This window comes from Pinus tabuliformis, chromosome 5_2 (assembly GCF_031772625.1).
Source record: "Pinus tabuliformis cultivar Carrire ecotype Pingquan chromosome 5_2, CPIR1, whole genome shotgun sequence".
NCBI lineage: Eukaryota > Viridiplantae > Streptophyta > Pinopsida > Pinales > Pinaceae > Pinus > Pinus tabuliformis.
The window spans coordinates 1054073228-1054145316 of record NC_142306.1 but is presented as its reverse complement, the minus strand read 5'-3'; positions in this window follow the sequence as shown (position 1 = coordinate 1054145316).

Genomic DNA, 72089 nt, shown 5'->3' with positions numbered 1-72089 from the left:
ACACTCCATTGCCAGTTCCTTCTCACCCTTGGGAAAACATTTCCATGGATTTTGTTGGAGGACTGCCCAAATCTAGGAAAGGTCATGATTATCTGTATGTTGTTGTGGATAGGTTCAGCAAAATGTGTATTTTGATACCCTGTAGTAAATAGATTAGAGCTGAACAAACTGCAAAATTATTCTTTGAACATGTATGGGTTCATTTCAGATTACCCACTTCTATTGTATCTGATCGAGACACCCGATTTGTGGGGAAGTTTTGGTCAAGTCTGTGGGAACTAATGGACACCAAGTTAAAGAAAAGCACAGATTTTCATCCACAAACAGATGGCCAGACAGAAGTAGTTAACAAGACAGTGATCTAGTTACTGAGAGGATATTGCAGCAAACACCCTAAGATTTGGGATGAACACTTGTGTTATGTCCAGCATGCTTACAATAGAGCCAAACACTCTTCTACCCAGAGATCTCCTTTTGAGACCTGCTTTGGTTTCATACCAAGGTCTCCTTTGGATTTTGTATTTGGTAAAGATACCATGGTTGATAGACACAGTGATGTGGACAAGGCAACTAGATTCATTGAACAGATCCAGGAGATCCACCAGGTAGTACAGGAACAGCTGGAAAAGAGCCAAGCCAAGTACAAGGCTAGGCATGATAAGCATCGGATGGAGCATAGTTTTCAAGTTGGAGACCAAGTTTGGTTGTATATCAACAAGGACAGGATGCAAGGTGAGGTAAAAAGCTAAAACCTATTAGGTATGGACCATTGAGGATACTTAAGAAGATTGGTGAAAATGCTTTTTGCCTTGATCTGCCAGCTTACATGCACATCTACTTAGTCGTGAACGCAGATTACTTGAGGTTGTTTGAACCTTCAATGATTGAGGACCGTGAAGAGCAGAGTCAATTACCTTCTGTTGATGACCTGCTACCTGAATATCTTAATGAGTTACGGGAAGACACAGTGCTAGACAGGAAGGTAAGGACGATGCACAGTGGACAAGTGGAATACCTCAAGATTAGGCTTAAAGGTTTGAAGCCGAGCAGTGCGAAGTGGATTGAGATTGGACAAGTGAGACAACAGTTTCCTCACTTAGTCGATGCTTGAAGAAAATCGACTTTTGGTGGTCCAAAAGCTTTTTCAGTAGGGAGGCCGTGATCCGAATCAGATCCACAAAATACTGTCAAGAACCTTGACTGTATCAAGTTGAACAAATCCTTGAAAATTCCAAAACAGCGATTGAAAACACCCTGAACCAATGGCCATGGTAGCCAGCGTGGAACGATGAGGACCTCAGTCAAAGCGCACTAACCGAGGCCCATGCAGACTACGCGGGATGCCAAAATAGCCCCTGGGAGCCCCGAATCGGGAAAAGGAGCTGATTTTCGATGCACGATTAGCACATCGCTGGGAGAATAGAGCCAAAATGGAAGAGCCTTAAGCACTCGGTCACGTTGGGAGTCGGAGAACCGTGGGTGGAGAAACAAAAAGCGCTAAAGGACAAAAGCGGGACCCGCGCTTTGGAAAACCAGCAGTATTGATCAGGGCACCATTGAACGGTAAGAGGTTTTGGAGGAGAGCGGAGCGATCCCACTCAGCGATCGACGCGTGGAAGCGGAGGTGAGAGAAAAACCACCGTAATCGTGCGCTATCGGTCGAGCAAGTCAACCGCGCTCGACGTGTGTATGATGTTGGATCTGGAGGAGCCCAGATCAGACGGTTGAGATTGCACCTGATAGAAAGAAGTGGAATCAACAGGGAATTAAGCTACGATTTAAGGGGATTTGGAATCCGTTTGACCGCCAAGATGGAAAAAGAACGTATCCACGACATAACTAAAGAAATGAATCGACGAGTAGACTGGTGCTGTTTCGATGGGGACGCGTGGCTACTTCTTGAGCGTTCAAGCTGACGCCGAATAGGGAACTCCAAGCACGCAGGCAGTAGGTGAATCGATGTAGGCGGGAGAGGAACTGAATAGGCATAGGGATCGAATGACTAAAACCATGAACAGAGACAGTCTAATAGAGATTCAGAGGGGAGGAATAGAGAGGAGTCCAAGCGACCAAGAGAGACAGTGAACAGTGAACCCTGAGAGGAGGACTGGACACAGAGAATAGTAAAGCCAAGCAGAGGAGGCAGAGGGCTGAGCTGACCACAGGCAGCATTGAGCACCGGAGAGCTTGAAGATTTAAGCCTTTCCCTAGAGGAATCTGTCCGGACTGAGCATCACATTTGGCTCTTTCCACTGTAGACCAAGGGTCACAGAGCTGGTAGGAAGAAAAAGAGTCTATGAACTCCGAGTGGCTTGGGGAATCCAAGAACCACCCTACCAAGAAAAATCTGCTTCAGGAGAACTCACATTGAGTCCCTGTATTGTAATTTCTCTGCTGTAAGACACAATAAAACAAGGCCACCACTAAAGCTGGACCAGAGACGTAGCCCTGGAGAATAGGGTGAACTCCTTATTTAAAAACTGTTTGTGTCTTTGTGTTGCTTACTGTATTTCTCTGCTGTCTTTCCACTTATTTTCTGTGTATTGGCAATCTGATCGATCCATTGCTTAAATAACACAGAACACACACCATCACATGAGTCTGTAATACCTTTTGTTTTAATAAATATTTAACTGATGGCACTCATAGAGTGATTATCAGATCAGGCGAGAACCAAATCTTCAACTATTGAAACCACTATCCTAGTGGGGGTGGTGGGGTTATTCTTTGGAAAATATGGAAGATTATGTACTCCTGGTATCAATTCAATAGCTCTTACAAACTTACGGTTGATAGGGTGAATGGTCCAGATTTGGTCGTAAGTGATCTCATAAGCCTGTATGGTATCGGGTTAAGCAGGATTACCAACTTCAGGAATATGTGTAGGGGAGGTGCTGGGAATATCACTGCCTTGACTGGAGGAAGTAGTATTTGGGTGGGTGAGATTATCACCCATAAAAATCTGACTTCCCTCCTTCTAGAGCTAGAAATGTTGATGGTGTTGGACCTACTAACATTCAAGGTGTCTCCCTAATATGTGGTCCCAATTCGACCTCACATTGTTTGGGATAGGAGCCCCATCTAGAAGATGGCCTTGTTGTCGGCTTCTTAAATATTTTCCTTTGCTCTAACTATCAGTAAGAGAGAGGAATGAAAATATGCCTTCGAAAAGAAAGTGTGTGTGCCTGGTGAGTGTTTGGTTGTAAGTGTGTGAAGGTTATTCTACTACGGACGGAGAAAATAAAGTGAGCCTATAAGAGAGAACTGATAGTACCACCCTAGTAGTACCACCCTAGTAGAGACACACGTAGCCAAGAAGGATCCATCTAACACCAAGCGAAATAGTCTACAAAGATGTGACAGTCAATACAACGAATCAACAAGAGAGATATGTCTATTATCCAGTGGAACAGTCCATAAGGATGTGACAACAATAGTAACCATTACAACAGATTCTCAATATGACAAGCTCTAAAATAACCGAAATAGTTCAACTAATTTAGCACAGATGAAAGCAAATATGAATTACAAACATCCACAAAATAATCTTACAAATATTCATAATCCATATATGAAGAACATGTTGGCCATCGGGCTTCTTATATTTAGTAAAATTTCCAAGACACATGCATACAATGAACACCACTAGCTCCAATGGTGGAGTGTTGGAGCCAATCCTTGCTCCCCAAAATAACTATCTTATCTCTCTAATGCCTTGCAGGAGGAGCCAAGGTGAAAAGTCCTTTGCTCATACAATGAGGGTGTATATATAACCAATGAGGTGATGCTTCACCTTCCTTGTGACTCTTTGACTACCCCCATGACTCTTTTAATTCCTATGACTTTTTGAATTTACATGACTCTTCATATTCTGAATGTATCCTTTGGACTTCCACTTTACAATACATTTTGAATAGATAATTACATAATCCACAATGATGATGTGGCATATGACAACTCATGACATGATAGGACATGACACTACTGAGATTGATTGCTTGATGAAATGACAATGCAATCCACTTATGTTGCTACTTGCTACATGTATTCTTGAGGATGATCTTCTATCCACCTCCTTATGGCTTAGAGGTGAGGAGTCTTCAATGATATCAAGTCTTGAACTGTGGTTGGAAACTGGTGTCTCTTTTGTCTTCTCTTTATTGACCAGCTTGCATAGTTAGTTGCACAGGTGTCTTTTAGCATGTTTCCCTTCTCTATATCCTTCTTCATCATCTTGTCATGGTATGATAGAGTACCTACATCTCCAATTCACTCATGACGAGACAACATAAGTCCGATAAAACCCTTAGTCTAAGATGACACATGCTGATCCACTGACTAAGCCGGAACCATATTGCAAGATGGGAGAGAGGCTCAGTGATTGTGCGATTTCATATTTCAGGAGCTCAAGGGGGAAGATTGAGCCTTGAGACTACGCAATGCATAGTCCAGGCTAGAATGAGGAACAAAACTGTACAGTCTAGGAGGTCAGTGTGACAGGATGAGGTGATGGGCACTGGTTTAGTCCATTCCACATTTATAGGAGGTAAATGAGACTAGGTGACAACAAAATTGTGTAGTTCAAGAGCTCAAGGTCTGATCTTGATCTCAGATATTGTGCAACGTGAATTTGAGGCTAGGTTGGAGGGCTGGATTGCGCAATTCTGGGGGTCAAGGTCTAGGCTTGAGCATTGGAACTGCGCAGTGAGCAATCTTGGGACACAGGAACCTCCCATTGCACAGTGGCAAGTGTCAAAGCTATAGATTGAGGTTTGTAACTGTGTAATGCACATTTGGGGAAGGCTGGATGAGGCTAGGTTGCTGGGAAATTTCTGAAAATTGGCTAAGTGTGGGGTAATTGAAATGGTGTGATCAATGACATGACTTGACTATGACCACACTTAAACACTTGACGGAATAACAATATAGATAACCCATGACACATAAAACACACATTTCCCTTAGTGTGACAACTTTGTGATGACCTATGACAAGTGTGACAAAAAAGATACACTTTGCGATGACCGTGACGACACTTGTGCGATAATGCTTAAAACTTTGGGAATGAGTGTGACATATGTTTACATGGTTACGTTAACTCATTTTTGCAAAGCTAACCCCTTGAAATCACCAAAATGAGCTTCTACACATTGTGCGACAACTAACATGCAAAGATATGACATTTTCCCTTTCTTGCAAAAGGGACCAAAACACTTAAAGAAAACACATGGAATGGACTACAATGTTTGCGATGACAAAATGCAAGACCAAAGTAGGCTCCAAAATTTGGTGCATGCCAAAATTTTGGAGGGTGTTATAGCAACAACAACACAAACTAAGCTTATTCTTCGTCAGATTCATAGCTAGAGTAATCATGGGATTTTCCTTTGTTTGTCTTCTTTGTTGGTTTGAACATTTCTTCCTTTAATTATAATTTCTCTCTTTTGGTTGTCATTTCATATGCAGTGATTATTTCATGAAGTTAATCCATATTTATAGTTTCTATACCTTTCATTTCTTCAATGGCTAAAACCTTTGCATAAATCTCAAGGGAAGAGATCTCAACACTTTTTGAACAATTACTTATTCCTTATTCTTTTCATAAAGCCCTCTAATAGTATTAACAATCTTATCTACACAAAGAAAGAAGCCTTGCATTTTTTTCATATTCATCCATCTCCAAACTCTCAAATTTTCTTCTGTTAGTTTGAAACTTTTCTCTTTTTACATTTTCATTTCCTTTGTAGCTGTTCTGAAGCTTGTCACAAATTTATTTTGCAGAATTTCATTGCATTACCTTGATAAATTATGATTCTTCTAGACCATACAAAATGACATTAATTTAGTTGGCATCACTTACATAGGCCTTTTTACCATTTTTATTACTTTGGGGAGTTGGAACATGATAACCATCCTCAACAGAAAGCCAAATGTCAGTACCAAGAGACATTATATAGTTCCTCATCCTTATCTTCTAGAAAACATAATTTATTCCATCAAATAATGGGATCCTTCTTGAGAAAGAAGCATCTCAAATAGCCATTGGTCCCTCTAACATCTTCCTTCTAAATGTTAGGCTTCTTTGGAAGGAACCTACTTTGATACCAATTGTTGGATTCACAAATATACTAAGATGGGGGGGGGGATGAATCAATAAATGAAAATTTCTTAAACATTCAAACATCATAAATCATAAATCTCATAAACCAAACATTTAACACAAGATGTATGTGGAAACCATTATGGGATAAAACCACAAAAATTCTTTGAAATATCTTGTAAGCACCAAACTACTATCACAACAATTTGTAGGCACCAACCTACAAGAGACACCAATCGCCTCAATTCTTAAATTTATAGGTACAACCTTATAGGAGGCACCACTCCCCTCTGATTTACAAGCACCAACCTATAGGAGACACCACTCCCCTCTGATTTACAAGCACCAACCTATAGGAGACACCAATCCCCGTCTCTTCTTTGTAGGAACCAACCTAAAGGAGCCACCATTGCCATTCTCTACTACTTTGTAAGCACCAAGCTATGGGAGGCGCCAATCCCCTATGAGATCTATTTTGTAAGCTACTTATACACTTCAATGGTAAACTTTATAATTTGCACTAATCTCTAGGCTATTCTGCAATATGTTCTTCACAACTCTATAATAATTTATGTATTGTTACAATTTTATTTTCCAACTTCTTCTCTATTCTCTATCTCTAATCTCTTACCTTTATAGTAATATCTTGAACCAAGTTCTTCCTTCACCCAAACAATCACAACTAGATTGTTCAAGCACAATACCTTCATATTATTAGATTAAGCACTTCCTTTAGTCTCAATTTTCAAACATTTTTGTATACAACGAAGAACTTATAGTCATGTTCCATAGGCTTCACATATGACCACGTGTGTACCAATATTATACCCCAAATCTCCAACCTTGGTGCTCAAAACACTATAACATATGCTCGCATTATAAAACTGAGTTCTTACCAGCTTACCAAAGGTTTTCAACACTAAATTTCATGTTTATCGGGTGTTGGGGTTCAAAGTGAAAATTTTGACTTCATGGAATCATGCCTAAAATATTTAACACTAGAAAATACTTGTGAAGCAAGAGCCTTCTGACCTCTTAGACAGGAAACCTTTCTGAAAAGAAATGTTAATCTATTTGTTATTTAATGGTGTAACCCACTGGGATATCAAATATCAAAGGATATGCAAAGCCTTTTCTTTTTGAACTCCTAATATGGTGAATTTTGATTGATAGAGACACTTGATGGAAATCTTGTTGTCATTTTATGAGACAGAGAGTACTGGAGGCCAAAACCTCAAATTTTCACTTTACATTTTTATGATTGGAAAATTCCTTAAATAATTTACACTTATAATCATCACAAAACAAGGCCTTTCAGGTACAGATGATAAAAATACTTTTTGTTAATTGTTGGAATTTTTCCTATGAGATGACATTTTAGGGCATTGGGATTTCTTGATATCAAGGAATTTAATAAATACTTCACCACTAATACTCCTAGTAGTTGATATATTGAGGGCTTTGAGCCCTAGGTGCTATAGCCAAGCACCTTTGTGACCAAGTGCTGAGATTGAACCTCACATGGGCTCAAGATATTGGCAAATCCAAATCTCTCCACTTTAATAAATTTCTAATATGTTGATATGCTAAGGGTCCTCAAGCCTTGGGTTATACACCTTATCACCTTTATGACTAGAGGTTTTGACTAGGGGATGAAGATATTAGATATTGGAAAATCCCTAGATCTGCACCGAAATAAATATAAAAGGAAATACTCACCAAACAAACAGGGGTCGAGTGGAACCTAAAAGAAGAACCATGATACCAAGATATAAATATATCAACCAAATAAAAAGAACAATTTTTTGTTGCAAAAACGTTGAGGTTTGATACAAAAACGTTGCGGTGGAACAACCCTATTGGTGGTCTAGACATTGGTATCATAGAATATTTTGACAAAAATCATATTGTCTGCTAACAAATGGATGACAAAAAAAATTAACAGTTTTGTGAACCAAAACACATTACAACAAATTTTTAGGTTTTTCCATAAAATTAACAAATTACTTGTTCTCGCCTATCTGCATGTATGTCTTAGTCTTGATGACAAATTCTCTTGATATAATACACTTATTGGTCCACAAATCTTCATAAATACTTTGGCTACTAACTCACTCTTCATCTTTGCAACTCTGCTCCTCATTTTGAGTCTTCTTGCTTGCCTCAAATTTCTTTTGTATTCTTTCCACAAATCACATAACTGCGCCATCACAATTTCCTTATGTGCTTCACCAATCTGGTATTTACAACTATTTGGAAGTTAAGGTTTGGCCAACTTGCAACAATTGCGTAGGCCTAGGCCAACATCTCCAACATAGAATTCCTTTGGTTTGAGTCTAATATTCCATGGGCCAATTCTAACTTATATTTGACAGTACTAGCTCAAGTCCATTTTATGTACATCCTTGGGGTCCTTTGGTCCATAAATCCTTAAAATCCCTTTAATTTCAAAATCCTCTTGACTTTAACATATATCAAAGGGTTTCGTGTACACACTTTGGTTCTCCCCCCAACTTTGACATAAATGACAACATAATATGCAATACATTTATTAATGTTGGAATGCCAATGATATAATAAAAAGCATGAGGTCATACTACTATAGTACTATTCTTATAATATTCAAAGATGTGAAAAGATTGGCATGTCATTATGTCATTCAATTCAGGGGAGAATTTGTTTTATACTTTAGCAAGATGCAATAGTTTATAATTTCATTCTTACATCCTAAACTACTTTATCATAAATTCATATTAAAATTAACATCCAAAATAAATATCAAAAACATTACTACCTCATCATTTCTATTGCCTAAATCTCTTGTTGTTTCTTGTTTATCCTACTTCATTTCTATTGTTTGTAAACTCTGAAATATTAAAGAAGGATTGCCAATGCATATATATTATTCTTCCTATTGTGCACCATTTTTTTATTTATATTTACTTTTCACTCCACAAAAGAAGCTCTAGGGGATGCTTACAAGTTACCCTCTCTTGAATCTTTTTGTGATTCTTTGATAAAAGAGCAAGAGAAACTCTTTCATCTTGGAGCGATCAATGCTACAAGTATATTTAAAAAAATCCTTAATCTCCCAAAAGAATGATAAATCCAAACATATAAAGAAGCAACATCATCATGAAATCAAGAAAAATAAGGCTTCTGAACCCCCTTAGTGAGCTTCTACTCCTAATGGTGAGAAAATACCAAAGTCAAAAAGTAAAAGGACTAAATGATATCACAATTTTTTTGGGGTGAGATGGTCATATATAGTCTAAATGTTTGCAATCATGGAGGCCCTATAAGAAACAAAAAAGAAGCACAACATCAATCTTAATTCTCCATATTCTACCCACAAACATGCACTTTTTGTGTCTAGTTTTCCCTTCAATATAATTTCTACTTCTTCTAATGATTGGCTTATTGATTATAGAACATATTATCATATGGATAAAGATAAAGCCATTTTTTATACTCTTATTGAATGTTACATTAAAAAAGAAAAAAATTGGGTGATGATGGGTCACTTATCATTGTAGGGTCTAGAAAAATGTAGCTAGATGATGATTATGTTACTGATGTATTATGTACTCGAAGTCTCTCTTGCAATATTCTACCAATATAAGAAATCACTATTTAGGCAAAAGTGTTAGGTCCCTATAATACTAGAGTAGCCCCCTTCTTGTTATTGTTATTGCATCCCCATTTTTATTATTGTCATGCCCATGTAGCCCCCATATTGTTATTTTTGTACCCCATAGAAGCCCACTATTGTTATTGTTGTGCCCTTACATTATTATTGTTATGTAGGATTTGATTATATTGTGACCCCTTAGACTCCTATATGTACAGAGGTATTTCCATTTGTATCATCCAATGATTTTTCATTTATGTAATGTAAAGGAGGTTTCCCCCTTGAAGAGGATAATTTTTAAGTCGTTGATCTATCTATTTGTGAGCTGGTTGCATGACATTTGGTATCAGAGCTTTGGATTCTAGGGTTTTGCTACTTCAAATAGGTCATCCTGGAATTTTCGCTATAATTTTTTTTTACGATGCCTCAGAAGTTGAAATTGTAATCATGTGGAGATGAAATCTTGATGAACTTCTTATACGAATTTTAGATCTTGGTTCACTATATGTTTTAAGATATGGTCCGAAGAAGTTAGGGTTTTTTCATGATCCAGAATTCCGTCTCAAACAAGTAACCTAAGGAAAATCATCATAAATTTCGTTTCATGCATCAAAATTGAATTCTGTAAAACGTGGCTAAAATATCATAGACTGTAGTTTCATTTGTAGTAAATTCAGGGCCGATGGTCTACACAGTGGCACGCGGAACTCTGTACAAGTTAGCTCTATTGAACCAATCTATAGTCAGGTCATTGTGGGAGATTGGGCATAACCCTTTATTGAAGAATCCAATATTGGTATGACTGGTTGGGTTGGAAATAAGACTCAGAGGGATACTATTGGATGGAATTTCAGATCTTGTAGATTTGTAATTACAATGATACAACAAATTTAATATCGAGCTCGTAAAAATCAAGAAAAATGTGTTTATTTTTTAATTTTTCATAACTTTTGTTTGAAAAAACAGTTAGAAATGATTCAAAGGGAACATTGAAGCATAGATATTAGTATTTGGTTAAAAAATTCCTCACAAACAAAAGAATTCTACACCCATTAAGCCCTCAGAAAAATCTAATATGACACATGAAGAAGAAGAATTGCAACATGATATATCAAAATTACGGGACCAAGTGCAACAAATTTTGCTCTCACAAAGAGAAACCAAAGATGACATGGATGTATTAAAAAGGGAAATGAATGGTATTAAAGACAATATGGATGGTACAAAAGGAAACATTTATGTTTTTAAAGTAGACATGGATGCAATGAATGTCATGTTGGAAGGGTTGAAAAAGTTGTTGCAAGAAAGGCTTCCTGGTGGTGACAAGGTAATCCATGAAAATCATGATGGGGACAAAAGGAATATTAATTATGATTTTAGAGACTCCAATGTGGGGTTTAAGAACCACCACATTCCAAAGATAGATATGAGGAAGTTTGATGGCAATAATCCAGTAACACGGATATTATAGATGGAGCAATATTTTGATCTATAGGATGTGCAACCCTCACAAAAGTTATTGTTAATAGTGTTGGACCCACCAACATTTAGGGGATCTCCCCATTATGAAGTCCCAACTAGACCTCACACCATTTGGTGTAGGAGTCCAATCCAGTATGATGGCCTGGTTTCCATTATCTTAAAGATATGCCTTAGCTCTTGCTTCTTAGCACATGAGAGTGTTATACTTAGTCTTCAAACAACGAGGTTCGTGTGCCTGGTGAGTGCTTAGTGTAACGTGTGTCTAAGTTCTTTCACTACAGAGGGAGAGGGTGGGTGTGAGTCTCAAGTCGAAAGGGAATAGTCCCAACTCTATTAGAGATACACAACACAACAGGATCTGCATAGCTTCCGGTGAGTAGTCCACACGGATGCGTTAGTCACAAACACAAAGTGAACAGATAGCATGTACAACACCCAACAGAGTAGTCCATACGAGTGCGACAATCACTATAACAAGTTTACACAAATGAATCTATCTAATGTCTAGAGGAATAATCCACATGGTAGAGACAACAATAACAACTGATACAACACATTTCCAACAACATATGCACTAAAACAACCGAAATAGTTTAACTATCTTAGTACAAGTACAAGCAGCATGCATTACAAGCATCCAAATAATAGTCTTAGAAACAAATAAATACCAGTGTAAAAATGTGTTGGCCTATTGACAGGCTTCTGAATTAAGCAAAAGTTCCAAGACACATTCGTACACCATACATCACTAACCCTGATAGCGGGGTGTTGGAGCCACTTCTCGCTCCTCAAAGAAAAGACTATAGACTCTTAAGGTTATGTGGGAGGAGCCAAGGTGAAAAGTATTTTTGCATGTACAAATGACGGGTATATATAGCCAAAGGTGAAACTGACCCTTGTGACTGTTTGACTTCCCTCATGACTATTTGACTTACATGACTATTCGACTTACATGACTCTTTGACTTCATCCGTGGGTATCTTGGACTTCCACATTGCAATACATTGATTACACACTTATGACCCAAAGTAGTGATGTGACTGAGGTGACTCATGACACAACTCAACATGACACTACTGGTATGCACATTGTAGGTTTTAACCCCGTATAGAAATTACCTGCATACTTATTCTAAAAAAAAAAAAAAAACAATGGCAAGAGGATAAATCATAAAACATATATATGCAGATATTTTCCACTAGATCCCAAAAATGGGACTACCAGATTGATTTTTCATTATGTTCCTTTAAATGTTACAATACATATATATATACATGCCAAAGCATCTGTAAACCCCAATCCAATAGCCCTGGATTATAACATAACCATAGTTCCCTTGATTGGATATACAAAATACCATGGAACGAAAACCATTGTGCCCAAAACCATGTGTGAAATCCATGCACAAAACCATAGGTAGGTCCACCCACCTAATATAGGGTCCAATTTTTTTTTTGACAAAGGTGCTACCCTGGACCCCATGCAGAGGGGCTACTGCCCCCCTGCTTACCTCCCAACAGGGGGGGTATCCACCCCACTTGTGACCCCCCGACAATGTCCTACACAATGACTAAGGGAGGCTACCTAACACACGTAATGCAGGTAGGTAGTTGTGGAAATAATATAACACAACCCAACACACATTCTAGTTGTGTTATTCCTGTCAAGTTTTTGTGTTGATGAGTGATGAGTGTGCTCGTGGTGTACCATAGCTTCACTTCTGCATGGCAAAGTGCACAAAGTCTTCAATGGTCTTGGTGTTCGCTTGATGGTTCATGCATGCACATGTGTCTCATTCACTTTCTACTTGGTATGCTTCATGCATTCATCCAACCATGAGTAAGTCATCTAACATGTGCTCCTTGTTCATCTCATTCGTTGTCACGCCATGTCTCATCCATGTACCTGTTTCTGCAATCACACATGATGAGACAACATCAAATCTAGAAAACCCTTATTCTACCATGATGCATTGTCTTTTTTTTCGGGTTCAGGTGATTGGGAGAGAGGACAAGGCTCTGAAACAACATAGAGCACATGTCAGGCCGAGATGCGAGGCTACAAGACACTACCAAGAAAAATTGTGCATAGGTCACTTAGAGGATGGGTTGAGCAGTCTGGCATAGTAGTAACATCTACAGGATCTAGCTTAGCTGGGAGGTAGAACTGCACAACTTTTTTGGGAAAGGAAATGTGGGCAGCAGGAGGCACTGGCAGTGAAAACTGCATAGATTTCTAGAAGAGGCCGGGAGTGAGCTGCAGGAGCTTGCTGGCAAAAACTGTACAGATATGGAAGGCATTCATGTAGGACATGTCTACGTAGTTTCCGGGCTATTCAAGGTGCTAGGAAATAGGTGGAGGGTCCAAGAAAACTATGAAATTTTCAAGAGGAGTGGCAAGGACACCGGCAGGGGGACTGACTGACAAAACTGTGCAATTTCTAGAGATAGTGTTGTGACAGGAAATGAGTGCCTGTGCCTCTTGTCTGCACAATTTCTTTAAGCAATGCAAGCAGGTAGGTTGGAAGCTTCTACGTAATTTTGGGGATGAGTGCAGCCCTGGGTCACTGCCCAAGTCAGATTCTCCAATTGACCAACGAGAGGCTTGATGGATAGGCTTGCGGGAAGCACAAATCGAGATAGTTTCTTGGGAAACTTCTGCACTGTTCTGGGTGAAATTCAGCCAGGTTTATTCTAGGCTTTCACAATGCAGACTACCTAGAGGGTAGCCTCAAGCTCTGTGCAGTTCTGGGTAACAGTGCTTGGTCACTTAAGGTTGAGACTGCGCAGTGAATCTTAGTTGAGGTCCAGTTGATGGAGGGTGGTCCGATCAACATATTTTCAGGGAAAAATGGGTAAGTGTGTGAGAAATTGAACTCGTGTATGCATGACCTTGTGAACACACACTCAACATGACTCGATGATAAGACACCTCAAACCGACAAGACAAGATGTCTGAGTGTGACTATCTAAAGAGCGACAAGTGCGACACTTGAGATAGATCATTGAATGATCGTGACAACACTTGCACAACATTTCTTACCACTTCGTGTGTGAGTGCGATAAATGTTTACATAGAGAACACAAATCATAAACATAAAGAAAAACCTTCAACATCACTAGAGCAAGGTTGCAAGCATGACATAGCAATCAACATGCTGAAGATGATAGTTGGTCAAACAAGTGAAAAGGAAGTAAGACATATAGAGGAAACACATGAAATGACTTTTTGGTGTTTTCACACAAGCATGTTACTGAAGACATGATGATATGACAATGACAATAAGTCTTGCAAACTCAACTAAGAGATGTACTTCGAAAGGTTTTCTTTACTTATCATACTTACCCTCGAGATGATCATGCATCCGACGGAGTTTGCATGTAGTCTTGACCTTTACCATCATTTATCTTCTTGGTCCTTCTCCTCCAATCCTTGGGAGTGATCTCAGCATGTCACCTTTCCCTATTGTCACTGAGAGATATATCAGCATTGTTTCAGTGGGTAGTGATTGATGCCAGAATGAGGCCCTGGGAGGCCCATCCACGTAGTTTCTGCATGCAAGAAAGACAAGGCAACTTGGACAAAACTGCACATTTTTTAGGCATAGGACACTGTTGTGGGATGGGGGTCCTGTGAGGACACATTTGCACAATTTCTGAGTGCAGTGCAGCCCGAGCAACTGGGAGGAAATACTCCGCAATTTTTGGATACAAGGCAATGGTGCGGTATGGGCTCCAGGACGACACATCTATGCAGTTTCAGGCTGCAAGGTAGACTGAGCAGTGAAGGGACAATACTGTGTAGTTTCTGATGACAACAAGTTCTGGATGGGAGAACAAAATTGGAGGAAACCATTGCACAGTTTTGGATGCCAAGGGATTTTATTATCTTTGTGCACAGTGAGGTTTCTGCAGGCAAGGTAGGAAGCTTGATGGTTGCAGAAGCAAAGTGGAAAACTTTAGGAAGTTGGATGAGGCTAGGTTTCTTGGGAAAATGGTTAAGTGTGAGATTAGTGAAACATATGTAAACATCAATAAGAATTTACTTTGATTGCACTTGAACACTTAATGATGCAACATAGACCATCCAGAATGTATAAAACATACTCTGCTTGATGAAACAACATTCATGACAAGAGTGTGTGAAGTGAAACATGTATATGTGATGATAGAAAATCATTCACACATGCTTTTCCTTGAAGAAAAAGAACATTCCCTTTAAATGAAAAACAACAATCCCTATGCCCATAGATGACACATGTTGCATAAAGATGAGAACATGAATAACTCTTAAAATCATGGAGGGGAAGCTTGAGATCATCAGCTTACCAACAAGTGACCAAGGACGATGAATCACAGGATCCAAGGTAGGCTCTGAAATTTACATGGGAGCCAAAATTTTGGAGGCATGTTGTAGCCACTACAATATTGGTGACACACTAGTAGAACTACAACTCTCTATATGGACCTTATTTCATGAACAGTGGGTCTAACCCTTCCAGAGGTATTGTTTGATTCTTTGATCGTGATGGCTTCCACACTAGCTTGTATGAAAGATATAGTCCCGCCATTCTCTTGATCGTTCAACACACTTTCCAAGCCAAGTCAACTTAGTTGTTTCGATTGGGAATGGGGGGTATATTGATGCACAAGTAATATAACTGTCAGAGTTTAAGTTTCATCTCTGGTGTTGCTCCGCTGCCACCTAGCCTAGACAGTACCCTGACGGAATCACGCAGGAACACATGCATCACTCCAATGCCAATGAGCTTGGTTAGTACCCTGGCAAAGTTACTTGTATCACCTCTTTGCATAGGAAGCCTTTCTCTTCTTTCGCCTTATTCATTTTTCATTTTTTTCATTTTCAAAGAACTGTGCATAGGAATTTATTTATTTCAGAGGTGGAAGACGGATCCCGGCTATTGAGAGTAGAAGAGGTTTTTCCTTCAGATAAGTATGTTATATATACCTCTAACATACTTGTTAAGGTTTCCCCCTCACCTTAATCCACTTGATTGATCTGACAAGGGTTAACCCAAAAGAACCAATTAGAGTAGGTGATACTAGTTAACAATGCAAGCATTGTGTTTTCACCAAGACTTGCTCTAAACAGAACATATTTTTCATCAAGGCATCATAGACATAAGACAACAAGCTCTTCATAAAGAGAGAGGACAATAGATAACCATATGTTGATAGCTATGCAAGTCCTCTTAGATTTGCTTGGATTTTTCAAGAGCCAAACATGGTTTCATGTAAGGCTAACCTACAAAGACAAGCAAGCAAAGAGAGAAAAAATAAAAAAGTAGAAGTAAAGAGAAAGAAACAAGTAATCAAAGAAAGCAAGCAAGCAAACCAAACCAAGTAAGCAAGAAAAGTAAACATGCATACGAGGAAGCAAATCAAAGCAAGAAAGAAAACACTACTCCTACTCCTATGTTAAATAGTGCATGGGCCTACTAACATGAAGTGATATTTCAAATGTAGCCATCGGTGCATTGGTTGGCCCATGCTGGCGAAGGCACGGTAAACAAGAAAGATATGTGTGTAAACCAGTGAAGAAAGATAGATCAACGAAGACCAACATGCTCCAAGTACTAAAGCATCCACAGAAAAGAAAAGAGTGAATGCATAAAACAAACATTTTGCAGACGTCCCATGGTGTTGCAACATACTGCGTGTAGACAGTAAACATACACATTCTTTGGACTGTGACATGCGAGCAAACATGAGAAGGACAAATAGCTTATGCTTTGCAAGTGTGTTCGTTGTGTAAGATTACTCTAAGGCATGAGCGATGGGATCATGTAATTTGGGTGGAGGAAGTGAACTCTGTGTATTAGATTAATCTTCAATGTGAAGCAGAGAGTGATGAGGAGCCTTGGGTGTTTCAAAAATTTTCTGATTGGAAGTGGAACTAACCTTAGGATAGTAAGGGCCTGCCATAACCATCAACTTAGGCTGAGGTGCCTCGACAGCCTACGAGGTTTCCACTTCATCAATAGATAGATCATCGGAGACTAGTGGTTTAGAAATATTAACAACGAGCGGATCAACATTGTGATCAAATGAATAAGTACATAGATCGCGACAACCACGATCATAAAATTCAGGATGTTTGTTGGGATCCTCATGATTTGATGAATCATGCAGAGGGGTAGATGAGAAACAAGGATGTTCACCCTTTGTGTTTTTAGAAATGACAGGTGACAGATGGGATGGATTTTGAGAAGAGGATGCGTCCTCTCTGCAATGTAATGATAGGCTGACATCTGGTGTGTACTATGAATGATTAGAAGTAGAAAAATCCAGAGATTAGTTTTGATAGGGGAAATCAAAAGTTTCAGAATCACAAGGGATGTCAGGATAGAGTGGATGAGGCACAAATGGAAGGGAGTCATCCTTCACTGCAAACTCTTCTTAAGATTCCCACACACACTTATCATGAATGATAGCACAGGTTGGCTGCACAACACCAACTTCGTCAACAACTTGATCTTCATTCACAACAAGTGTGGAGTCCATAACGGAAGGACACAAGACAATACAATCCAAAGGATCAACAAAATACGGGGACGGAGGTTGATCCATATGACAACCAGCAGGCTTTCAATCCAAATCTACTCAAATATCAAGTGCAGGTGGGATACGATGATGTGAAAATTCAACAGATGTGCGCACACCTTCTCCCACCTCACACTCCAGAGCTAGAGCCATTTGATGATAAGAGGAAGGACAATCACTTGCAACAATGACCTTGTCTGTCTTAAATCTGGCAGCTCTAACACTGAGGTATGCTTGGAGGGGTTTTAATGATTCTAAGAATTGCAAATTTTTGGATATGTAAAGAAGATACTTAAATATTCCATCGAGGAATACCTAATAAATTTAATCTTCAGGAAATCGATATGTAAGATTACAAAACCGCATGTGAAATTGTTCAACGGATTCATCAGGTGCTTTCCATAATTTCAAAGTTTCTTTATTGAGTGCTTTATGGTCAAAATGATTGAAATCACAGGGTATCTCTGTGAACAAATGAGGGAAAGAATGAATATATTTTTTGGGCAACATGGCACACCATAATATTGGGTACCCTCGAAGCGTGTATGTGAACAATGTGCAGGTCACGTAATCTTCATGGATTTCATGCCTTTCACAAGAGCCTATGATGCCAACCTCATGTCGAAGCATGAATGCTCTATCTTCACCATCGTATGTATTATGTGACAAGTCATTCCAGAGATCTTCCGAGATTTCAAAGTCATTTCCATAAGACATACACTTTGGAAGATAAATTTTGTGGTTATTCATGATAAGTATGTGAATATTCAAAACAGATTGTGAGGACTCAACTTTTCATCTAGCCCTCCTTCTAGCGCTAGCAATGTTGACCATGATGGACCCACCAAGATTCAGGGGATCTCCCCAATATGAATTCCCAACTAGACCTCACAACGTTTGGTGTAGGAGTCCCATCTCCTATGATGTCCCGGTTGCCATTATCTTAAAGATATGCCTTAGCTCTTGCTTGTCAGCACATGAGAGTGGTATACCTAGTCTTCAAACAATGAGGTTCATGTTCTTGGTGAGTGCTTAGTGTAATTTGTGTCTAATTCCTTTCACTATAGAGGGATGGGGTGAGAGTGAGTCTCAAGTTGAAAGGGAATAGTCCCAACTCTGTTAGAGACACACAACACAACAGGATCTATGCAGATTCCGGTGTAGTAGTCCACACGGATGCGACAGTCAAAAACACAAAGTGAAAAGATAGCACATACAACACCCAGTGGATTAGTCCACAATAGTGTGACGGTTTTTATAACAAGTTTACCAGAATGAATCTATCTAGTGTCCGGCGGAATAGTCCACAAGGGCGAGACAACAATAACAATTGATACAACACATTTCCAACAACATATGCACTAAAACAATTGAAATAGTTCAACTATCTTAGTATAAGTTAAAGCAACATGCATTACAAGCGTCTAAAGAATAGTCTTACAAACGAATATAATACGTGTGAAAATGTGTTGGCCTATCGACAAACTTCTGAAGTAAGCAGAAGTTCCAAGGCACATTCGTACACCATACATCACTAACGCCAATAGCAGGGCATTGGAGCCACTACTCGTTCCTCAAAGAAAAGACTACAGACTCTTAAGACTATGTGGGAGGAGCCAAGTTGAAAAGTCTTTTGCATGTACAAATGAGGGGTATATATAGCCATGGGTGAAACTGACCCTTGTGACTATTCGACTTCCATCATGACTATTCGACTTACATTACTCTTCGAATTACATGACTCTTTGACTTCATCCGTGGGTCTCTTGTACTTCCATGTTACATTACATTGGTTACATAGTTATGACCCAAAGTAGTGATTTGGCTGAGGCGATTCATGACACAACTCGACATGACATTTCCGCTATGCACATGTTAGCTATGTTGTTCGTGTCAAGCTACTGTGCTGCTGAGTGATGAGTGTGCTCGTGGTGCACCATAGCTTCACCTCCACATGGAAAAGTGAACATAGTCTTCAATGGTCATGGTGTTTTCTTGATGGTTCATGCATGCACATTTGTATTCTTCACTTTCTACTTGGTATGCTTCATGTGTTCCTCCAACCGTGAGCAAGTCTTCTAGCATTTGCTTCTTGTTCATCTCATTCATCGTCACACCATGTCTCATCCATGTACCTGTTTTTGCAATCACTCATGACGAGATGACATCAAATTCAAAAATCACCTAGCCTACCATGATGCATTGTATTTCGAATCTGGGTGCAGGTGATCAGGAGAGAGGACAAGGCTCTGAAACAATGCAGAGTACATGTCGGGCCGGGATGTGAGGCTCTAGGACACTATCGGGAAAAACTGTGCAAAGGTCATTAAGGCTGGGTTGAGTAGTTTGGGACAACGGTGACATTTGCGGGATTTGGCTCAGCTGGGAGGCAGAATTGTGCAATTTTTCTGGGGAAGGTAGTGTGGACAGCAGGAGGCACTGGAAGTGAAAACTACACAGATTTCCAAAGGAGGCCAGGAGCGGGATGTGGGAGATTGCTGGCCAAAACTACATAGATATGGGAGGAAATCATGCAGGGAATGTCTGGGAAGTTTTCAGGCTGAGCGAGGTGTCAGACAATAGGTGGACTGTACAAGAAAACTGCACAATTTTCAGGAGAAGTGGCAAGTAGGCTGACAATGGGACTGATTGATAAAACTATGCAATTTCCAGAGACAATGCAATGACAAGCAGCGGGTGTCTATCCCTCTTGTATGCACAATTTATTCAGGCAGTGTGTGGTGCAGGTAAATTCTCAGTGCGGACACAAACAATTCTTCTAGCTCGAGAGAGTGCGTCTAACCACAAACAAACAATCTATGGAAAATATCCTTAAGCTAGAATCAATTAAGAGGGCATACCTCTTAGAACGCTATTCCGCTTGGTGATGTGGTCCAGGTGGATCTCCAGATACATGGCGTGGGAACGCTAGAAAATAAAAGTGATCAGAATGATGTCAAACTAGGACCAGGGTGTAGTTATCATCTTCCTGATCATGGAGGTGTGAATGGTTCGTCAATCCGAGTCCAGATGACAAAGGAATCGCGAAAAGTGTTAGCCTTAAGTTCCTTTGAAAAAGCAGTTTTTTCATAGAAATTAGACTTTAAGCCTTAAGAGGGGAATCACAATCGGCATAGTCCAAAGGGTGGACTTAAGGCAGGCCTTTAGGACCCCCGATCAATGATCTCTGATATCAGAGTCGGGGGTAGGCAATCGGCGATGTCAGAGAGTTGTCTATGCGATCGGCATCAACGAAACCCAAAGGCCGAGGATCAAGACTTTAGACCTTGTGATTAGCGATCACTGATATCGGCGATCAGAATGATCAGTGATCATTGATTGGCGTCGGCATATACCACGTATCGGCGAAGGACCCTGGGCTACAGTGATAGCGATATAGTGACGTAATCTCAGCCGTCGGATCCAAAAACTGATCAACAGCCCAGATCTAATCGGTGACATTGGCGATCGACGATTGGCAACCTGCAATCTTGACTTGCGATATATCCGGGACCTGATAAGTTTATAGGCTCGATTTTATAAATTTGGAAATCCAAACTGTCAGATTTTTCAATGATTTTCAGCGTTTTTCTAGGTTTTTGTCATATCATTGTAAAACGATAAAAGGTTTTTTTAAAAGGTTGTTGCGCCCGTCGAGTGTTCTATACAAATGGATTCTATTATTAAGAAACAGGTCTTTGATTTTGAAGCGCTCTTGTCCCAAACATGTTATAAAACATGATGGGTGACTGAGAGCTAGGGAGAAGAAGGAGGGAGTCAGAGCTTGCATGTCAGAGCGTGCTCGAGGGCCTGAAAGCCTGTGCTAGAGTGCTGAGAACATGGTGTAGAGAGCAGAGAGTGGCTAAAGGCTGCGTAAAAGAGGGTGAGGGCAATAAAAAAGAGAACCCGAGAGGTTGTGTGACAGAGGAAAAAGAGCTTGTACTAAACTTCCCGAGAGCTTGTGTTAGAGAGCCTCGAGAGCCTGACGTGCTAGAGAGCCATAAGGAGGTTGTGCCTGATGAATAGTCGCAAAATGAGGCTATGCAGAGATAGCTAGATTGTGCTGTGAATTATGCAGGGAAACTTGAAGCCAGAGCTGCGCTTGAGATGCGTAGAGCCACAGAGCTTGAACTTTAGGCAGATCGTAGAGCTGCAGTGACAAATACAGATAGCTAGTAAGCTACAGAGCCGAGAGTTCAGCGTAGTTCTTCTTATGATCAATTCCTTTAAGAAATGCTTCTTTGATTGATTCTTCTTGTGATTGATTTTGGATCGATTCTTCTTGTAATCGATGCTGTGAATTCGATATTCAGCAAGCTTCAGCCATTTATTGAACAACTATGTGTCAGATGTCCATTTTCTTGTGCAAGCAGCCATCTTCATGAGGATCAATGCTTTGAGAGCAATGGTTCGGGCAGCTTCAACCATGACATCCACTTCTTCATATGGCCATTCATAATGAGGCCATAACATATTGGTAGCGGATTGTGCCTGCGCATTGATAATGTGAACAGATGTTCACCATGGATTGTTTTATCCACTTCTTCATTCACATCTTCAGATGGCCCGTGGTTGGTGTGAGGTATATGATTTATTCATATATTTCTTCTTTTTCATTATGCTGTAGATCGTAGATTGATATTGATGCAGGATCTTCTTTATTTCTTGTTGTCATCATTCCTTGCTTCATTTCATGAGGAATCTTCATATGGTGTATTTTATGCTTTGAGATCCCTTATTGTATGTTTCTGGGATACTCTTGTTGTCGTTGTGCATGTGTTTTGCTTTGACATCCCTTTTTTTCCTTGTTGGCGGGATGCACACCATGCATGTTTTGTGTCATACTGATAGGAGTTTTGATTGAGAGTTCTAGTTGTGGAATATCTCTTAGAGCCACTCTTGCGTGAGGGCCTTCTTCCTTGTATGATCGAGACATCATCTGTTGTGTACATCACTTCTTTTGATAGCACCTAATGCAGCGTCCTACACCACCTTCACTGGGGCCGAAAGATGTAGTCCCTCCTGGACGAACTCCGTTAACAACAACTTATGTTTCCATGTGCTGATGATTATGTTGTTCCTCTTCTTTTCCACATGCACTTGTATTCCTTAATGTTCTTTTGAAAAGCAATTTTAACACATCACGAAAGTAAAATGTCTTGGTAAGGTCCTTCTTCACACCCAGACCTAGATCAAGTGGTATCAGAGTGGGTCTTAACATTGATGTGAATTGCAGCGTGAACAATGGAGCGTGCAATGACATAGGATGAAAGAGCCATGTGCGAGACCATGCTTAACATTTCCAAGAAAGTGGAAATTGTATATGAAACTCTACAGAAAGAAATAGAGGAAAAGGAGCGGTTACAGCTTCAGTTGAAAGCCACAGAAGAGGCCATGGAGGAATTGAGGCAAAAAAAACATAATCTTCAAACAGAGAATGATGAATTGAAGATGCGTCAAAGAGGAGAAGAAGAGTTTGCTACTACAACTGCAAGCAAAGGACGAGGCCTTGGAAAAGTTACAGCGAGACCCATGTGAGGTAAAAAGTAGTTCTCCATCTTCATGTATGTTTCCTGATGATGATTTTGCTATGTTTGAAAATCATACCACAAGAATTGGCTCCAAAATGCTGAAGAGAATGGGATATGAAGGAAAATTCTTGGGCGTTAATGGCCAAGGCATTGTCAATCCCATCAAAGTAGAGGAATTACCCCGTCAGGTAAGACTTGGGTATGTCAAGAAAGAAGTTAGGGAATGCGATCCACCAACAAAAAATGATGAGCAGCCCTCATCAGTTCTTTCCAAATCAAAAGAGAAGGTAAAATATGTTGATTTCCTTTCGATTTCCTCTATTGATAGTATGATTTCTATTGGAGATTTGGAGATCCCAATTACAGGGGCGAATATGAGGCTCCTTACAAAGACAAGACATGAAGGGAAAGAACTTGGTGTTAATAACCAAGGCATAACTCAACCTTTGGAGGTTATGCACGAACCTCGATTTGTAGGCTTGAGGTACACCAAAGGAGAGTGCTCAAAGGTGTCAGAGTTGTTTGAGACTTCGTCGAGGAAAGAGTGTGATGGGAAAACATCCCCATCATCCCATGGCAGTTTCCATTGCAGGGAGAGAGCTGGGGCAAGCTCTCATCGCCATACTGACATCAGAAACAAAAAAGGAAGGTATAATCACTTTCGATCTTTGGATTTTCATTATGATCATATTGTTAATAATGAACGAAGACAAAGGCATCAAAAAACATGCACTTTTTGTGGTTTACCTAACCATACCTTTTCCAAGTGTTGGAAAAGAATAGCAGCACTCATGAGGCATGAAAAACCCTCTAAACCGTATAAAAAGAAATAGGTAAGCAGGTATGGAGGAAGAAAACATACTGTAGTCATTGCAATAGAAATGGCCATCAGAGAGCCACTTGCTGGAAGCTCCATCTAGAGCAGCGCCTTAAAGACAAAGCGTCGGTGCGTGAACCAGGTAAAGCAGTTGTTCGACATGCAAAACCACCTCAAGGAGGTGACCCATTCACATTGATCAGTGAGAAATGGTTTCTAGACATGTTGTTGTTTCATGGTCATTCTTTTGTAAATCATTTGTTGCATTTTAAAATGTAAACGTGATGATGTGTTTCCATCACATAGTCAGCAACAATGATGTTTGGTCATGTTTTGAGTCGTATTTTGAGTTGCATGTTAAAACTCTGAAAGTGATGTTATGTTTCTGTCACATGTTGAAACAATAGTGTTTGGCCTTATGAATGTAAATCATGCGTTGTAGTGATCATGTGTTTTCTGTCACTTTTTGAAGCAACCATGATAGGTTGGCCTTGTTGTCATATATGGAGTATTACGTCTATCTTATTGTAAACTTGACCACCGAGTATGAGTTATAAACTCATGGAAAGTGTGGGACGTTTGGGTCTTAGTTGGTCATGTCAATTAAGCATGTAATTTGCAAATCCATGTACTATAGGTTGCAGATGTAGCAGGTGTCAGCTCATCGCTTAAGGCTCTGAAGAACAAAGGTGAAGGAGATGGAAGCGAGACCTTTTTAGGACATTTGTGATGAAAACAGGGTACAGAGAAATATGCAGATTACTTTTTATGCTTTTGGAGGACCAAAAGCTCCTCAGTGGGGAGGATTGATCCAGGTGGATCTTTAGATACATGGCATGGGAACGCTCAAAAATCAAAGTTATCAGAATGATGTTGAACCAGGACCAGAGTGTAGATGTCGTCTTCCTGATCGTGGAGGTGCAAACGGTTCATCAATCTGAGTCCGGATGACAAAGTAATCACGAAAAGTGTTAGCTTCAAGTTCCTTTGAAAAAGGAGGCTTTTTCATAGAAATTGGACTTGAAGCCTTAAGAGGCAAATCGCAATCAGCATAGTCCAAAGGGTGGACTTGACGCGGGCCTTTAGAACCCTCGATCAGTGATCTCTGATATCAGAGTCGGGGACAGGCAATTGGTGATGTTGGAGAGTTGTCTATGTGATCGGCGTCGGCGAAACCCAAAGGTCGAGGATCAGGACTTTACACCCTATGATTAGCGATCACCGATGTCAGCAATCGAAATGATCGGTGATCGGTGATCAGCATCGGCATATACCATGTATCAGCAAAGGACCCCGGGCCGTAGCGATAGTGATATAGCAATGCAATCTCAGCCATCGGATCTGGAAACTAATCAACGACCCAGATCTAATCGGCGACATCGGCGACTTGCGATCTTGACTCGTGATATATCCTGGACCCGATAAGTTTATAGGTTTGATTTTATAAATTTTGAAATCTGAACTGTTGGATTTTTCAATGATTTTCAGTGTTTTTCCGGGTTTTTGTCATATCGTTGTAAAATGATAAAAGGTTTTTTTTAAAAGGTTCTTGCACCCATCGAGTATTCTATACAAATGGCTTCTATTATTAAGCAACAGTTCTCCGATTTTGAAGCGCTCTTGTCCCAAACATGTTATAAAACACGATGGATGATCGAGAGCCGGGGAGAAGAAGGAGGGAGCCAGAGCCTGCATGCCAGACCATGCCCGAGGGCCTGAAAGCCTATTTTAGAGTGCCGAGAACATGGTGCAGAGAGCAGAGAGCAGCGAAAGGTTGCATAACAGAGGGTGAGGGCAGTTAGAAAACCCGAGAGGCTACGTGATAGAGGATAGAGAGCTTGTACTAAAGTGCCCGAGAGCCTGTGTTAGAGAGCCCCGAGAGCCTGAAGTGCTAGAGAGCCATAAGGAGGCTGCGCCCGATGAATAGTTGCAGAATGAGGCTAGGCAGAGATAGCTAGACTGTGATGCGAATTATGCAGGGAAGCTTGAAGCAAAAGCTTTGCTTCAGATGCGTAGAGCCACAAAGCTTGAACTTTAGGCAGATTGCAGAGCTGTAGTGACAGAGCCAGATAGCCAGTAAGCTACAGAGCCGAGAGTTCAGAGCAGTTCTTCTTATGATCGATTCCTTTAAGCAATGCTTCTTTGATTGATTTATTTTGTGATTGATTTTGGATTGATTCTTCTTGTAATCGATGTTGTGAATTCGATATTCAGCAAGCTTATGCCATTTATTGAAAAACTATGTGTCAGATGTCCATTTTCTTGTGCAAACAAGCATCTTCATGAGGATCGATGCTTTGAGAGCAATGGTTTGGGCAGCTTCAGCCGTGACATCCGCTTCTTCATATGGCCATTTTTAATGAGGCCATAACAGATTGGTAGCGGAATGTGCTTGTGCATTGATAATGTGAACAGATGTTCACCGTGGATTGTTTTATCCACTTCTTCATTCACATCTTTAGATGGCTCGTGGTTGGTGTGAGGTATATGATTTATTCATATATTTCTTCTTTTACATTATGATGTAGATCCTAGATTGATATTGATGCAGGATCTTCTTTATTTCTTGTTGTCATCATTCGTTGCTTCATGTCATGAGGAATCTTCATATGATGTACTTTATGCTTTGAGATCCCTTATTGTATGTTTCTAGGATACTCTTGTTGTTGTTGTGCATGTGTTTTGCTTTGACATCCCTTTTGTGCCTTGTTGGCGGGATGCACACCATGCATGTTTTGTGTCATATTGATAGGAGTTTTGATTGAGAGTTCTAGTTGTGGAATATTTCTTAGAGCCACTCCTGCGTGAGGGCATTATTCCTTATATGATCGAGACATCATCTCTTGTGAAAATCACTTCTTTTGACAGTACCTAATGCAGCTGCCTACACAACCTTGACTGGGGCTGAGAGACGTAGTCCCTCTTGGACGAACTCCGTTAACAATGGCTTATGTTTCCATGTGCTAATGATTATGTTGTTCCTCTTCTTTTCCACATGCACTTGTATTCCTTAATGTTCTTTTGAAAAGAAATTTTAACACATCACGAAAGTAAAAGGTCTTTGTAAGGTCCTTCTTCACACCCGGACCTGGATCATGATGATCCTGCTTCCTCACTCCAGCTATCTTTCGTTTCCTTCCTTCGAATACCCGAAACAAGAAAACAACAACAACAACAAATTTGATAGCATACAATATTGTATTCAACCTACTTAATAGGTCAAGGAACATTAAGCCATAAAGATCTAAAATGATACTTCATGTAAGAAATCAATCAATAGTTACATTTATATAAATCATAAAGAGATTACAACCGGTGCCTTGACGTTGATGGTCTCCTTTGACGTATCTGGATTCCCACACTTCTGCTAGCACTTCATGGATAGCCCCAACAATGGAATTTTTAAGGCCTCTTTCCCTCAAGTATCAAACCAAACCAAAACACACTATTCTCCCTCAAACATACACTAGAAAGCTACAAGGTATAGATGACTTGTTGATTATTCAAACTTACTCCAAAACTCCAACTAGATTTTGCTTGGGAAAAAGAGAGGTTTATATAGCTTGGATGGATGGGAGATGGTTCCTCTCATCACAGGAGAAGGTCTTATCTCTTGAGGTTGTTCCATCCTAATAGGGGAAAGGATCCTAAACTGACTTCCTTAGCTCCATCTGGCCCAACCATCTACCAGACTTCCATTACGAAGCTTCTAAACATGGAAGCTTCGACTCTTTATTTAAAAAACCTTCCAAAAGAGGATTGTCATGACTAGAAAAGGGCTCAGTCACTCCATACGGCGTGAGGGCTAGTTTTAATATCTCCAAATTGACGTGAGGAGAAAACTGGTCAGTAGCACCAGTCTTGTAAACTAGGATAAAATGAAGATTCTTGGGAAATCATGCAAAGGGGAATTATTCTACTCATGAAGAGGGACATACTAGGAGTTTCTTCATAATGGGAAATCATTTCGGGTGTATTGTAGAGGTCCTCCAAGATCGTAGACGCGGAGTACAGGGACAGTGATAAAATGTTGTGTAACAGATGCCCCCTAAAGCATGAAGGTCGAACTAGAGTGAGAGGTGAATTTTTTTACAAGTGGAAGCGAAGAACTGGAGTCCATCATCGGAAAGCCTACAAGCGAGCATAGATACAAATACATCACTGAAAAATTTGAATAATGATACATGAATCTTGGTATGGATGAAACCATACAAAGAATGATCATGTAAATAGATCCGAGGCATGGGCATAACCATCCAGTAGAAAGGATCATAATGAAACCAAGATATGGTTGCAGCCATCCAATAATGAGAAGGATCACATATAACATCTCATGGTATGGTCGTAGCCATCCATTTGAAAGAGTCATGTATATTAATCATGATCATGTCACATCGCTTCACAACTTGGACTTGTGTAAGCTGAGCCCAGGGTCTTGTGCTCCAAACGACCTGATCAAAGTACAAATCCTAACATGTGAATGAATATGTTGAAGTCAAACATGCTAGAATGTTGCTTGATTACTGGTCAATGATGTGTACCATTAACAAGCACGAGAGAAACCACCAATAATGACAATGGATCTCAAGGTATCGGTAGCACAATTCATAGAATGTGAATAAAGGAACTGATGTTGAACACCCGTGAAATCACCCGATCGAAAGCCAATGATGTGAGCTTGTCGTTGAGTGCGAAGAACTTGTTATTAGGGCATGCAAGCTCTAAGGTACTGGAAGGGAGTCTCTCAGTCAACTTCCTGGATAATGAGCTGAAGTCGAAAGGAAGCAACCCTATCGAAGGAGGGACATGATGTATCCCACATCATTGACATGAGACAAAGCGATGCAAATGATTCCAGATGATACAGAGAATCATAAGTGTAACTGCAGAGGGACTAACTCTTGAACATATCAGCGACAGGATTTCAGAGTTTGGTAGCTGTTGGATCCATAGGATTGGCAGTCATGATGATGTGGCAGAGATCAAATGGAAGGAAAAAATGAGCAGCCCAACCCAGGAAGGTAAAATGAAAAGGAGGACATCCCAATCCAACATGAAGTAGAAAGTGTCATGTTCAATATTGAGCTGCCGACACTACTCATAGAATTTCCAATTTTCCCCCACCATTTCTAGCAGGTACCCCAATTGTTTTTTATTGCAAGCTTGAAGGAGATAGCATGTGCTTGCACTGTAAGTTCATCCTTCGAACAAATTTGACCTAGTAAGTTTAATGAGCCCTAGGAAGGAGAAGCCCACATTCATCATGTTGACGAATCTAGTGTCATTTAATGTTTTAACGAGTCTGACAAAGGGGTAACTTGATATCTTTTCATGTTTAGAGAGTTTGAAAAAGACACAAAAAAGAAAATTCCACATGGTCCCTTTTCATACATTTGTGTCTCTTGAGCCCGAAAAGGTAGAGAAATATACTTGAGAGAACCTCTTGACCATTCCAGTCAAGGAGTACCTTTTTCGTAAATAGTCCATCCCAGCCCGAAAAAAGGGTAAACGTATTTTGGGTGAACGATGTTTCACAACCTTTAACGAGTTCAAAATGATAAGAGGTCGACAATATTTTCGTGTTTAAAGAGTTGGAAAAGAGCTTAAGAGTAGACCCCCCATTTTATTCTCTTTTACGAGTCAAAAAGGGAAAAATACTCGGCAATCTTTTAATTTGAGTTTTACGAGTCGAGAAAAGAGTTGAAATGTGACTCCAGTACCATCATTGACAATCCATCACCTGTCGCTACACAAAAAGGTAAATGCATTATCCAGTTCTGAGGCAAAATAGGTCAAAAATACTCAAAAACCCTAATATTTCATGAAAAAATGAATAAAAGGAGGCAAAAGTAATTATTTTTTACCATTTGCCATTTTATCTTTGTGTGAAGAGCTTTTTACCTACTTGTGCCGTAATTTTTCTGGAGCTGATTGTAGGAGATCCAGGAGATCATTCGCTGAGCCGTTAGTTGCAAGTAATAGCCAAGACCTTAAGCTCCATTTTCATACTTATTTCACCTATTTTTATCCATTTTTTGGATTTCATGAGGAGGTTTTGGCAAAAAAATTCACTCTTGGTCAGCGCGATTTCCGGGCACAGAATCACGCCGATTAGGGGTTACTAAGATTGTTAACAGCGCCATCAACACTACTATTTTTAAAACAGTCGCGTCAATGCCGTGATATTTTTTTTTCTTCATGTTTTTGCTCAATTTGACCGTTTTAATCCAAATTTCTCTGGCCAAAGATGATTATTGACTTGATTATATGGTTTTTGCAGGGAAAAAATCGTGAAAAATGGTGGATTGGAAGGAACACGAGCATGAGGATATTGACACTCAAGCAATGGCTGACCCAAATTGCTTGGATTCTTTGAGGAACTGTGGGCTCCTCAAATTCTTCCTTACACTAGGTCTACGGGCTCAACCCGAATTGCTACAGTACCTGATCAGTCTCTAGGACGTGAATCAGGAAATTTTCATCATTGGTGACCAAGAGCTGGAGTTGGAAACTTTAGACATTTATTTCATCACAGTACTATCCCAGAGAGGGGAGGCAGTCAATATATATGTGTCAAGGCCGATTGGGGAAAGTGTGACCATGTTACTTGCCGAACATTGCCCAAAAGCACTCAAATCAAAAAGTGGCAAGATCAAGATTATGACTGTTCGAGATCTTGTGTTGAGAGTGTTATTGCTAACCATCAATAGAGTGGCTGGGGCCCAAGTGTAGCATGGAACCAACAATTCAAAGTTTCAGTATGCTATCAACTGTACGACATCCACTGTTTTCAGCTGGGTGGAAGCTATGAAATTCAACATGAAGCGCCAGCTATCAAAAGCTAAGGCAGGAAACCTGAAGCAATTTTTCTACGGGTCTATGCTAGTGAACTTCTTCCTGGAGCGGGTTCCGCTATTCCACTACCAGCTAGCTGAGGTGGAACCGCCGATGCCACGAGACCCATGGATGGTCCATTGGAGTGAGTTGATTCCCATGATTACCGGGGGCTAGCAGATGTCCTATAAGCCCGCCTTTTTCTTGTGGCTACGATGACATCTGATCATAGTGGAGAATTTGCCTTACAGTGGTACTAACTTCCTTGAAGATATAGATATGCCACTCCCAAAGGGGGAGGATTGTGATGATGGAGGTAAAAAACAAACAATTTTAATTTTCGATGTTTTTTTATTGTTTTTTGGATATATGTGTTCATGACATTTTGATTTATGAATGCAGATGTTGGACTAGAATTCCCTGTTGGGATGTCCCCCATTGCTAAGCATGTTGCTCGGCAGTTCGAGGTCACTCCTTATTAGGAGGGAAGTGACAATGAGGAGGAGATCGCATGAAATCTTGAGGGATTGACCCATGAGATCCTAGAGTATGCCCAAATGGGTGTTTTCCCGTGCCAGTACCAGAGGCATACGGTGGGGTTTTCAAATAGAATATGGTGACTAATGACTCGCGTAGTCCGAGTAGTTACATGCTATCATGAGCATCATGTTGTTTAGTGCATAGGTCTAGCATTCCACATTTTTGAGGCCTGTGAGCTACAGATGTATAAGGCCTACGAGCCACCGATATATTTTAAACACATATTATTTTTTTGAGGTTTTGATGTATGACAAACATTACTGACACACATATATATATGATGTACTTCCTTGCTTACTATGGTACACATGTTTTTGTAGTTTGAGTTTTTACATGTTTCACAAATGTGTATTTAGCACATAATTAGCTAATGCATCTATCAAAGTATTCATGTGTCTAGGAATATGATGACATGTAATGTAATCAAAATTTATTTTCAATAGACGAATACGTAGATACATTCTCAATATCTGAGGGTTTTTGAAGGAATATTTCCCGTTGAGTTGAAGGACGAAAAGCTGTAAATCAAGGTTGACAACCAATTCCCAGATACCAAGAGCAATAGGTTCTGACAACAATTCGATAACTGTGCTATACTCAATGATGTTATTAGTTGTTTGTCCTAGAAAAATACCTTGAATATCAATCAACTCACCATGGGGGCCATAAATGGCCCATGACGCAGATGATAGATTCCGGATACTACAACAAGCACCATTAACAAAACCGATGTGAGGAGACACCGACATCTAAAAAGCAGGCAAAAACATAATAAGCAGGAAAGTTGCTTGCAAAAAAACACACCAAACCACACTGTACAAAAACGAATAACAAACTATTGTACAAAAGTAACCATGCAAGATGACCTAAGCATAGTACTTTTTGACAGAGTCCATTACTGAACTTGGGTGATCAATCAACATGGATGAAAACCAAAGTTTTACCGTTGTCATAACGAGTAAGCATCGACTCGTCCAAATGATAGAGTAGAATTCATATAAGGCTGTGCCCCCATGCCCCCTGGGTGAGGAAGGGTTACAAGTCAGATGACAACCCCATTGCAATAATGGGAAATCGACAAAAGTGCGGGGAGGGAGAAAAAACCTGAACCCATGAAGAGATAAAGGTGCCCTTAGTTGAAAGATTTTGAAAATGGCAGAAGAAATTGACATGTCAATAGGTAGCAGAGAAGAGAAATTCTCAGGACACATAGACATGACTTCCAGGCTAGAACCAAGCCACGGGGAATGAGAAGACACATTGGGATATGCAATCGAAACAGTAGGATCAGAGTATACCAAAGGTGAGGTCGAAACAATTTCCAGGTAATCAATTTCGATGGGACTTAATGGCATAACCTCGCCCCATGTATCAACAAGATCCGGTGAAGGAATGACCCAAGGATCAGACTTGACCGAAATCATGTTGACAGAGGCAACATGAGGAAATGGGAGTAGAAAGATGCCCATCAAGGCAGGATCTTTAAAGAGTCCTACTCCCACACTCTCATAAGGAGCACCGATGTGCTTGACATAGAAAACATTGCCATCCGAGGAAGAAAAGTCAAAGAAGGACAACTGGTCGATCGTGACTATATTCCCTTGATGGGGAAAATGAATCACACGAAAAGGGAGGAGGCTACAACATGCATAACATGGTTCCAGCTTCGTCAGAGTAGGAGATTGTAGTTAATATTAGTGTCAATGATCTCTACTTCGACGTGTACCATCTTTCCCTCCAAAGTAATGGCAAGGTTGGGAAGGACATTGAATGATCGCGAATCATGCCCGTCAAAAGCTTCCATAGTGTTAGGGGAATGGTTCAGAGTAGGGGAACCAATTGCCTTCTAACAAGCAATAGACATGATGCAGGTAGAAGCACCTTCATCAATGATGGTCCTATGAATGGTTTTCTCATTTATGATTACCTGAATGAGAAAGGCGATCTGATGAGGTAAATGCAAAACATGGTTTTCCAGGTCAAAATAGATGACATTAGAGTCTACTGGATCAATACCCCCAATAGACGATAGTAACGATTTCCACTGAGAAGGAAAGCTTTGAAGGACCTCGAGAGCAGACATAGCTGATGGAACTTGAGCTAAATCTTCAACAATGTTATAATGTTGAGTGGCTCGAGCAATAGGATTGTATGAGGACTTTCGAAGCACACCTCGAGAAGGTGGTCGAATGGCGGAATCAAGAATAGGTCACTCCATATGGAGAGGACCAAAACTGGATGGGGTGGAAGAAGAAGGGGTGCCTTCTTTCTCTTTCCCTATTGAAAAGGTAGGGGTTTGATAATCTTTGGACCTGGTAGCCACATTGATCGGGGTACTCATCATGAACACTTGTGCACCCGGGGAAGCGGATGACTGAGGCTGGTCTACCATTTGAGTCTGCAGGGATGGAAAGGGCTCTTTCAGGACAACTGGGGTCCCTTTGAGCAAACAACTAACCTTGGATCGTCTGGGACAATTCTTAGTAGAGTGATCCTCCTCACATATCAGGCATGGATACTTGGGTTTCTGTTGGGAAACATCACCAATGGATGACTTAGGAGGACCCTGTTTTGGGGCATCAGATTTACCCTTGCCTTTGCCTTTCTTCTTACATTTAGATGATTTATCCGCTGCAGTAGTCTGGATAGCATGGACCTCTAAGGTTTTACCAGGGCTGGATGAATTATGAGAGGAATCATTGGGAGCAGTGTTGGAGACCGACTTCTATTTGGAAGAAGATTTTGCAGGGGTCTTAGTCACTGAACCAATTACTCCATCAATAGGAGGGGTGGTCGAAGACTTAGATATCGTCATATCAGACGATGGTCTGGGTGCATCAGGTAACACATCATATAACACGCCGTACTGTGAATAGACAAGGTCTACATATTGGGCATGCGCGATGTCTTGTTCCTCAGTGATGCATCCACCATTAGCAATGTCCTCAACAATTTTGTTGACAAATGATTTGGTGAACCACTCGGTCAACAACTGATCAACAATTTCAAACTTAATCAAGCAGCACCTATGTCTCCATTCATGGATATGATCGGAGATGTGAGTCGCAGTGTCTTGCTTGAGTGATGTTAGCAGATGGGTGCCAGTTTCATAGTGAACCGACAGCTAGAAATGTGTGAGAAAGGCCATGGCGAGAGTTTTAAAGTCATGATAGGTATTTCGAGGTAGCTCAATATACCATTTGGCTACAACACTTGTAAGAGTTCGTTTGAAAAGATGAAGATGAATGGAATCATCAACTTAGGAATTTGAGGAGCACCAGGGTGATATGTCATCACATGGGCTTGAGGATCCTCTTTTGCTTTTCCTTCAAACTTTGGACAATTTCTTGGAATCTTGGATGGAATTGGAGGCCAGTATGGTGAATGAAGGATTGGGTCATTCGTGAGTCTAGACACATTTGGAAATTCTAGCGTAGCCAAGAATGGAAATTGGGTATTGAAAGGCATTTGAGGTCGATAAGGGGGTCCAACTGGTGGGGTCCATCCTTGCTAGTAAGGATTTTGTCCCCAAAGTGGAGGATTTTGTCCATAAGGCATTTGATTTTTCCCCCACTGTAGGTTACCTTGCCCGTAGGGAGAATTCTGACCTTGAAAGCCTTGGAACTGTTCGGCCAGAGGCTGTTGATAAGCAACATACTGATTAAAAGGCTATTGAGCCTGCTGGCATTGGAAATATGGATTTTGCACCTAATTTCCCTGAGCATTAGGGTTTTGGACCTACTACCCCTGGACGAAAGGGTTTTCGACCTGCTTCCCTTGGATGTAAGGATTCTGCACTTGCTATCCGTGGAAAAAAGGAGGCGGAACATGTTGCCCTTGGACATAAGGATTATGCACTTACTACCCTTGGATATAAGGATTTTGGACTTGTTGTCTGTGGACAAAAGGAGGTGGAACCTATTGCCCTTGGACATAAGGATTATGCACCTGCGACTGCAGGACTTGACCCTAGCCTTTCCCTTGCAAGGGTTGATCCTGTTGATATGAGTATAAGGGTTGCTGTTGCCCGGGTTGACCTTGTTGCTGTAGGACTTGACCCTATGGCTATAGAGGTTTTCCTTGCAGCTGCAGAGGTTGACCTTGCGAAGGCATAGGCTGGGAGGATTGCAGTGCATACTGCGTTTGCGGCTGCATGGTCTGCTGCAATTGTTGTGAGGGTTTCCCCTGTGGTTGTTGTAGTTGTCCTTGCTTCAGAATCATCTAGCCTTGCTGCTACATGGATGGACCTTGCTGCAACGAAGGTTGGCCTTGCTATTGCATGGATGGCCCTTGCTGTAATGAAGGTTGCCCTTGCTGCTGCAGGAGCTATCCTTGCTATTGCAAACGTACCCTAACAGTTCCTAGAATGACAGCTTGAAAGTTCCCGAACTGTATCTAGCCATACCCACTGGGTGTGACGAACAGACCAGGCTAGACATAGGGTCTAGGCTGAGGGATGTATGGCAGATAAGCCATCGCTTATGAACCATATGGAACATAAGGAGGTTGGTACTGACCTTGAGCCATATTAGGCTACTGCTACTGGATGTGACTTGACCCAGACATACCAACATTAGGCTATTGGTAATGGACATTACTTGATCTAGTAGAACCAACAGGATTTGCAATGGCACCCGAAGAGGGTTGCTTCATCCCAACCATGTGAGGTTGTTAGCCACTCACATTGGTTTTGCCAGACATCATAAAAACATTCGAACTCTGCCCCCAAGGTGGTGGGATAGCTTGCCCACTTACTGGAGGGATCAAAGAACTGACAACGACATGACTCGAGATCGTCGGTTGAACTAGACAGGTTACTTGAACCGACAAAACAAGAGGATTCAAAATGGTGGGTTGCACTGGGACAGAAGTAACTGCAAAAATCACTATCTATTGGGAGGTCAAGTTCTGAATGAATGGACCTGTGGTAGGCATAGCGCCAGCTACCCAAATAGGGTTGTGATACAATGATGAGGCAGTAGGCATGCCCGAAACCAACTGAGCTAAAGTCACATAATTGTGTGGTAACTCAGGATGAACACTAGTTGGAATGCTTTCCGTGTAAGGGAAAACTTCAAGAGGGAAAGGATATGCCTGCTCCTTGATTATGTGTGGAGTGGAAACCTCCGAGTGACCCGGAGAGGAGATTGGGATTTCGCCTTCTGATTCCATGGGTGAAAACGGGCGATGATGAACTACCGAAGATGTTCGAGGGGATAATTCCAAAGGAATACTCGAATGATCATACAGACTGTACGTACACTGCGGTGATATCACAATAGGATCGAGCAAAGGATTCAGAGGATAGAAAACTTGTCCAAGCTGAACTTTAGAAGTCGGCGGACTCTCGGGAGTTTGGATGGGGTTATCCAGAGATTCTAGGCCAATGTCAGAAAGTGACCTAGTATCTGAAGGGAGAGGACAAGATGAAAAAGGTTGAATACTCAGAAAAATTGCAAGATCAACACCTTGGTCCTCAAGCCACTGTGGCAATTTAGGAAAAGGCTCCTTAGACAATCTTTCAAACGGAGGAGAGGAAGAGGAACTAGGCAAACTAGCTGGTTTAGCCACGATGATTTTGTCTCAAGTAACCAAAAGAGAGATTAATGCATTTAAAGGTATACTCACAATGTGGTATAAAAAAGATTAACAGGGATGTTATAAGATTTTGGGCAACAATTTTTTAAGACGCAAAAACAAACTGGTGCTCTTTCATGTTTTAAGTGTTGAGAAAAAAGCAAAGGTTACTCTATCACTTTCAGTTTGAAACAAGCTCGAAAGGACAAGCGATCAGGTGATATTTTATATTTTGGGAGTCAAAAATATCAAAATTATTACTCAGGATGATCTAAGTAAAAAGGATTACTAGGTAATCGTGAACTATAGAATACCTCCTGACGAACCGAGAAGTACGGGCAAGAAATCTCCTCGAATGTTGTGTTCAGTGTATCATGTTTACAAGGTGGCAGACTCATCTTCCTATGGATAAAGGATTGCAACCTAGTGGTGTCTCCCTTTATATACTCAATGGTATGGGGAGAACAAGTCCATACTAGCACTGTCTAGTGCCGAAGCAAACGAAAACTACTAGGTTTTAAGACGCTGGAACATGTCTCTAGCCTAAACCTTCTAAGATGTGATCGTTAGATTTCAAATGCACCCTAGGTTAATTGAGTACATTTTAGAGTTGAACTTGAGATTATGTCTCGATTTTTAGTCCTTATTGATGTGACTCGAAAGAACACCTATATGCAGCTAAATGAGACAAGACCCTTTCAATTTGATGAATTGTCTGCACTAATGAGAGTAGAAAACACACTCAAATGCAACAAAACAAGCAATTGAAAGAAAAATGACTTTTTCATTATTTTGATTTTGAAAACAAAATGATGAAAAACCCTTTCCAATTCCTAACTTTCTTATCAAATGCACTTCAAGTAGCCCTTTCACTAGTAAAGAGAATTCATTTCTTTTTCAATGCAAGTGACGATGCAACTCTAGCCTTCAATTATGCTAACTAACGTAACATATTGATTCAACAAACTAGAATTTTGTATTTTTCAATGAAATTATGGAATGAATCTTTCACAAACACTTCAATGAAATATTTCCAATACAATCAATCATAAGAAAACATAAAGCACAAAAGAGAATTCCTTTCAAACTAATGAAGCAAATACTGAACCAAAAATAAGATGTGTAGTGTGATCTATGCCCGAAAAGAAACGTTCAAACACCAAACAAAACTTTTCAAACTTGTTAAATGGAAATTAAAGCAACAAAAGGACTAATCAAACAAAATGCAAGGAGCAAATTTGACTATCGACTTGACTTTTTGAGCACGCAAAAAAGTGAATGGGTGACGATCTAGATGCCCTAGGGTCATACACCATCCAAGAACTCAAGAAACCAAGTGAAGAAAATGCAAATCAACTAAGCATACAAACCAAGCTAAAAGAGCTTTCCAGCCAGGGAGAACACAGTCAAAACAAGCTAAGAGACAAAAATCAGAAGGGCAAGACACACTGGCTATGATCTAGGGTAAACCCTGATTTTCACCTATAGGAATCAATGTGACTGCCTAACTGACAACATGCACCAGAAGGGGTTCGACGCGATTGTTTTTGAGAAACTCGCACTGATTGGTGCGACTGTCAAAAAAATAAACACACTGACCGAGGATTCAAGGAAAAAAAAATTCAAAGGCTGAGACCAGACTTGCCACTGTAAATTTCAGGCTTAGAGTAGTAAACCAGGCAAAGTAGATAACACTAAAGGGAAATGGTGATACTAGAAAAGTTCACACAAAACCTTAAAATGACAATCAATCAAATAGAAGGATTGGCTCCCGAGCGGAGTTGCCAATTTGTGGTGTAGGTAAATTCTCAGTGCGGACACAAACAATTCCTCTAGCCCGAGAGAGTGGGTCTAGGCACAAACAAACAATCTATGAAAAATCTCCTTAAGCTAGAATCAATTAACAAGGCCTACCTCTTGGAACGCTATTCTTCTTGGTGATGATCCTTCTTCCTCACTCCAGCTATCTTCCATTTCCTTCCATCAGATACCTGAAACAAGAAAACAACAACAACAACAACAAACGTGTTATCATACAATATTGTATTCAGCCTACTTAATAGGTCAAGGAACATTAATCCATAAGTATGTAAAATGAAACTTCATGTAGGAAATCAACCAATAGTTGCATTTATAGAAATAATAAAGAGATTACAACTGGTGCCTTGACGTTGCTGGTCTCCTCTAATGTATCCGGGTTCCCACACTTTTTCTAGAACTTCATGGATAGCCCCAACAATATAATTTTTAAGGCCTCTTTCCCTCTAGCCTCAAACCGAACCAAAACACACTATTCTCCCTCAAACATACACTAGAAAGCTACAACCTGTAGATGACTTGCTAATTTTTCAAACTTACTCCAAAACTCCAAATTGCTTTTGCTTGGGAAAAAGTGATCTGATATTCACCCTATGAGTGACATTAGTTAAAGATTTGTTAAACTAAGGTATTACAGACTCATGTGTTGGTGTGCATTATGTGTTATTGAAACAATGGATTGATCAGATTGCCAATACATAGACAATAAAATGGAAAGACAGCAGAGAAATACAGTAAGCAACACAAAGACACAAACAATTTTAAAAAGAAGTTCACCCTATTCTCCAAGGCTACGTCTCTGGTCCAGCTTTCAGTGGTGGCCTTGTTTTATTGTGTCTTTAAGCAGTTACAATACAAGGGCTCAATATGAGTTCTCCTGAAGCAGATTTTACTTGGCAGGGTGGTTCTTGGATTCCCCAAGCCACTTGGAGTACACAGACTCTTCTTCTTCCTACCAGCTCTGTGACCTCTTGGTTTACAGTGGAAAGAGCCAAATGTGATGCTCAGTCCGGATAGATTCCTCTATGGGGAGGCTTGAATCTTCAAGCTCTCTGGTGCTCGATGCTACCTATGGTCAGCTCAGCCCTCTGTCTCTTCTACTTAGCTTTACTATTCTCTGTGTTCAATCCTCCTCTCGGGGTTCACTATTCACTGTTGCTCTTGGTCGCTTGGACTCTTATCAACTCTGTCTCCAACTTTGACTGATTCGGTTGTCTCTATTCATGGCTTTAGCCATTCGATCCCTATGCCCGTTCAGTTCCTGTTCCACCTGTCGATTCACCTTCTGCAGCTACGCTTGGAGTTCCTTGTGTTCAGCGTCATCATGAACGCTCAGGGAGTGGCCACTTGTCCTCCTCTAAAGGGCGCCAGCATGCTTCATTGGTTCATTTCTTCAGTTACGCCGTGGATGTGTTCTTCCTCCACTGTGACAGTCAAACAGATTCCAAATCCCTTTAGAATGTGGCTTAATTCCCTGTCGATTCCGCTTCTTTCCCTCGGGTGCAATCTCAGCCATCCGATCTGGGCCCTCCAGATCCGATGCCATATGCGTGTTTTGTGCGGTTGACTTGATCGACCGATAGCACGCGATCAACGACGGTTTTCTCTCACCTCCGCTTGCCACACATCGATCAATGTATGGAATTGCTCTACTCCTGTCCAAAACCTCTTACCATTCAAGGGCACCCTGATCAATACCACTGGTTTTACAGTGCACAGGTCCTGCCATCGTATGTTAGCATTTTTCGCTTTTTCCACCCACGGTTTCCTGGCTCCTGATGTGATCGAGTGCTCGGGCTTCCCCTTTAGGGCCCTGTTCGCCTGGCGATCGTGCATCAGAAGCCTTGTCCTTTTCCCATTCCGGGGCTCCTAGGGGCTACTTTGGCCTCCTGCGCGGTCTCCATGGGCCTCAGTTAGCGCGCTTTGACCGAGGTCCTTGTCGTTCCACGTCAGCTGCCTTGGCCACTAGTTCAGGGTATTTTTGATACTGTTTTGGATTTCTTTAGAGATTTGATCGACCTGATTCAGTCATGGTTCTCGAGAGTCTTTCTATGGATCCAATTCGGATCAAGGCCTCCCTACTGAAAAGATTTTGGACCACCAAAAGTTGGTTTTCAAGTATCGACTAAGTGAGGATACTATTTCTTCACTTGTCCAATCTCAACCCACTTTGCACTACTCGGCTTCAAACCTTTGAGCCCAATCCTAAGGTACTCAACTTCTCCCCTGCGTGTTGTCCTCACCTTCCTGTCTAGCACTGTGTTTTCCTGCAACTCATTGAGGTATTCAGGTAGCAAGTCATCAATAGAAAGCAATTGACTTTTCTCTTCAAGGTCCTCAATCATTGAAGGTTCAAATAATCTCAAACAATCTACATTTATGACTGAGTAGATGTGCATGTAAGCTGGTAGATCAAGGCAAAAAACATTTTCACCAATTTTCTCAAGTATCCTAAAAGGTCCATACTTGATATGCCTTAGCTTTTTACCTTCACGTTGCATCCTTTCCTTGCTGATATACAGCTAGACTTGGTCTCCAACTTGAAAACTATGCTCCATCTGATGCTTATCATGCCTAGCCTTATACTTGGCCTAACTCTTTTCCAGCTGTTCCTGTACTACCTAGTGGATCTCCTAGATCTGTTCAATGAACCTAGTTACCTTGTCCACATCACTCTGGCCGTTAACCATGGTATTTTTGCCAAAGACAAAATCCAAAGGAGACCTTGGTGTGAAACCAAAGCAGGTCTCAAAAAGAGATCTTTGTGTAGAAGAGTGTTTGGCTCTGTTGTAAGCATGCTGCACATAACACAAGTGTTCATCCAAAAGTTTAGGATGTTTACTACAATAACCTCTCAGTAATTGGATCACAGTCTTGTTTACTACTTCTTTCTGGCCATCTGTTTGTGGATGAAAGTTGTGCTTTTCTTTAACTTAGTGTTCATCAGTTCCCACATACTAGACCAAAACTTCCCCACAAATCAGGTGTCTCGATCAAATACAATGGAAGTGGGTAATCCAAAATGAACCCATACATGTTCAAAGAACAATTTTGCAGTCTGTTCAGCTGTGATCTGTTTACTACAAGGTATCAAAATACACATTTTGTTGAACCTATCCACAACAACAAATAGATAATCATGACGTTTCCTAGATTTAGGTAGTCCTCCAACAAAATCCATGGAAACACTTTCCCAAGGGTGAGAAGGAACTAGCAATGGAGTGTACAAGCCTAGTTTTCTATTGCTGGGCTTGCTTTTAGCACACATGGCACACCCTCTTACATATCTAGAAACTGTCTCATTCATTTTCGGCCAATAGCGGAATCTTTGCAGCTGTGCAACTGTTTTGCTTACCCCAAAGTGACCTGATATTAGAGAAGTATGTGCTTCCCTAATTATCTTTATCCTCTCAGTTTGTGGAATGCAGAGTTTCCCACAATGATATAAGAGTCGGTCCTTTATATGTTAGTCCAATTCTTCTACTCTTTTTCCTTGACTCAAAGTTGCATACACATCTTTAAAATCCATATCCTGAGCATATTGTTCTATCTAGCTTTCATGTAACACACAATTATGCTTAAGTATGGTAGATGCATTTATAATGGGCCTAGATAACATGTCTGCAACCTTGTTATGTATGCCCTTTTTATATCTGATGACTAAGTGCAACTGTTGTAGAAAATCCATCCATCTATAGTGTCTTGATTGTTGCAACTTAATTTGGGAGTGTAGATATTGAAGTGGCTGATGATCAATATGTATTACTGTCTCTTTGCCCATTAAATAATGTTTTCACTTTTTCACACTCTGAACTAATGCATATAATTCTTTATCATATGTAGGATAGTTAACTACTGCAGGATTAAAAGTCTCAGAATGATAACATATGGGTTTGTCGTGCTGTGTCAACACTGCTCCCATGGAATAGTCACTGGCATCAGCTTAGATCTCAAATGGTCTTTGTGAATCTGGTAGTGCTAGTATAGGTGTTGTACTAATTTTCTCTTTCAAGGTGTCGAAGGCTTTCTGATGTTTGCCTCCCCACTGAAACACCTTATTCAATCCTGTTAAAGCATGTAAGGAAGCTGCAATCGAGGAGAAGTTAGAAATGAACTTCCTCCAATATTGTGCTGCTCCTAAGAAGCTTCTCACTTCTGCAGCAGACCTAGGTTTAGGCCAGTTCACAATGACTGCCACTTTAGAGGGATCTATTTTCAATTCACCTCCCCCTACTATATGACCCAAGTAGTTTAGAGATGTTTTGCCAAATTCACATTTTGAGAGTTTAACACAAAGTTTTTCTCTTTTCAAAACATCTAATGTGTGCTTAACATGATTTAAACGTTCTTCCCATGTTTTAATAAAAATCAAAATGTCATCCAGATACACAATAACAAAATCATCAAGAAAAGGTCTGAGTACATCATTCATTAATCTCATGAAAGTAGCAGGAGCATTAGTTAAGCCAAAAGGCATAACCAGCCATTCATACAATCACTGCTTTGTTTTGAAAGTAGTCTTCCATGCATCTTGCTCTGCAACTCTGACCTGATGGTATCCATTGTGCAAATCCAACTTGGTGAAATAAACAACTTCTTTCAATTGATCTAAAAGATCATCTATGCGAGGAAGGGGATAATGATTCTTGATTGTTATCTTATTCAGTGCTCGATAGTCAACGTACATTCTCCAAGAGTCATCTTTCTTTCTCACCAAAATGATTGGTGACCCACATGGTGATGTGCTAGGCCTGATGAAGCCCTTCTCGAGCAACTCCTGCACCTGCTTCTTGATTTCAGCATTCTCTAAAGCAGACAACCTGTACATCCCAATGTTAGGCAATGGAACATCTTGCTGCAAAATAATATCATGTACTATTCCTTTTTTGGGTGGCAGGCCTTTAGGTTCTTGAAACAAGACATCATACTCTAAAACAACCTTTTCTATATCAGCTTGTTGTTCAGCATTACAGCCCTCAAATACATTGGTTTTATCAAGTTTCTTTTCCTTTACAACCATCAATAAGAATTGTTTGCATGAATTAATCATTATTTTCATCTATCCTGAGTTTATGAGAGTATAATTATTCTTGAGCTTATGAGCTTTTACAAAGTATTTGATTCCATCTTTAACCAGTAGATACTTGTTCTCATCTCTATAGAAAATAACCTTTCTATCATACAAGTAAGGACTTATAAAACAATTCCACATATATCGAAAAGAATTATGTCTAACTCAACCTCATCAACAAATGTTGACCCAAAAGAAAACTTGAGTTTGCACTTTCTAGTCACTTGTAGTTGTGCTTTATCATTCAACCATCCTAATGGGTATGGTTTCTTGTGAGGTGTAGTTGCTAATCCCAATTTCTTTACAATTCCTTTAGAAATCAAATTTACTTGAGAGCCACTATCAAACAAAGTATCAATCTTTTGATTTTTGGAAATGACTCGAATATGGAAAAGTTCATGTCTTTTTCTCTCATTTTCTTCATCAATAATAGATTGAGCAGAATTAATAGTAGATGCTTCAGAATTATTACCTCTTATACCTGTGGCTACTATAGTTGTTTCATCTCCCGAGTCTGACCCCAAATCTCTCTGAATAGCTGCAGCTGTCTTCTTCTTCTTTCCCTCGGACTTCTTAGGTCTCAGCTCTGGATGCAGAATCCAACAATGCTCATCATCATGCCCCTCCTTTTTATAGTGAGTGCATGAAGCTTTGGCTTTCTGTGCAATGTTAGCCTTCCTTTCTTTCCACTTCTGTTTTCTTTTCTCCTTGCTCTTGCTTACAGTGGGTTGGGATGGTCCCCCAACTTCTGGATTGCCATTCTTTCCTCTAGCCTCTAGATGAGTAGCTTGTACAGATACCTCATCTATACTAGTGGGATTAAACATGAGGATGGTATGCCTCATGTAGCTGTGTAGACCACCAATGTACTTCAAAAGAGTCTCTGGTGAGTCTAGTGAGATACCCAACATCAATGCTCTCTTTCTGAACTCTTGAGTATACCCTTGTACACTTTGCCCCTTCAACTGCTGAAGAGTTTGCCAACTCATCATGGCCTGCTGCATGTAGGCCAATGGATAGAACTATTTTTTGATTGCAGAAACAAAGTCACTCCAGACAGAGATGGTATTACCATGTCTTTTAATATCAGCTTGGGTTCTACCTTCCCACCAAACCAAGGTAGTGCCTCCTAAGTGTAGGCTTTCCAGTTGAATCTTACTCTTGTTTGGGATTATGTTCCACACCCTGCAATACACATCAATTTGTCTAATCCAATTGTGCAATTTTTCAGCATTTAGCTCTCCATCATATATAGGCAAATCAAATTTAACATCTAACTTAATCAAAGATGATTTCTTATTATGTACAGGGCTATTAGGAGGTGTGAGAAAGTTTTCCTTTTTCCCCTTTCCTTTGGAGTTGTCATGGAAGTGAAACTCATCTTCTTCTTTCTCTTGCTTAGAGCCTGATGCATCTTCCACCTTTTGCTTTCTAAAGTCTATGTACATTTCTTCAACCATAGACTTTATAGCTAGGAAACTCTCTATGAATTGAGGGTCTGGCCCCATAGAACTTTCTTCTAACATGGTATTTTGAGGATAAACTCTCGCAATTTTAGGATTAGTTTCCACCAACTCTGCTTCTCCTAATTTGAGCTTTGATCTTGTGAGCATTCACAGCTATACCAACACAAGCTTATCTAACCTTACAACCTAGAGCTCTGATACCACTTGATCTAATATTCACCCTATGAGTGACACCAGTTAAAGATTTGTTAAACTAAGGTATTATTGTTGAAAATGCAACAAGATGATGGAGCTTAGTGGAAAGGAGTCGCCTTCACTAAGTGGGCTCGCAGGCTATTTTTGGCGCAAAGTCTATTTTTAGACATATGGATCATGGTCTATGAGTTGCAGGATGCTATTTGTGGATGATTGGTCATGTTGGTAAAAATATATGGACTTCTATTTTTAGACATATGGGCGGAGTCTATTTTAGACTGCCAGTCTAAAAATAGAACAGTCAAATATTATTAGCTCTTAATAATATTTGGACTATAAACATTATCTTATCCTCTTGGAGCACTTCAGTTCGAGCTACGGATGTGGCACATTGTTATAGACATTTTTGTGCCTTACAGCATTGAGCATGAAATGTCAATAATCCAAGGGATCCAAAGTCCCTAAATAAGTTGTTCCTACCCCTAAAGGAACAAGGTCAACCAATGACAGCTTCTCCCAGAAGTTCTCCACCAAAAACCACTCAGAAATGGTCAAATCAGGATCAATTCAGGAGCTCCACTAGCTGTCTGCGCTGAAATGCAAAGTCTGCACTGGCTACCTGCACTGCAACGCAGGTAGAAGCACTACCAGGGTGCGCTGAGTGGGAATTGACAAATGGAAAGTTCATTCAATGAGGTGGAAAGACCCTGGAAGCTTCCAGAATCTTCCTCAATGACACTTGCCTCAATGAATTCGACTAGTGATGAGTAAGAGGTTCTCAACCTCCAAGTGGAAGCAAGAACTGACAGTGAGAAGCCACAAGTCAAAACATGAGCTGACTCATCCTCTCTGCTCACATCTATATATGGATCTCTCACCCAGAGGTTCAGGAGGCTGGAATTTTGTATTTGCAGAGAATTGCTGTTGGTTTGAGATTGAGATTAGTACATTGGGTGATTTATGCTTTGTTGGAGGAGAGGAAGGGATTCTTTTGCTGGGAGGTAGATGCTGGATCGGGACTCACTTGGTTGTATCTCCTCTTGAACCTTGTTTATCATATCAATAAAGCTACTTGAGTTTCTCCTATATGCTTGCATTTCAATGATGTTTTGTTGTATTTGCATATTTAGTTTATATCTGATCCTAAACTAGTTATGAATGTGAATCTATATCTTTCGTGTAGTCCGCTGCTCCTGTGATCTTGCAGGAACTGTGTGAAGCTGGACCAGTGAAAGAGCAGGCAGCGGGAAGCGAACGAAAGAGAGAGAGAGATTGGATCGACAAACTAGCGGAAGACATTGGTTAGTTACATCCTTCTTTCTCTATTTGCATCTCATAAAGAAGAATACTCAGATAGCTTTCCTTGTTTGTTGCTAAGGCACTATCACCTCTTAGAGTGGGATAAGGACATTCCGAATTGGATACTTTTCCCAACAACAAATTGGCGACTCCGCTGGGGAGAGTATCTTGTTGGTTTACTTGTGTTTCTATTGCTATTCATTCCATAAACTCAAGAGTGTCGAATCGAACTGCATTTGCTATTTACAAATGCAAAGTAGAGATCAGCTACTCTAGCCCTCTCACTGGGCCTGTTTATGATCTGAGAAGCTAATCCACAAGTGCTCTAACAGCCCTTTGTGATAGATCTTAGTCCTCCTATAAATCATCCTCCTAATTGTACCTAATTGATAGCTTTTATCCGGCCAAAAACTGTAGAAAAAAACTGCAAACCGTAACCCAGAACCCAGAAACAACTCTCGTTTCTGCTTCAGCGCAGACTCTGTGAAGAGGTTCTGCATTTCAACGCAGGTCCCATGAAGGCTACCTGCACTGAATGTCAAAACCTCTGTGTTAGGAGTGCGCTGATCAGTCATTGCCCTGTGCAGCTGTGGTTCCCTGCTTCCTTTTGCTCAGTTTTATCTCTGTTTTTGCAGCCTGTTATCAGTCAGTGTACCTATCTGAAACCCTTTTTCTTTGCCTCAATTCCGCCTCAGTTGTATAAAGAAACTGTATTTGTTCTTTGTGTATTTGTTACATCATTTGCAGTTTCCCGTTACAAAAGTAAACTAGTCATACTGTCGCCCTTAGATCTAGACCTGTCGTAAGTGTCGTTTTGATCTTAGGAGTGAGTTTGTTTGCTGTTCACAGTTGATTTAGCTTTTACTTTTGTCTTTTGGTTTGAATTTATGCATTTCTAGTGTCAAAACAAGTAAATCATAAAGTGTCGTAATCATCTTTTTGATTTTGAAAAAGGAACTTGTTTATGTTTTCACTTGAAATCGAATTCAAATTTGTACAACAGCTTTCTTTTTAGGCATCAATATTAAGAAAGTGAAAAGAAATACATGCATTTGTGCATTTGCATTTTGATAGTTTGCATGTTGGTTTAGGAAAAGTGCATTACAGTGTGCTAGATGCTCTTTGAGAAAATATGGTGTCTTTCTTTTCCCCTTGTAGCTAGGATTTTCATTGTTGAAAAGATATAAAAGCTTGCTTATCATCTTTAGACTGCATTTAGGAATTGTATCATACATCTCGTGGTGATCCAAAAAGGCAAACTTCTAAGAAAGATCAACCTAAAATAAATTGAATGAACTTAACAACACTTTGTAACTTAACGCACAACATAGAGGTCTAGGCTAGAGACGTGTTCCGGTGTCGTAAATCCTGGTGACTGTCGATCTCGCTGATGGTGGGTGATTCCTCCTGAGGGACGATAGCGCCAGTACGGATTGTGCTCCCACGTACCATCGAGTATATATTGGGAGACCCCTATAGGCATAAAACCTTTATCCGTAGGAAGCCGTGTCGGCCGCCCTACTGATCGCAATGCACTGAACACAGCATTCAGGAAGATTGACCGCCCGTACCTTAAAAAGTATTCTGCGGTTTTGCGAAAAGTTTGGCACACCCTCTACCTAGAACTCCAGAGTAGTTCCTTTTGGCCTTTTTCAGACTCTATAACGGAAAAAGTCCATCCGAGCATTTGTCACTTCGGGCTCGTTAAAACATCGAAGGAGACTAGAGTCATCTTTAGCTTTTTCTCGACTCTTTAAAACTGAAAAAGCAAGTTGTGTCTAAAGCGTCGTTAAAAATTATTTTAAACGGAACAATCACCCCTTTTTCCTGCATTGATCTTTAGGTTGAGAAAATGGAACCCACCAACCAAGGAATTCCCCTTGGTGGAAATCCTAGTCCCTTCTCCTCTTGGGGAGATGTTGATGTGCCCCATATGGCCACATTGTCGCTTCCAGGACTGACAATTGGCTTGCCGGTCTGGCTCTTCTCAACCAATGTCGTTCAGAACACCACTATTCCTGAACAGTCGAATCAACAGTTAGACCAGTCCAGAGTTGCCCACCAGCCTTCTACTTCCTCTAATTCTTCCTCTCCTCCTTCCTCTTCGCTTGACGGAACTGGTAAAACAAAAAACCAAGTTCCTAAGGAGAAGAAGGAAAAGAAGAAGAAAGAGAAGAAGAAGAAGGAGCCAAAAATGACTGGGGGCAAACAAGTGTCGTCTGACAAAAATCCACACACAACACTGACTAGGCCTAAATCGCCATGTGTCATATGCAAGGGAGACCACTTCCACAGAGATTGTCCCTGCATCCCTCAGATACTAAGGGACTGGTCTCCCCGTTTGCACAATCCGGTAGCATCAGCCTCTGATAGCCATGTTGAATGCATACCGTCAACTAGCGAAAGTGAAGTCCTTGGACAAAAAGGGAGAGCTAGATCCCCCTGTAGACTGTGCGAAGGCGACCATGCCATCCACCATTGTCCCTTCTTAGACGAAGCGAAAAGAGTTTTGGATGATCGCCCGGTTTCATCGTTACGACTTCCTCCTGGATATAAAAAACTCTTGCCAAGTCCTTCGTTAGTTGAAAATCCAGCTGGCCCGCTCAAGTGGTCAGCTGAAGCGCCGGTCATTGAAGATGAACCAGCTGAATCCATACCCGACAAAAGTCAAAAGGTCGAGACGGCAGTTGACCCGGTCTTGCCTTCAGAGGATTTATCTTCGAATGATACAGTCACTGAAGAGGATAAAGATGACACCATCCAAATTCTCTTCATCAGCACAGACTCCGACGAGCACGGGGGCACTCCCCCCATTCCTTTATCGCAGGAAGGAAGTTCATCAGAGCGATACCCGGCCGTTTACTCAGTCCCACCACCAAGCAACCTAGTTGTCTCCTTCGACTGGAACCAACTAGGCAGACCCCGTTTGCCAGCAAGCATACCATTCAGAATTATCGTCCAAATATACAGAATGGTCATGGCTGGCACCATCATTGATGAGGGGGCATCTGTGAGTATCCTTTCCTCTGTTGCTTGGAAAGCGCTTGGTTCGCCAACACTTTTGCCTGAAATGAGAAATCTGACAGGCTTTGATAAAGGAACCAGTCGACCTTTAGGGATCCTCCCCAATGTGCCCATAACATTGAGAGGGAAGACCGTTCAAATGAACGTGATGGTCGTTCAAGGACCCTTGGATTATAACCTACTCCTTGGACGAGACTATATATATTGCATGGGAGCCATTGTCTCCTCACTCTTTAGAGTAATGTGTTTTCCGCACGAAGGAAGAGTGGTCAAGCTCGTGGACCAGCTTTCATTTCCCGGATCACGCATCGCAAATAGTCATATACCATCCCTAAATGGTCTCTTCACGCAAGAAATGTCTCAACCCACGGTCCGTCCTCCCGATGAGCGCGAGTGATTCGGAAGGATACGACTGGGACCCAGGGGGCATGCATCCTAGTCTGCTTCGGCAGGAAAACTTTGGGTATAAGGTAGGTTTCCGCGGGAGAATATGACTAGTCTGTACCCCGTCCGTCTTGGAAGAGGGGTTATTCTAGAATAAGATTCTTTCGGCAAAGTTATGTGTTTGGCGCTCGTTGTCACTCACCTTTGTCTATCTTGGTAGACACCGCCGAAGAAATGTTTTGTTTGAAATATTAATAGAACAATCTTTGGGTAACCTGAAAGAGGTAGGCCTTTCCTGGTAGAACAAATGTTTTATCTGCAAATTGAGGGGTAACCTTGAAACCATACTTTATACCTGGGGGCATGCAAACCTTTTGGAGTGCAAGCAAGGAGCGACTATTTATTTTTTAAATTTTTAGGTCCTCCCTTTAAACCCGTAGTTCTAACCCTTTAAACTCGTAGGATTAGTCGTTTCCGAACTTGCATAACGAAAGGATGCGGGGCATAGCTTTGGTAAGGTGCAAGCTCCATAAAAAATGGCATCTTACATGAGACATTCTTATCATATGACTGGATTATCGAGCAGTTTTAGCGTATAGTTCATGCTCGTTAAAAAATAAACATAAATTCGAGCAGTTTTAGCGTATAGTTCATGCTCGTTAAAAAATAAACATAAATTCGAGCAGTTTTAGCGTATAGTTCATGCTCGTTAAAAAATAAACATAAATTTGAGCAGTTTTAACACATAGTTCATGCTCATTAAAAAATAAACATAAGATCGAGCAAGTGTTTCAATTTGCGTTTAAGCTCGTTAAAAAATGAACTACCCGGTAAATAACCACTGCGAATGTAAGTTATCAGCCATTAAAGCCTTGGTCGTGTTTGCACCGTCACCTCCACTTTTCCATTGGCCGATCATTCACCTCCATTTGATTGTTTACCCATTTTGAGGAACAGCTGCGAAGAGTGATCTCACTTAGCCGTCCTTGTGACACTGCTGTGATTGGAAAATTCCAACCGTTACCTGGAATCAACTGCTAACCCGTTTCATCACTCGTTCCTCAAAAGACGAGTCTTCTTTAAGCTCTTTTCATCTGACTCGTAAAATATGAAAAGATTGCCGAGTTTTGGCCTTCCAGCTCGTTAAAGCGACCGGAAATGCTATCCCTCCTCTAGATTTTAATCTTTTTGGACCTGAGGGATTATTGCACAAAAAGATCGAGCGCTTGTTTGGTTCGGCTCGTTAAAACTATCGAAAACTCATCCCTTCTGTATTGTTTTATACTTTTTCGGACTTAAGGGATTAGATGATGAAAAAGGAACTTTGGAGTTATCTTTACGTACCTTTTTAGACTCTCTAAAAATGAAAAGGGACCGAGTTATCTTTGTCGTTAAACTCATTAAAAAACATTAATAGCGACAAACTTGTCTTTTGACGAGAACGAGTTTCACTATCGCTAGGCTCGTTAAAACATAGCGATGGGTTTGCCCGAAGGGCAAATTATAGAACAAGCATATGTTATCCTCCTCAAGCTTGACAAAAATAAAGAGGTACTGGTCAGAAATGACTGAGGAAAAATTGGGAGAAACTCAAAGAACTTTTATTGGTAGCAAGTCGCTCTTGAACATGACACTTCCACTCCGTGCCTGAGTCGGGTTGGGTTGTTTCATTCACCGGTCACAACGCCATGGTCTCACCAATACCATCCATCTTTGGGGTAAATGCTACCGATCCATCACACAAGTGTCGCCGATATGTTCAAGAGAAGTCATTCAGAAGAGTCAACCGTGTCCCGTCCACTACCATACATTATCCTTCATCCTTTCATGACCGCCACCCTGAACCATATATCATCAGATCGTTTTCACCTCCATCAAAATCATTTGCTCCATTCCATGTCACTGATGTGGGATACATTAAGGCCCTCCTTTGATGGATCACTTCTTGTCGACATCAGCTCATTATCCAAGAAGTTGGTCTAGGAACACCCCCTTCAGTACTTTGAAGCTTGCATGCCTCAATGGCAAGTTTCTCACTTCCGGCGACAGGTATACATCAATTACCTTCGACCAGAAGATTTTGCGTGGTGTTCGACGCCGAGTCCTTTATTCACACCACGTGAATTGTACTGCAGTACCTTGAGGGTCATTATCATTATCGGTGATTCCTCTCGCGCTTGTTAACAGTTTACATCATTGACTGGTAATCAAGCGATGTCTTTCCATGTTCGACTTCAGAACATTTCTCACATGGATCGACTTGTACTTAGAGTGAAGATCGAACGAGATTGAAGACCCCGGATCTAGTTTCATCCATCCGGGCTGCGATATATATTCAGGAAAAATAAAGAGATTGACATGTACAGCATTGCAGCAGATAATCATCCTACCAAAAGGATGATGATTTCATCAAAATCATCGGTCTACCATCAGATGATTGTCTGTTCTATGTACAGAAAAATGAATTTATAAAGCTGAGCATGGGAATGCCCACCTCATCTAGATTATGAAAGCAGTATGAAAAATAATGTATTGTATTGTATCTTATTACAGGCCTCCTCCCAGCATCAGAAGAACTTCGGATCCTCCTAATAAAGCATTTCACCCGATAAACGGCCTCATACTTTAGGGGGCAACTGTTATAGACATTTTTGTGCCTTACAGCATTGAGCATGAAATGTCAATAATCCAAGGGATCCAAAGTCCCTAAATAAGTTGTTCCTACCCCTAAAGGAACCAGGTCAACCAATGACAGCTTCTCCCAGAAGTTCTCCACCAAAAACCACTCAGAAATGGTCAAATCAGGATCAATTCAGGAGCTCCACTAGCTGTCTGCACTGAAATGCAAAGTCTGCACTGGCTACCTGCACTGCAACGCAGGTAGAAGCACTACCAGGGTGCGCTGAGCAGGAAATGACAAATGGCAAGTTCATTCAACGAGGTGGAAAGACCCTGGAAGCTTCCAGAATATTCCTCAATGAATTCGACTAGTGATGAGTAAGAGGTTCTCAACCTCCAAGTGGAAGCAAGAACTGACAGTGAGAAGCCACAAGTCAAAACATGAGCTGACTCATCCTCTCTGCTCACATCTATATATGGATCTCTCACCCAGAGGTTCAGGAGGCTGGAATTTTGTATTTGCAGATAATTGATGTTGGTTTGAGATTGAGATTAGTACATTGGGTGATTTATGCTTTGTTGGAGGAGAGGAAGGGATTCTTTTGCTGGGAGGTAGATGCTGGATTGGGACTCACTTGGTTGTATCTCCTCTTGAACCTTGTTTATCATATCAATAAAGCTACTTGAGTTTCTCCTATATGCTTGCATTTCAATGATGTTTTGTTGTATTTGCATATTTAGTTTATATCTGATCCTAAACTAGTTATGAATGTGAATCTATATCTTTCGTGTAGTCCTATGCTCCTGTGATCTTGCAGGAACTGTGTGAAGCTGGACCAGTGAAAGAGCAGGTAGCGGGAAACGAACGAAAGAGAGAGAGAGAGATTGGATCGACAAACTAGCGGAAGACATCGGTTAGTTACATCCTTCTTTCTCTATTTGCATCTCATAAAGAAGAATACTTAGATAGCTTTCCTTGTTTGTTGCTAAGGCACTATCACCTCTTAGAGTGGGATAGGGACATTCTGAATTGGATACTTTTCCCAACAACACACATGCAACTGCCAGAAGGAAATACACTTTTCTTATGGGTTAGTTGAGCTATTGCATGATGGACTTCAGTTAGAACTCAAGTGATTGAGTTTGGTGGAGTTGATTGAGGAGTTGATGGAGTTGTGTTCAGTTTGACTTAGTTGAACTAGTTGTATTTAGTCTAACTGCAAAATACACTAGTGATGAGTGATGTGAATTAATTATTAATTAATTCACTAATTATTAACTCATAAAGCAACTAAAGAATACATCATTTAACTCAGTGCATGGACAGTTTAGTGGAGACAGGTGTTGGAGGTTGAGACTACTATCAGTTGTGACTATATTTGTGCATGAGATTTGCACAATCAATTATTGAGATTGCCAATGAGGATTGTGCAGTACAAGTCAAGGAAAACGAGCTTGGATCATTCCTATTCTCACATTGGATTGTGCAGTAGAGGCAGGCAAACAACAGAGGAGATTTGAACCTGTGACTTGATTCAGATCTGAGCTAGTTTGTGTGTAACAGGTGGAGATAGTACTGAGTACTTGTGAAGAGTATTGTACTATGTATTGTTACATGTTCTCTATCATTATAATATACAGATAGTTGGGGGTTTTCAGCTATATGCTTTCCCCAGTACATACTGTGTTAATGTGTGCATGCGATTAATGTTTCATTGTTTTTAATTCCGCAAAATTGATGATCAACGTAGAGGAGGTTATGTATTATGCATGCATTCTGCAAATAGTGTACAATCAGGATAATCTCTATGAATAAGTGTTATATTATTCAAAATTTCTACATGGTATCAGAGCAGAGTTGATCATCAGATCTATTATTCAGAAAGTGATTACATTTTATTTCTTTAGGCAGAGTCTGTAATCGAGCTAGGTAGCCTCTGGATTCATCCTTCTTTTGGAAGGTGAGATATCTGGTAAAAGCCCATACAGTCAATCTCTGTACAAGAAATACTTTGTTCTCACGAATTTTAGATCAGAAGCGGTTGAGTTTTGAGCTGGTGGAATTCGAATTTGCAGCAGTATTTTCTTGGTGTCGAAGTTGAAATGTCTTTCAACGGATTGCAATTGGAGTATGCCCTTGAAGGCAACTCAAATTATATTGCATGGAAAGACAGGATGGAGGCGGTGTTAGATGACAATGGGTTGAAGGAGTTCATAGAGGTTGAGGTCCCAAAGCCTACTGATGCTGCTCACGTTGAGGTTTGGCAAAAGAAGACAGCAAAGTGTCGAAGGATTCTGTTGGAGGGCGTGAAGGATCACATTGTATCCAGCCTGCATGGAAAGGCTTCTCCACACTTGATGTGGAAAGCATTGATAGATTTATTCCAAAGCAAGAGCGACCAAAGGAAGTTGGTGCTCAAGGATAAACTCAGAAACATTAAGGGTGAGAAAGGAGACAGTATGCCCAAGTATCTCACGAAGTTCACTCAATGCCGGGATGAGTTGGGAAGTGTGGGGGTGACTGTCGATGATGAGGACTTGGTGAGATTGGCTCTCCTTGGTCTTTTGAAGAGTTGGCATTCCTATCAGGACTCTGTCAATGGTCGGGAGAAATTGCCAGGATGGGAGAGACTTTGGTCGGATCTTGTGCAAGAGGAGATCAGGTGGAATACCAGGGGCAGATCTTCATCAAAGGCATCTGATGAAGAAAATTGTGCTTTGGTTGCCAAAGCAAAGAAGGGGAAGGAGAAGGGTTCTCTTTCTGAATCCAATTCTTCCAATGATGGGAAGAAGGTTGACAAATCGAAAGTGTGATGCTTTTGTTGTCATGAGGTGGGCCATTATGCTGCAAATTGTCCACGGAGGAAATCCAAGAAGGGATCCGGGGAAGGATTTGAAAGTGAGGCACTTGCTTCACAGTTTGAGTTGGATTTCACACTCTTTGCATGCATGGTTTCATCCATGCTGGGAAGTGGTTGGTTTCTTGACACTGGAGCTTCTTTCCACATGACCGGTGACAAGAGTTTGTTCAGTACTTTGGAGGAGAAAGATCTCTAGATACTCATAGCGATGGGTAATGATGAGAAGTATAGTGTCTCAGGTGTAGGCAGGGTTACTTTTCAGAGGGAGTATGGAGCTCGCCTTACCTTGACCGATGTCAAGTATGTACGAGGACTGAAGAGAAACTTGGTGTCGATCGAGATGCTAGAAGACAGAGGCTATGATGTAGTCTTCAGTGAGGGAAAGGTTTTCCTTAGACACATCATCACTAGATAGGTGAAGCAGATTGGTTCATGGGTCAAGAACCTCTATGCTCTTGAGGTTCAATATGCATGAAAAGCCTTGAGCAGCGAGGCAACTGATGGAGACTTGGTGGTTGAGAGGGAGCGTATATTACCTCTCAACATGCAGAGCCAGAAGAAGTCTCAGACGATTGTGGAGGAGCCACGATTGGTGCAGCAACTTCAGGAGGTTGTGGAGCAGCCACAATAAGGGAAGCTGAGAGGAGATCGAGTAGAGACATCTACTCATGCAGAGACCTCCAGTAGGGGGAAACTTTGAGCCAGGTGGGCTGAGGGATCACATGCAGCCATACCTCCAGGTAGGAGGTGGGGCGATATAGAGTGATTGTCCAAAGGAGGAGGGGCAGGATCCTTGAGGTACCCAACCTCTTGGATGAGACCATGATATGGGAGCCCCGATGTGGAGTAGCAGGAACTGACTGATTGGATAGAGACAGATGCGGATGGAGTGGCAAAGAGAGCGACAGTGTAGGGAATCCTAGGACAGTGCATACCTAGCAGGCTGCAGCAATGCGAGAGGCACAAGTGTTTTGCACAGTGCTAGGTGGCACAGAGAAGTGTGCAATGGTGCGAGATGCATGGAGATGTTGTGGTAGCGTAGATGTCAGAGAGGGAGCACTTGTGAGCAGCAGGTAGAGCTTCAGCATCAGAGTATGTTCCTAGCCCAACAGAGTGGTTAGTTGGGAGTGTTTTTGTTCCAAGTGTTGTTGGAGCAAGTGGATCGGGAAAATGTGTTGCATGCAGAACATCACAGAGGTAGGATAGGGGTTGTAGATAATCCATATCTTTTTGAGAGGGAGTGTTGAAAATGCAACAAGATGATGGAGCTTAGTGGAAAGGAGTTGCCTTCACTAAGTGGGCCCGCAGGCTATTTTTAGCGCAAAGTCTATTTTTAGACTATGTCTATTTTTAGACATATGGATCATGGTCTATGAGTTGCAGAATGCTATTTGTGGATGATTGGTCATGTTGGTAAAAATAGATGGACTTCTATTTTTAGACATATGGGGGGAGTCTATTTTTAGACTGCCAGTCTAAAAATAGAACAGTCAAATATTATTAGCTCTTAATAATATTTGGACTATAAACATTATCTTATCCTCTTGGAGCACTTCAGTTCGAGCTACGGATGTGGCACATGCAACTGATAGAAGGAAATACGCTTTTCTTATGGGTTAGTTGAGCTATTGCATGATGGACTTCAGTTAGAACTCAAGTGATTGAGTTTGGTGGAGTTGATTGAGGAGTTGATGGAGTTGTGTTCAGTTTGACTTAGTTGAACTAGTTGTATTTAGTCTAACTGCAGAATACACTAGTGATGAGTGATGTGAATTAATTCACTAATTATTAACTCATAGAGCAACTAAAGGATACATCAGTTAACTCAGTGCATGGACAGTTTAGTGGAGACAGGTGTTAGAGGTGGAGACTACTATCAGTTGTGACTATAGCTGTGCATGAGATTTTCACAATCAATGATTAAGATTGCCAATGAGGATTGCGTAGTACAAGCCAAGGAAAAAGAGCTTGGATCATTCCTATTCTCACATTAGATTGCACAGTAGAGGCAGGAAAACAGCGGAGGAGATTTGAACCTATGACTTGATTAAGATCTGAGCTAGTTTGTGTGTAACAGGTGGAGATAGTACTGAGTACTTGTGAGGAGTATTGTACTATGTATTGTTACATGTTCTCTATCATTATAATATACAGATAGTTGGGGGTTTTCAGCTATATGCTTTCCCCAGTACATACTGTGTTATTGTGCGCATGCGATTGATGTTTCATTGTTTTTAATTCCGAAAAATCGATGATCAACGTAGAGGAGGTTATGTATTATGCATGCATTCTGCAAATAGTGTATAATCGGGATAATCTCTGTGAATAAGTGTTATATTATTCAAAATTTCTACAATTATAGACTCATGTGTTGGTGTGTGTTCTGTGTTATTGAACCAATGGATTGATTAGATTGCCAATACACAGACAATAAAATGGAAAGACAACAGAGAAATATAGTAAGCAACAAAAAGACACAAACAATTTTAATAAGGAGTTCACCCTATTCTCCAGGGCTACGTCTCCGGTCCAGCTTTCAGTGGTGGCCTTGTTTTATTTGTCTTTAAGCAAAGAAATTACAATACAAGGACTCAATATGAGTTCTCCTGAAGCAAATTTTGCTTGGCAGGGTGGTTCTTGGATTCCCCAAGCCACTTGGAATACATAGACTCTTCTTATTCCTACCAGCTTTGTGACCTCTTGGTCTACAGTGGAAAGAGCCAAACGTGATGCTTAGTCCAGACAGATTCGTCTATGGGGAGGCTTGAATCTTCAAGCTCTCTGGTGCTCGACGCTGCCTATGGTCAGCTCGGCCCTCTGTTTCTTTTGCTCAGCTTTACTATTCTTTGTGTTCAGTCCTCCTCTCAGGGTTCACTGTTCACTGTCTCTCTTGGTCGCTTAGAATCTTCTCAGTTCTATCTCCAACTCTGACTGATTCGACTGTCTCTATTCACAGCTTTAGCCATTCGATCCCTATGCTTGTTTGGTTCCTCTTCCACCTATCGATTGACCTTTTGTAGCTGAGCTTGGATTTCCCTATGTTTGGTGTCATCATGAACGCTCAGGGAGTGGCCACTTGTCCTCCTCTAAAGGGCGCCAGCATGCTTCATCGGTTCGTTTCTTCAGTTACGCCGTGGATGTGTTCTTCCTCCACTGTGGTGGTCAAACAGATTCTAAATCAATTTAGAATGCGGCTTAATTCCCTGTCAATTCTGCTTCTTTCCCTTGGGTGCAATCTCAACCGTCCGATCTAGGCCCTCCATATCCGACGCCATACACACGTTTCGTGGGGTTGACTTTCTCGACCAATAGTGCATGATCAACGGCAGTTTTCTCTCACCTCTACCTACCATGCGTCGATTCGTGTATGGAATCACTCCACTCCTGTCCAAAACCTCTTACCGTTCAAGGGCACCCCGATCAATACTGTCGGTTTTCCAGTGCGTTGGTCCCACCATCGTACGTTAGCATTTTTCAGTTTTTTTGCCCATGGTTTCCTGGCTCCTGATGTGACCAAGTGCTCATGCTTCCTCTTCAGGGCCCTGTTCGCCTAGCGATGCGTAATTAGCGCTAAGCGCTAATCGTGCATAAAAATCCTCGTCCTTTTCCCATTCCGGGGCTACTTTGGCCTCCTGGGCGGTCTCCATGGGCCTTGGTTAACGTGCTTTGATCGAGGTCCTCGTCATTCCACATTAGCTACCCTAGACACTAGTTCAGGGTGTTTTTAATACTTTTATTTAGAGATTTGATCGACCTGATTCAGTCATGGTTCTCGACAGTCTTTCTATGGATCCAATTCGGATCAAAAAGAGAGGTTTATATAGCTTGGATGGATGGGAGATGGTTCCTCTCATCATGGGAGAAGGTCTTATCTCTTGAGGTTGTTCCATCCTAATAGGGGAAAGGAACCTAAACTAACTTCCTTGGCTCCATCCAACCCAACCATCTACCAGACTTCCATTACGAAGCTTTTAGACATGGAAACTTCGGCTCCTTATTTAAAAAACCTTCCAAAAGAGGATCAGCGCAACTAGAAAAGGGCTCAGTTTCTTCATACGGCACGAGGACTAGTTTTAATCTCTACAAATCAGTGCAAGGAGAAAATTGGTCAGTAGCGCCGATCTTGTAAACTGGGATAAAAGGAAGATTCTTCGGAAATGATGCAAAGGGAAATTATTCTGCTCATGAAGAGGCACATACTGGGAGTTTCTTCATGATGGGAAAGCATGTCGAGTACACTATAGAGGTCCTCCAAGATCGTAAACAGGGAGTACAAGGACAGTGATAAAATGCTGTGTAACATAGTGCAAGCAGGTAGGTGGGTAACTTCTATGCAATTTTGGGGATGAGTGTAGCCCTAGGTCACTGACCAAGTCAAATTCTCCGATTGACCAGCGAGAGGCTTAATGGATAGGCTTGTGAGAAGCACAAACTAAGATAGTTTCTTGGGAAAATTTTGCGTTGTTATGGGTGATAGTCAACTAGGTTGATTCCAGGATTGCGCAGTGCAAACTTCTTGGAGGGAAGCTTGAATCTCTACACAGTTTTCGGAAACAATGCTTAGTCACTGAGGGCTGAGACTGCACAGTGTGTCTCAATGGAGGTCTAGCTGATGGAGGGTGGTCTGGTCGACCTATTTTCGGGGAAAAAAGGCTAGGTGTGTGAGCAAGTGAACTCGTGTAAACATGATCTTTTGAACACACACTCAACATGACTCAACGACAAGACACCTCAAACCAACAAGACAACATGTCTCAGTGTGATTGTCTAAAGAGCAACAAGTGTGAAACTTGAGATAGATAATTCAACGACCATGACGAAATTTGAGAGACATTTCTTACCACTTCGTGTGTGAGTTTGATAGATGTTTACATAGTTAACACAACTCATACAACATTATTACATTTTTCTTCTTGATATATCCTTCTATATTTAGAGTTGCAAGCATGACATAAAAATCAACATGCCGAAGAGGACAGTTGGTCAAACAAGCGAAAAGGAGGCAAGACATGTAGAGGAAACACATGAAATTATTTTTGGGTGTTTGCACACAAGCATGTTATTGAAGACATGATGATATGACAATGACAGGAAGTCTTGTAAACTCAACTAAGAGATGTACTTCGAAAGATTTTATTTACTTACCATACTTACTCTCTAGATGATCTTGCATTTGACGGAGTTTGCACACGGTCCTGACCTTTACCATCACTTAGTCTTCTTGGTCCTTCTCCTCAACTCCTTGTTAGTGATCTCATCATGTCACCTTTCCCTGTTGTCACTGAGAGATAGATCAACATTGTTTCAACGGGCAGTGAATGTTGTCAGAATGAGGCCCTGGGAGGCCCATCTGCGCATTTTATGCATGTAAGACAGACATGGAAGCCTTGACAACACTGCACATTTTTGAGGCACAAGACATTGCTATGGGATGGGTGTCCTCGGAGGACACCTCTGCGCAATTTCTTAGTGCAGTGCATCCCGGGCAGCTCGGAGGATATACTACGTAGTTTCTGGATGCAAGTCACTCCTGCGGGATGGGTTCCAGGAGGACACATCTATGCAGTTTCAAGCTACAAGGTAGACTAAGCAACTGAGGGATAATATTGTGCAGTTTCTGAAGACAATGGGTTCTGGCTAGGGGAAGGACACTGGAAGAAATGACTGTGCAGTTTTGGATGCCTAGGGATGTTGGGGTCTCTGTGCACTACGGGTTTTCAACAGGAAAGGGAGGAAGATTGAGGGTTGCAGAAGCAAAGTGCACAACTTCGGGAAGTTGGATGAGGCTAGTTTTCTTGGGAAAATAACTAAGTGTGATATCAATGAAACATATGTAAACATAAATAAGACTTGACTATGATCACACACAAACACTTGGTGATGAAACATAGACCATCCAGAATGTATAAAACATACTCTGTTTGATGCAACAACCTTCGTGACAAGAGTGTGTGAAGTGAGTGTGAAACATGTCTATGTGATGATAGAAACTCATGCGCGCATGGTTTCCCTTGAAGCAAAAAAACATTCCCTTTACATGACAAACAATAATCCTTATGCCCATAGATGACACATGTTGCATAAATATGAGAACATGAATAACTCTTAAAATCGAGGAGGGTAATCTTGAGATCATCATCTTACCAACAAGTGACCAAGGACGATCGATCGTAGGATCCAAGGTAGGATCTGAAATTTGCATGGGAGCCAAATTTTTGATGGATGTTGTAGCCGCTACAACAGGTATGCATTACATATTTATATTTAGAACCCAATCAGTTTGTATGGTATAGATGGATTTGTTCTCGTAAATCACTTCTGACTTGGTCAATTTTTATGGAGGAAATGATAACACATTATGAAGATATGAATATCGACACCTTCTTTAGCCAATTGATAAATCTCAAACAAAAGGGTTCAATAGTAGAGCACATTGAAGACTTCCAAAATTTTGGGTAACCAATATTCCAGAGGAGCATAGGATTGATGTCTTCATAGGGACTTTAAAATATAACATACAACATGAGGTTCACCTTTGGGAACCTAATTCATTGGAGAAGGCATTTAGGGTGGAAAGAAAAGTTGAAAGTAAAATTATGGCAACAAGGAAGTCTACACTCACAACTATAAAGATGGAAGTGTTGTTGGTCCTAGTCTTCCACAACCTACAATATTGACACCACAAAAATTGGAGGAAAAAAGAGCAAAAGAAATTTGTTACAGTTGTGATAGAAAATACACTAAAGGTCATAAGTTTGTTGAGAAGAAATTATTCTACATAGATTCTGAAGAGGAGGAAGAGAAGGAACAAGATACATCAAAAGATGAGGATACACACCAGGAACCAGCCCTAGAGAAAGTAGAAATGAATCCAACCATATGTTGTAGTGCGTTGGCAGGAATTACTACTCCTCAAACTCTAAATATAGAAGGATATATCAAGAAGAAAAAGGTAATAATGTTGATTGATTCGGGTAGTACCCATAATTTTATTCATTGTATGATAGCCAAGGAATTGAATTGATTCCTATATCTAGCACCACAGTGTCAAGTGATGGTTGCAAATGGAGGAACCATAAATTGCTCTAGAAAGCACCCTAATATCAATCCAACCATGGGGGAATATGTATTGAATATTCCAATTAGTTCAATTCTAATGGGTGGTGTTGATGTTGTACTAGGAGCCCAATGTCTACAATATTTGGGGATGATAGCTTTCAATTTTCAAGAACTTTTCTTGAATTTTCTTTGAGAAGGAAAGGAAGTTTAATTAAGGGGTATCCTAGGGAAACTAGGAAAGATAATCATCTCTAATGGAATGAAAAATATTCTAAAGAAATAAAAACGGGGCATAATTTCACAATTATGCTCACTAGAGGTTCAAGCATTGAAATCATCTATTTCTCCAGATCTCCAAAAAGTCTTGGACAATCATTCCAAGGTGTTTGAGACTCCAAAATGCCTCCCACCTATTTGTGATCATGATCTTAATATTCATTTGATTCCAGGAAATGTTCATCCAAACATCAGACCTTACGGATATCATTATGCCCAAAAGAGTGAAATTTAACATATGGTTGTAGAAATTCTAGAGGCTAGTATAATTCAACCTAGTCAAAGTTCTTTCTCTGCTCCAGTAGTATTGGTGCACAAGAAGGATGGATCATGGCATATGTGTCAGGATTATAGGGATCTGAACAAGATCACTATTTAAGATAAATTTCCCATTCCTATCATTGATGAATTGTTGGATGAATTCTATGGAGAAATTTACTTCACCAAGATGGATCTTCATTCAGGATATCATAAAATTAGAATGAAGATTCAAGACATTCTGAAAACAACATTTAGAACTCATGAGGGTCATTATGAATTTTTGGTCATGCCTTTTGGCCTTACTTATGCACCTTCCACATTTCAAGGTTTGATGATTTCTATTTTCAAACCCTTCCTTAGAAACTATTTGTGCTAGTATTTTTTGATGATATACTAATCTATAACAAGTCATGGAAGGATCATGTTCAACATGTTGATAGGGTGCTCAAACTATTAGAGGAGAAACAATTATATACAAAATCCTCCAAATGTTTCTTTGGAGTATAGGATGTGGAATATTTGGGTCATATTCTATGAGGGTGTTAAGGTAGACCCTAACAAAATTAAAGCCATTAAAGAATGGAAAATCCCCACAACCATAAAATATCTTCGATGTTTTCTCAGTTTGACAGGGCATTATTGCAAATTTGTTAAGAATTATGGGAGAATAACGACACCTCTAACATCATTAATGAATAAAGATGCATTTTCTTGGACTCCAGAAGCAACGAAGGCCTTTGAACATCTTAAAGAGGCAGTGTGCCAAGAATTGGTCTTAACTATGCCAGACTTCACAAAAAAAATTATTGTGGAATGTGGTGCCTCTAGAAATGGAATTAGTGTTGTTTTAATGCTAGAAGGAAGCCCCATCTATTTTTAAAATCATCCAATCGAAGGAAAGTATTTACATAAACCTATTCATGAGAAGGAAATGTTGGAAATACTACATGCACTAAAGCAATGGTAACCTTACCTAATGGGAAGACATTTCAAGGTAAAAACATATCATGGTAGTCTTAAATACTTTTTGGAACAAAGATTATCTTTAGAAGAGCAACAAAAATGGATGACAAAGATGTTGGGTTATGACTTTGAAATCATCTACAAAAAAGGGAAGTAAAATGTTGTTGCAGGTGCACTCTCAAGAAAGGATGAGGATGCGGAAACATTGCTTCTTGCCATTTCTATTATCCAACCTGAGTGGATAACAAAAGCAAGGGATGAATGGAAGAATGATGAATAGGTGTGGTCACCCATATAAAAGTTGCAGAAAGATCCCAATACATCTAATACATTTAGATAGAAAATTGATTCATTATGGTACAAATATCACTTATATCATTGTAATAATTCCCAACTCAAATAGAAGATTCTTTTTTAATTGCACACCTCCCGCTTAGGAGGGAACTCGTGATTTTTAAACCTTACCATAGGGTCAAGAAGGAATTTTTTTGGGATGGCCTTAAATCTAATATTCAGAAGTTTGTGGTAGAATGTTTGGTTTGCCAAGAAAATAAAGTTGAGACAATTAAGATTGTGGGTCTGTTACAACCTTTAGCCATTCCAAGTTAGCATTGGGAGGATATCTCAATGGAATTTATTTCAAGTTTACCAAAGTCTAAAGGAAAGAGTGTCATCATGGTGGTAGTTGATAGACTTACCAAGTATGCACACTTTTGTGCATTATCTCATCCTTTTAAAGCCAGTATAATTGCTACTGCATTTATGGAAACAATTCAAAAGCTTCATGAAAACCCAAAGATTATAGTAAGTAACAGAGATCCCATTTTCACTGGAAAACTTTGGACGAAATTATGTTCTTGTCTTGGTACTCAATTAGCTCATAGCTCATCTTATCATCCTCAATCTGATGGGAAAACTGAGATATTGAACAAATGTTTGGAAGTATATCTTTGTTTATTTTTATATGATAACAAACACAATGGGTCAAGTGTTACCTCTAGCTGAATGGTGGTATAACACTTCCTTCCATACTGCAGCAAAAATGAACTGATTTATGGCACTTTATGGATATCATCCACCATCCATCACATCATATTTAAGAGAAAATTCTAAGGTTCAAGTAGTGGAAGATCACATCGAGCATCAACAACAAGTTCTCCAACTCTTAAAGGATAACCTCACTATGGTGTGGAATCGAATGAAACAACAGGAAGATTAACATCGCAGTGAAATAAGTTTTGATGTAGGTGACTGGGTACTTTTGCAGTTACAACCATACACACAAATGTCTCTCAAGCAAGCTAAGAAGGATAATAAATTATCACCCAAGTACTAGGGTCCTTACAAGGTGTTGCAAAATATTGGTACTATGGCATACAAATTGGAGTTGCCTGCATCTTCTTGAGTACACCTAGTTTTCCATGTTTCATTCTTAAACAAGGTAATCGGTGACAAGCTTCTAGTTCAAAAATGTTTCCAGAACTTAACGAAGAAGGAAAAATCATATTTGAGCCTGAAGCAGTCATGGAAACAAGGACCCGATAGCTACAGAATCAATAAATTTCAAAGTATCTCATTAAATGGAATAACTTACCCATTGAAGGTTCCACATGGAAGGATGAGAATATTATACAAAAGCATCCATAACTACTCAAGCATTTAGGACAACACTTTTTTAAAGGATAGGGGCATGTTAGACCCCTATAATACTAGAGTAGTCCCCTTATTGTTATTGTTGTGCCCTTACATTATTATTGTTGTGTAGGCTTTGATTATATTGTGACCCTTTAGACTTCTGTATATACAAAGGAGGTATTGTCATTTGTATCATCCAATAATTTTTCATTTATGTAATGCAAAGGAGGTTTCCCTTGAAGAGGATAATTTTTAAGTCGTTGATCTATCTATTTGTGAGTTGGTTGCATAACAGAAGGTAAAATGACATATTTTTCAACCTAAAAGGTTGTAATAAAGGATTTAAAATATCCTAATCATGTCCTAACAACTTGAATTGTTGATGATATTAACAAATTGTATAGATTTGACAAAATTATTTACCATCTTTCCCGTCATTTTTTATCTCTCATAGTGATGACTTGAAAAAAATTTAACATGAGTTGTTTCGTCATATGAATTATCACTCATTAAAATAGATATGTAATAAAAATATGGTGACAGGTCCTCCTCTCATTTTCAATAGAGATGGTTTTTGTACTAGTCATGTTCTGAACAAGCATCATTAAGAAAAATTTGACAAACATGCCTCTTGGCATGCCTCAACCCCCTTGTAGCTTGTTAAGTTATTTGTGTGGTTTTCTTCCTTTTCCTTCATTCTTTGGGTTGAGTACAACTTAACTTTCCAGGATGAATTCTCCAGATGCACCTAGATTTATTTATAGAAACTTAAGATTGAATTTTTTAACATGTTTGTGGCCCTACAAGTCCCTTGTAGAAAAATTAATCTAGACATCAATTATAGAGGTTAAGAATAGATAATGGAGGAAAGTATGTTAATAACAAATTTACAACCTATTGCACCACATAGGAGTATTCATATGTAACGTGTTATTCCATATACACCATAGAAAAATGGTGTTGCTAAGAGGAAAAATGCACATTAAAGGAAATGGAAATTATATGATCCAATCTAAGGGATAATTCTTCATTTTTGGGTGAAATCCATTAATTGTGTCAAATACATAGTCAATCACACTAACACAGGGGCCTTAAAAAATATAACACCAAAACAAGCATGTAATAATATTAAACTAGATGTAAGCCAGTTCCATGTGTTTGGTAGTGAAGTTTGGGCTTACATTATTGACGAAAAATGAAAGTATTGTAGCCTAAAAGTGTGAAACACTTTTTTATTCGACATTATGAAGATGTAAAAGGTTATGGATTTCTTTAACCTATTTCCTATGAAATTATTATTAAGAGAGATGTTAAGTTTTATGAGTCTCTTAGTATGTGAACTTAATTTTGTGATGAGCTACAAAATTGAACTTTTTGCTACAATATCATCCATCCCATTTTGACCAAATATCCCTCTTTTACTTTAAAATCACCTTCAAAATCCTAATGTTTAGCACATGCATCTAGGGTATAAAATGTGTTTATTAGATTTCTTATTCATGTTTGAAATTAGAGCTAACGAGTAGTTTAAGGAGTAACTTTGATGTTTTAAGTATATGTTTTTACTAAGCATGAGGTGTTAATTCAAACATGTCCAAGGTAAGCTAATGAAATGATTTGATGCAGCCAAAAATGACTTACGAGGAAACAAGTGGCAAGTTGGAAGTTTGATGGAATGCTACAAAAATGGAGCAAGTGGATGGAGTATATTTTAGGATCTTTAGACATTCTATTCATATGTTATCCTTAAATTTATATAAATTACAATGTAGATTTGCAGTTGCTCATGAAATTTTAATCAAGATCACAAGGCACAAACCTACTCTACTACTTTGCGGAAAGTAATTCACAATCTAGAACAAAATTTTTAGACATGCAATAAGAAATCACACACTTGCAACAAGTATTTTTCCCAAGGAAAGAAAACTGCTAAAAACCCTAATTCTTGCTTACATTAAATCAAAAGAATAGAGATGTATTACAATTGATTTGCTCAATTGAACACAACCTGCAAGTGCATAACCTATCTCTCTGCTCACTTAAAGGATATGACCCAGGCTTAGTCAAATTTTGCCTCTACTTGAGCTCCTATTTTCTTGCGTTGTTCATTGAGGAATTAGGTCCCTATTATTTAGAAAATTCCTCAAATTAATTGCCCAATTCCTTTAGGTTGATCCTCCGACTGCATGCAACACATGTACACTCAAGACTAGTCTATAACTTATGTTACACTACCTTGGAATCTCCACCAAGCCTGGGTAACTCGAATTCTTTGCATGCACTAGCTATTTTGGAATGGTTGATCAGTTAACTAGATTATCACCGAGTTTTACTGAATTACCACTTCTTAATTGACCTTCAACTAGTTCCTCCAAAAGTTGGAACTAGTTTAACTAAAAACAAACTAATTTAATTGACTTTTATTTCTACAAATTAGAAATCGCACATGTTGAACTGAACTCTAACTCCTCCAAATCGAATTTACTGAGTAAACTAGGTGACACAAGCCATATCACACAAGTTAACATCATCCAAGTTGTCTACATATTTGGAAATTCAAATTTTCTCAATTTAATCAAGGCAAAATCAAATTGAGAATTTCTTATTGCATTTTCCAACACATTCGTTGCTCATGAATTAATCAACCGTGCAGTCGCTTCTTGTATTCTCTCAAAGAACGAATAGGGTGATCCATATCTCATGAACCAATGCAATGATAGTTGAGGATAAGTCGAGATGCTCTGATGCACAATAAGCATTGCCTCGTCGAGACCAAACTTGGCATCTTTCATAAATCGATACCAATGTGTTTAATTGTATTTAGAATTGATAAATTATGAGACAATTATTTTGGATGAGGAAGCCTTTGAATTTATATAGTATGTCAGGATGTAGATTCCCCTATTTATTATAAATATGTATATGTGAACTCATAACACATTATGTTGAACTCTATCATATTTTTTTAATATTATAATTTCCCATGGATGCTTTGTTTAACTTGTTGAGATTATTTTCGTGAATTTTAGTTATTAGGTGTAGGTCGAGCCCTGAGTTGGGCCCACTCAAGGGAAGGTCTTGTGTTACATTTTCCTAGTATAATTTGTGTTTTTTTTCTTCTTGTAGAATGTGTGTGTTTTTTAGATGTTAATGGATTAGGATTAGTTGAATTAATGTGCAAAGTTTGTTTAATTTCAAATCCAATTTATGTACTTTCTATTCTTGTATTTTCTTGGGCCATGTTTTTATTCTAGTGTGTGTATAGGTGATTGGAAAAATGTTGCATAATCGACAGTGACTGTTGCAAAACCATAAGAATTGTTGCAAAATCAAAGCCTGATAGGAATCCCCCTTATAATTAGGACAATAACACTGAATTAAGTATTGATTTATATTTCAACACTTAAGAAAATTCTAATTAAACCAATTTTAGTAGTTGGACCCTACTTGGCCATGATTTTCCATCACCTGTAGGTTTCCTTGCATAAACATTGGTAGGGACTTTGGTACTTGTGCATATAGCATGGAGTCCTCACAAGTCTAATAGACCCGGCATTGAAAATTAAATGATTGTGTGAATGCTCTTCACCATTCCAAATATAGAGACAAGTATTCACACAATCATTTTGGCGTCGTTGTTGGGGAGGCCCTCAAAATTATTAGAAGTCCTTATCGAAATGAGATGACACAAGGAGTAGAAGTGACCAAAGGGAGATAGTTAGCTGACCCTTTTAGTAACCTATGTCTTCAATGTTCTGCATTTAAAGCATGTTAGTAATAGATAGAACACCATAGGTAGGAAAAATATTATGTAAAAACCCTAATACGTGGTGCAGTAGGAGACACATCTGCTAACATTCTAGAAAATGAGGAAAGGAACCCAGTGGAGGTCAATTTTGGTAAGAATAGTGTGATAGGGCAACCACTAAAAGGAGAAGTACCAGTAGGGGAAGGCATCACATTGAACGAGGAGCCAGGAAGCTCTTTAGGATCCAATAAAATTCAAACCCCTGAAACTATAAGAGGAAGAGATGGGAGATGAATAATTGAATGGACCAAGGCAATAAGGCCCTATCACTTTTGAGTTTCCTATACAATATCTCGATGCAATAGTTCAAATGAAGAATATTCTTCTCTCTACCCTCCCAAATTTCTATTTCCTTTATAAGGAAGACCCCAATACATTTCTTTTCGAGTTTGATGTTCTTTTTCGTAGTTATGACTATTCAAGGGATGCACAAAAATTGAAATTATTTCCTACAACCTTAAAATACGTAGCTCTTCATTGGTTTATGGGACTTGGGGGGAACTCCATTTGAACATGGGAAGAAATGATGAAAGTCATTTTGAATAAATATCAAGACTATTGTAAGGTCTGAGATATTAAGGAGGAGATCTTCAGGATGTCCCAAGTCGACGATGAGATTTTGGAAGATTATGTGGAATGATTTCAATATACCCTACAAAGGATGAAGTATAATTCCTTAGATTGTAAAACCTTGCATGTCCATTTCCTCAAAGGAATATAGGAAGACTACCTTTAAACTTTAAATCTCATGGGTGTAGGTGATGGTTCTCAGTTGTCGTATGACAACATCTATGAATTGTGTGCATGATATTCCAGAGGAAGCTCGAAATATAATCAAAATTCTTGGGATGTGACTTCCAGGGTTAATAGATCCAGTGGAACATGGGTAACTAAATACAAGCTATGGAATCTATTAATTTTAAAATGGATATCTTAGTATCCTAATCTCTCAATTAGATACCTTTCAAGCCAAGAAAAAGGAGGAGGTTGATTTTTCTGTATCTATATTTTTCTCCAAATGTCATAAAAGAAAACCCTTAGGGAGTTCCCAATGAATAATACTGATATATGCAACATCTGCGAGAAAAAAAAATGACTCAAGAATTCCCCTCCCTACTTGGGCTCAAGGTCATCTTCCAAGAAACCAATGAAGAGACTAATTTTTTTCTTTGTGGCCCAAAACCCCTGTATCCATCTCTATATCCTCCTCCAACATTTTTTTGGTACCCTCCTATTCCTTGGCCTTAGTAGCCCCCACAAATGAAAAATCAAGGGTGGGTCCAAGGCTAGAGAGGACCTTCTTCTTATGGGAATATGATACTACAAGAACCACCTCAAAATTATCCACAACAGATTCAACTACCTTCAAATCAACCTACTCAAACTAAAACTCAATAGAGACCTCAGTTTCCATCCTAACTAATGCTTGATAAAAAAAATAAAGTCGCTCATCATGCTTACAACATTGAGGTACCCTTATTTCCAACTTATAATTTGTCATTAGTGTACTATGAGGAAATCCATCTACGTTATGGGAAGGCACTCCAGAATTAGGCTTCTCTTGTCATTCAAGAACATGATGATGAAAATAATTCCCAAAGACTAGGTTTTCTTCCCTCTAAAACTCAAGATATGATAATAAATCGACCTCTTGAAAAAGAACCTACTCCTTACCCAAAGAGGTTGAGTTTGGAAAAAACCCCTATACAACCTGAGTTTGACTTACTAGAAGAGTTAAAGAATTATGTGTGAAAATTCCACTTTTCCAAGTCATCAGAGATTTTCCTATATATGAAAAAGTAGTTCGGGAACTATGTTTGAAAAATATAGGGAGGAAAAAGAAGGACCCTAAGATAGTCTAGGTCATAGGGAAATTATCAGATCTAATGTCGAGGAAGATACTTACAACAAAACATGGAGATCTTGGGAGTCATGTTATGATGGTTAATATTAACAATATCTCTATAGAAAACACTTTAGTTGACCTAGGGGCAACCATCAATGTAATGACCAAATATACTATTGAAATTATTGGCTTAGCAGGACTAAGACCAACTCCCATTGTTCTCCAGTTGGATGATCAATATACTACCAAGACAGAAGGAGTGGTGGAAGATATAATTGTTTCCATAGGGTCGTGGGAATATCCAGCGAATTTCATAATTATTTAACCTAAAGCTAACCATGGTGGTTCTCCATTTATCCTAGGGAGACCTTGACTGGCCACAACAAATTCCTAAATCAGTTGTAGGTTTGGGAACATGACTATTTCACA